Source organism: Entelurus aequoreus, linkage group LG19 (assembly GCF_033978785.1).
Source record: "Entelurus aequoreus isolate RoL-2023_Sb linkage group LG19, RoL_Eaeq_v1.1, whole genome shotgun sequence".
NCBI classification, from domain to species: Eukaryota; Metazoa; Chordata; class Actinopteri; order Syngnathiformes; family Syngnathidae; genus Entelurus; species Entelurus aequoreus.
The window spans coordinates 36,123,525-36,195,613 of NC_084749.1; the positions used below are offsets into that span (position 1 = coordinate 36,123,525).

General features: G+C 39.2%; 1 protein-coding gene across 2 annotated transcripts; it reads left to right on the plus strand.

Moving 5' to 3' along the window:
- The first annotated feature begins 12,872 nt into the window (after positions 1-12,872).
- Positions 12,873-43,513, plus strand: tdrd5 (tudor domain containing 5). 2 transcript variants are annotated; one of them, XM_062028418.1, is made up of 18 exons: positions 12,873-12,951; positions 16,828-17,071; positions 17,156-17,355; positions 17,454-17,736; positions 19,736-19,878; positions 19,979-20,062; positions 30,100-30,156; positions 30,355-30,517; positions 32,204-32,349; positions 33,233-33,447; positions 33,529-33,738; positions 33,825-33,891; positions 34,660-34,860; positions 35,026-35,148; positions 35,323-35,388; positions 35,536-35,677; positions 42,270-42,366; positions 42,453-43,513. In XM_062028418.1, exons 2-17 carry the CDS (start codon positions 16,843-16,845, stop codon positions 42,326-42,328), a joined length of 2,388 nt encoding a protein of 795 aa, XP_061884402.1. In that variant the 5' UTR covers positions 12,873-12,951; positions 16,828-16,842; the 3' UTR covers positions 42,329-42,366; positions 42,453-43,513. The 2 variants fall into 2 exon arrangements, with proteins under 2 accessions (XP_061884402.1, XP_061884404.1); XM_062028420.1 differs by having other exon boundaries at positions 35,536-35,653.
- The last annotated feature ends 28,576 nt before the right edge of the window (positions 43,514-72,089 follow it).

A 72,089-nucleotide genomic window follows, 5' to 3' on the forward strand; every position in this document is an offset into this window, starting at 1 on the left:
TGTTCTGTGTCGTGTTTGTGTCTCCTCTCAATTGCTCTGTTTATTGCAGTTCTGAGTGTTGGTCGGGTTTGAATTGGATTGCATTGTTATGGTATTGCTGTGTATTGTTTTGTTGGATTGATTAATTTAAAAAAAATAAAAATAAATAAAAATAAATAAATAAATGAACGATTTTTTAAAAATGAGAATAAATTCTGAATCGCACAACGTGAGAATCGCAATTCGAATTCAAATCGATTTTTTCCCACACCCCTAATATATATATATATATATATATATATATATATATATATATATATATATATATATATATATATATATATATATATATATATATATATATATAAAATAAATACTTGAATTTCAATGTTCAGGCTGGATTGGATGATGTGGTTCTTTACTGGTAGCTGCAATGAGTGATCAGAACGCACATACACACAATATGTGGTTAGCACCTCTGCTGCTTTCGATGTCATTAGCAGAGAACAGGAAGTCTACTCAAGTACATAACATTTCCATATTTTTACAATTACATGAAATGCAATTACAGATGTAACTTAATACAATGGTCTTTAACAGTATTCTTTTTTCATGTGTGATCGTATAGTGGTTTTAACTTGCTTTTATCTTTAATTGTATTACAATTAATTCAATACAACATATTTTTAACTTGGTTTTTAACCAACATCATCCTTTTTTATATATTTATGAAATAGAGCATAGAAAAATACAAAATACAATACAAGACATGACACAAATAATTAAATGGACTTTTAGCACCCTCTAATTGCGACTAGCGAATATGACAGACCACGTTGTTCCCATGTTAAAATGGCGAACAATACAAATTTAAATATGAACGTCTTGACACGTAAAACGCACATAGTGCAACAATTATCACCTGCAATGAGTGATCAGAACGCACATACACACAATATGTGGTAAGCACCTCTGCTGCTTTCGATGTCTACAGGGGGAAAATAATATCGACTTCAGTGCAAAATAGTAGGACATCTAACGTGAGTAATAACCAATTCAAAACGAAAATTCCACAACATAGCATTTCATCTGCCATTAAATAACTGTGTATCTTACAATAAATCTCACGTTAGCTTTAGTGTAATTTATAATATTTTGCAGAGCAATATCAAAACGTGTCTTACCATTAGCAGAGAACAGGAAGTCTACTAATAGCTTCCGGTTTGCGGTCATATCTACAGACTTTTCAGGTACCAGCAGATGGCGCAATTGGACCTCTCATTGCATAACAAAACAATATACATATTTTAGCAGGAATTTCACTCAAATAATCAAAGTATTTCTTATACCCGTTACACACACACATAACACTCCTCTCTACTCATTGTTGTATTTGAAAGTGCAATGCTTTGCAGCCAGTAGCACAGCCTTTGTAGGAGCATAGGTATGGGCAGCATCTGTAAAATTTAATTTGCAGGAAAGGAGTAAGTTTAGGGTTGAATTGTCCATCCTCGTTCTATTCTCTCTCACTATCTTTCTAACCATCTTTTGTAACCATACTGTTATGTTTTTGGACATTACTACTTGCCGTAGTTTTGAAGCAATGCATGATGGGAATCCGGATGTTGTGTGTCAGTGTATTAAAGTGCCGGCTGGAATAAACACACGCTGAGCAATAGCTCCGTGCCTGCCTACTTTATGGGTTATAGATAAACCTATGGATAACGGAGACATATATAATAGTCTCCTTCTTGTTGTGTGTGCAGTTGCGCACTGAGCTCCAAAAGCCGTAGATGTTATAACGTTATATGGAGGAAAAGTGGACGTGACGACAGGTTGTCCTCACTCAGGTCCGGCTGGAAATCGGGAGAAATTTGGGAGATTGGTTGTCCCGGGAGATTTTCGGGAGAGGCACTGAAATTCGGGAGTCTCCCGGAAAATTCGGGAGGGTTGGCAAGTATGAGTGGTGGGCCGTGCGTTTCCCACCTAGGCCTTCAGTAATGTCCGACTGCAATGATTACCTCTCAAAATATCCTCATTTATGTCACCACATGACCATTGCTGGAGAAATACTATACAGAAACACATTTACGCATTACTGTGCATTGTACAAAACGGGTTAATTTATGGCGCATTTAAAAATGAATAAACTCGCATCAGCAATTAAAACATATCGTATGTGGTGCTGTCAAAATTAAATTTGCAAAAAACATATTAAACGTGAAAAAATTAAGAAATAAAATACTGTATCTGAATTCACATTTCATCGTCGGGACAGCTGAGCGAGCTTCGGGGATTGGCCGATTTCTCTTTAAATATCCTTCTTGAAAAACGGCCTGGCAAATATGTGTTGTCTTGTCTAATCATAAAAGTTATTTGATGTTTGGATGTTTCCCTCTTACACACATGTAAGAGGGATGTGTGCTATGGCTATGACAATGTATTTAAATAGAGAAAAACTGGTGAAAACTTGAATTAATTCAGATCCAAATCTTATTTTATAAAATCTACAAGTGATCATTTCTTTAATAAAAATGAGTAACTTCTGAAAATGTTTTTTTTTTTTTTGAAAGAAATATTTTTTTAATGGCTCTTAAAGGGGAACTGCGCTTATTTTTTAAATTTTGCCTATCGTAGCTTAAATATTCGCCCACATTTCATGTTTTGTTTGTACACCGCCAGCCAGACAGCGTATGTATTGTAGTTGTAATTACAAGCATGACGTGCTGCGAGTATAATGATCAATATTATAATGACTCATTCAATGAACAGTTGTGTGTTTGGTCCAGCTGGCCCTGGCCGTTTTTCCGGTTTATTTGGGTAAGCACTCCATTTATGTCGAAATAGCTTGACTCCAAGTTCCACATTCATACAGTGGTCACTTTCACCTCCCTCTCGTTTTGCGTCTGCTCCAATGTCTCACCTTCCTTCGTGCTCGCTTCTATAAGTAGTAGTTCATCCTCAGTATATTCAGCTTCAAAAATATAAGGTTGCGAATCCTCAGTTGTCCAAAAATATTTTGTTGTCGTCTTTGTTGTCTGTTATTGATTCTGTCATGATTAGAACACACATGCTTGTTGCCAGAAGTCGGACGTGTGCTGCTATGGAACCAGAAATCAATGCGCTGAAGAAATCCGGCATTGATTAAAATGATCAAAATACAGTTAATATTGTACATGTTACATATTGTTATGAACATGTCTGTTACTACATTATAAATAGACTTGCATTGTGTATATAAAGCGTTGATGGATGGTTTTGAAGTTGTTTTAGAGACCTTTAAAGGCTACCACGGTGAGTCCCAGTAGCCGCATCTTTCAAACGTTTTTTATCATCTTTAAAATCCTAAAAAAAAAAGACGTGTATGTTCTTGTCTCTCATAATGATTGTGAACGATAGGCAAAATCTAAAAAAAAAAGCACAGTTCCTTTTCAAATAAAACGTCTCTTCGTGATTCGGCTCCCAGAGCCATAAATCCCATCTCTAATTTGCGCAACCCCTAGTGCAGGGGTCGGCAACCCAAAATGTTAAAAGAGCCATATTGGACCAAAAATACAAAAACAAATCTGTCTGGAGCCACAAAAAATTAAAAGCCATATTACATACAGATAGTGTGTCATGAGATATAAATTGAATTAAGAGGACTTAAAGGAAACTAAATGAGCTCAAATATACCTACAGATGAGGCATAATGATGCAATATGTACATATAGCTAGCCTAAATAGCATGTTAGCATCGATTAGCTTGCAGTCATGCAGTGACCAAATATGTCTGATTAGCACTCCACACAAGTCAATAACATCAACAAAACTCACCTTTGTGCATTAATGCACAATGTTAAAAGTCTGGTGGACAAAATGAGACAGAAAAAGAAGTGGCATAAAACACGTCCTAGAAAGTCGGAGAAAGTTATACATGTAAACAAAGTATGGTGAGTTCAAGGACCGCCAAAATTAGTAGGACAAAACGGCGCTCGCCAAATACTCGAATCAGTGAAGCATGTTTGATATAAACAGTGTGCTTTATAACAATTAGGGAGGTTTGTGTCATGTTTGTCTTCCTACAGAAACCATATTAAAACCAAAAATAAATTTTTTTCCCGTCGTCTTTTTCCATTTTTCATACATTTTTGAAAAAGCTCCAGAGAGCCACTAGGGCGGCGCTAAAGAGCCGCATGCGGCTCTAGAGCCGCGGGTTGCCGACCCCTGCCCTAGTGCTACTGCGCATGTGTGTGAATGCTGAATGACTTTTTCAGCGGTGGAGAGAATGCACTCAAATAGCCCTAACTTTCGGAGAGCAGTGTAAGAAAAGATCACATTTAGTTGAACTCTGTATAACCTGTGGTCGCCAAAGAAATCTGGTTGTGGTTGATGTTTTTGTCCAGCAGAGGGAGACAGTGAGCTATGAAACCCAGCCAGTAATGCCGATTGGCTCTGATGGAAATATGCAAAGAAAGTTTGGAGAGGTGAGCACTAAAAATAGATCATCATGCTCCTGTTTTGTTTAGAACAGAGCCTGTTTTTTTTGTTTTGAGAGAGGAAGCCAGAGTACCCAGAAAGGCACACACACACACACACACACACACACACACACACACACACACACACACACACACACACACACACACACACACACACACACACACACACACACACACACACACACACACACACACACGCACACCAGAAGAACATGCAAATTGCATACAGACATGCCCAGCAGTAGATCGAACCATTGATCTTCCAACTGTGAGTTCGACACGCTCAAGGACCCTTAGCATCCAGATGACCGAAATTTCCCTGCAAGTTCTTTTTTATGTATTTGTTGTTCCATAATATTAAATTAGTTTTGAGCATTTCGCCCCTTGCCATCTCCATCTCAGCCAAAAATATCTGTTTCTAAGCTGTGGGCTGCATGGGCCGCAGTGGTACTCAGTTGTAATACACTTTTCCACCACTTTTGGCAGTAATGAAAATGTCAAACAAACAGAAGAAGTCTGGAGATAAAAGTCATAGAGAAGTTTTTCGCGCCAAAATTATGACTAAAGGAGTGAAGCTGTATTTTCATTTGCTCTTTAATTTTTTTGAGGGTTTAGATAAACAGTTTAATTTAGTTCATTTATTTTAGCACAACATATTATTATTATTATTATTAATATTATTGTATTATTATTATTGTTATTATTGCAGCTGAGATAGGCTCCAGCAACCCCCGCCATCCTGAAAGGGACAAGCGGTAGAAAATGGAAGGATTATTGTATGGTTCCTCCGTTACTTATGAGTCACTTCCTATGTTGTATATTTTGTTAGTACTTTTTTTTTTTTTAAATCAGCCTGACATAAGCCTAAGGTTTATTGAATACAGTGAAAATCAAGATTAGAAATTCAGTGTTAATATTTGAGTGGGCCCTGTGCCCTTCTGTAGTGCAAGAGTTGGGCCCCGAAGTAAAAAAGGTTAAGAACCCCTGAACTAGATAAAACAAGGTTTGCTTTTTTATTCATATTTAATATAACAAACAATAAAATCCCTAGTAAACAGAAACAAAAAAATCAGACCAAAAACTTTTTTTTAATTTTTTTTTTATATTCCAACACCAGGACTGGAAGTTGCAATTTAAAGACATGACGGCGGATTGTCCTCAAGGGAGAACAAAATCACATGTGTATCCTGCATCAGATGATGATAATCCATATAATTAAATTGAGCATACTTTTTTTTTCCTATTGGCCAGTCTGCAGTCTTGTCTTTAAATAACATGTGAGAAAACATCTGTTTATGGTCAGTTTTTTATTTTTCGCTGACACATGGTTTTTATTTTTGTTAAATGAAATATGAGATAGGCTCAAGCGACCCCCCGTGACCCCGAAAGGAAAATGGATGGAAAGAAATATAAAATGAAAGTTTAACCATATTTTAAAAATCTGGTTATTGCTTTTCATCACAAAAAAAAAACCTGCTTTGTTTTTAGGTTGGTTTTGGTTTTATACAGTCGTCCTTCGTTTATCGCTTTTAATTGGTTCCAGACATGGTTCCAAGCATGACCCAAGTAGAAATGAACAATTAAAGACAAAATATTTTCATAGCTAGAGCATAATCAAAGTTCACCTTCTAAATCAGTTTTTTTAACATTATGTGTTCTGCCCTCTATGCGCATTTTACGTATGCCTTTATTTTGACAAGCACTTTGACATTGTGTGGAAGACATATTTGTGTACATGCGTTTATTTTGAAATGCACGGTGACATCAAAGAACAAGGTGGCCATCTTTGAAAATGACCTCAAAAAGCCTGGTAGGCAAGTTGGAAATCAGTTTCACAGTCACAGCGAAGCTGAAAGCTGCATTTTTTTCAACTTCTTGTAAGCTTTTTGTTGTTTGCGCCTTCTTAAACATTGTAAGTATTTTTTTTAGAAAGTTAAGACATACAGTATATACTTAATGTTCTATTGTGCTAAAGTTCGTAAACTTTCATTTCCATCACAACTGCTTCATGTTTTGTGCCTTTGAGGAGCCTCCAAATTGTTTTCTGTTGTGTTTCACTTAAAGGCCTACTGAAATGAGATTTTCTTATTCAAACGGGGATAGCAGATCCATTCTATGTGTCATACTTGATCATTTTGCGATATTGCCATATTTTGCTGAAAAGATTTAGTAGAGAACATCGATGATAAAGTTTGCAACTTTTGGTCGCTGATAAAAAAGCCTGGCCTGTACCGGAAGTAGCGTGACGTCACAGGTTGTGGAGCTCCTCACATCTGCACATTGTTTACAATCATGGCCACAAGCAGCGAGAGCGATTTGGACCGAGAAAGCGACGATTTCCCCATTAATTTGAGCGAGGACGAAAGATTTGTGGATGAGGAAAGTGAGAGTGAAGGACTAGAGGGCAGTGGAAGCGATTCAGATAGGGAAGATGCTTTGAGAGGCGGGTGGGACCTGATATTCAGCTGGGAATTACTAAAACAGTAAATAAACACAAGACATATATATACTCTATTAGCCACAACACAACCAGGCTTATATTTAATATGCCACAAATTAATCCCACATAACAAACACCTCCCCCCTCCCGTCCATGTAACCCACCAATACAAATCAAACACCCGCACAACACACTCAATCCCACAGCCCAAAGTACCGTTCACCTCCCCAAAGTTCATACAGCACATATATTTCCCCAAAGTTACGTACGTGACATGCACATAGCGGCACACACGTACGGGCAAGCGATCAAATGTTTGGAAGCCGCAGCTGCGTACTCACAGTAGCGCATATCCAACTCAAAGTCCTCCTGGTAAGAGTCTCTGTTGTCCGAGGCCAATGGTAAAGCTTGTCCCAGGCCAAGGGTAAAGCTTGACTGTCATTGTTCGGGAATGTAAACAATGAAACACCGGCTACATGTTTGTGTTGCTGCAGCCAGCCGCTAATACACCGCTTCCCACCTACAGCTTTCTTCTTTGCTATCTCCATTGTTCATTAAACAAATTGCAAAAGATTCACCAACACAGATGTCCAGAATACTGTGGAATTTTGCGATGAAAACAGACGACTTAATAACTGGCCACAATGGTGTCCCAAAATGTCCGCTACAATCCGTGACGTCACGCGCAGACGTCATCATACATAGACGTTTTCAGCAGGATATTTCACGGGAAATTTAAAATTGCACTTTACTAATCTAACCCGGCCGTATTGGCATGTGTTGCAATTTTAAGATTTCATCATTGATATATAAACTATCAGACTGCGTGGTCGGTAGTAGTGGGTTTCAGTAGGCCTTTAAGGATGTTTACTGCTATGCAATCATTGTACTGGATTTGACATTACAGCACTTAGAGCTTGTATGCGACTTCCTGACTCCCGTATTCATTTTGAATGGAGTTTGGCATGCAAGTTGTTGTTGAGTTGTGTCCACTTACACACAAATGTGTTTCAATTCCTCTTCAATCAATCAATCAATCAATCAATCAATCAATCAATGTTTATTTATATAGCCCTAAATCACAAGTGTCTCAAAGGACAAAAAATCAATGACAAAGATCCACTGACCTCCCTACATTTTTATTTGTTTTCGGGTATGATGCTCTTTGTGGAAAATATTTTATTTGTGCTCAAAGAGGTCCAATAATTTTTTGCAGATGATGTGGTCCTGATGGCTTCATCTGGCCAGGATCTTCAGCTCTCACTGGATCGGTTCGCAGCTGTGAAGCGACTGGGTCCAAGTCCGAGTCCATGGTTCTTGCCCGGAAAAGGGTGGAGTGCCATCTCCGGGTTGGTCGAGGAGACCCTGACCCATGTGGAGGAGTTCAAGTACCTCGGAGTCTTGTTCACGAGTGGAGGAAAAGTGGATCGTGAGATTGACAGGCGGATCTGTGCGGGGTCTTCAGTAATGCGGACACTGTATCGATCCGTTGTGGTGAAGAAGGAGCTGAGCCGGAAGGCAAGGCTCACAATTTACCGGTCGATCTACGTTCCCATCCTCACCTATGGTCATGAGCTTTGGGTTATGACCGAAAGGACAAGATCACGGGTACAAGCGGCCGAAATGAGCTTCCTCCGCCGGGTGGCGGGGCTCTCCCTTAGAGATAGGTTGAGAAGCTCTGTCATCCGGGAAGAGCTCAAAGTAAAGCCGCTGCTCCTCCACATCGAGAGGAACCAGATGAGGTGGTTGGGGCATCTGGTCAGGATGCCACCCGAACGCCTCCCTGAGGGGGTGTTTGGGGTACGTCCAACTGGTAGGAGGCCATGGGGAAAACCCAGGACACATTGGGAAGACTATATCTCTCGGCTGACCTGGGATCCCCCGGGAGGAGCTGGACGAAGTGGCTGGGGAGAGGAAAGTCTGGCCTTCCCTGCTTAGGCTGCTGCCCCTGCGACCTGACCTTTGATAAGCGGAAGAAGATGGATGGATGGATGGATGGATGGATGGAGGTCCAAGAAATTAAAGTAATCCAAATTAGACATGTTATACTGCATATAGTCTTGGAAGACTTCTTAGGTGTTTTTAATTTATGTGCAGGTTACTCACTCTGGCTTGTTGTTGTGTGTCCGCCTCGGCCTTCGCTGCCAGACGCTGCTGTAACTCCACTGGAAAGCTGAGCTCGTCTCTGACAGAAAATCAAACCCAAGCACAACACAGTCAGCAGAAGCATCAAAGTGCACCGCAAATCTCAGCATGCATTTGCTGACAGATCGAATGGTGTCAAAGTCCTAATTTGGGTTTCACTTTGATTTTGGTGTTCTTTTCAAGTCAATTTCTCTTGATTACTTTTGAGTTTTGTATGGAATAAGTCGTTATGGCCCCCTTGATGGCCCAGCGGCACGCCACAGGTTTAACTGCGGCTTGTATTTGTTGACTAATCCGCTTTCTTTGTTCCCGAATGTGCGTGACGGTGGGCTGGGCGAGAAAATCTCTGATGACAGCCTGGACCAGACTCTGCAGCACTGTAGTGAGACAGGACAAAGCTGAGCTCCAGCCTCACTAGCTCTTCTGTCATCAGCTGGACACACACAGTCACAGCTCATCTTGTTCAAGTGACAACCAAAAAAGTATGGAATCACCAGACTTAAGAGGCTGTTCTTTCAGTTGTTTAATGTTGTAGAAAAAAAGCAGATAATAGACATGACACAAAACTATAGTCACTTCATATTGCAACTTTGTAGCTTTTAGAAATACTGAAAGAAATTAAGAAAAATAAATTGTGGTAGCCAGTAAAAGTGTCATTTTTAGATCAAGCAGAGTGAAACAATTATGGAATCGCCCAGTACATTTTCATTTCCAAAGCTAACACCTGCATCAGATTAAATTTGTTCATTAGTCTTCAGTTAAAAAGGAGTGTTCACACTTTGGAGAGCAGTTGCACCAGGTGAATTGACATGAATCAGGGCTGCCTTACCATGAATTGATTAACGTGGACCCCGACTTAAACAAGTTGAAAAACTTGTTCGGGTGTTACCATTTAGTGGTCAATTGTACGGAATATGTACTGTACTGTGCAATCTACTAATAAAAGTCTCAATCAATCAATCAATGCAACACAGAGATGTCAATTGAAACAAACTTCTTCAAAAAGGTCAATCATCATGCAATATTAAAAATGATGTTGATTGATTGACAGACAATTTCAAGCACTATATCAAATGAAGAACAAATGGGCAGAAACTGGAATCACCGTCCGTGACAAAACGGTAAGGAAGCGCCCAAAGGATATGGGATTTAAATACAGAAAAGCTCAACAAAAGCCGCCATTAACACCAAAACAGTTAAAAAAGGTTACAATGGGCTAAAGAAAAGCTATTGTGGACTATCGACGACTGAATGTAAGTCATATTCAGTGATGAATCTAAAATCTGAATTGGGCAAGGTGTGATACTGGAACTTGTGTTTGGTGCCGTTCCAATGAGTTTTATGAAGACAACTCTCTAAAGAAAACATGCCAATGTCCACAGTCATCGACATGGGGCTGCATGTCAGGTAATGGTGCTGAGGAAATGGCTGTAATTACATCTTCAATGAATACAGTTTAATTTAGGTTTGTTTAATTGACCCTTTTGGACACTTTTATTATTCAATCAATCAATCAATCAATCAATCAATCAATCAATGTTTATTTATATAGTCCTAAATCACAAGTGTCTCAAAGGGCTGCACAAGCCACAACGACATCCTCGGTACAGAGCCCACATACGGGCAAGGAAAAACTCAGCCCAGTGGGACGTCGATGTGAATGACTATGAGAAACCTTGGAGAGGACCGCATATGTGGGTAACCCCCCCCCCCCCCTCTAGGGGGGGGGGGGGTTACCCACATCAATCAAGGATGTTTGGTGATGATGACATATTTTTTTCAAGATGGTAATGTATCTTACCATAATAAGAAATAATAGTAATTGTTTGAAAGCACTTTTTTCCGTCCAAACATTTTCTACTGAGAATAGGGCAAGGTGAGGATTTTTAAAGAATTTATTTTGTGTAAAAGGCTAAAATCAATCCAATATGCACAGAAGATTGAATGTCAGCTTTGTCATCCTTTTAACTTTTATGCATTTCCCCTCCTTCCTTTCATTATGCATTTTACCTAAACAACAGGACTAGATGTATTGCCGATCAAATTATGAATTATGATTTTGCTGTCTATTTTTTTATTATAACTTTGATCAAAATGAAATGCATGCAGACAAAGATTTTAGACAAAAACATATTTTCTTAATGAATGTATTTGTCAACAGTTTAACATTATATAAATACACATTATAAGACAATGTAACAATTACACTGCAAAGAAGAGCTGACAAAATATAAGATAAAAAGATTAGATTTTAGAAAGAAAAAAAAAAAAAAACTAGTTACATTATCTGTCCACGCAGCCAATTTATTTTACTTCAGAATACATCCTAAATTAAGATTTGTATATCCAGAAATTAGCAGGACTTTTAAGCTAGTAAAAGTATTTTATTCTGAAAACAAGCATTATTCAACTTGCAATTTTTAATTAAGCATCCTAGGGATGTTGCAGAATCTTCGAACACGATTTTACATCCATCCATCCATCCATTTCCTACCGCTTGTCCCTTTCGGGGTCGTGAGGGGTGCTGCAGCCTATCAGCAGCATTCGGGCGGAAGGCGCGGTACGCCCTGGACAAGTCGCCACCTCATCGCAGGGCCAACACATTCATGCAAGATTTTGTAAGTAGGGGAAACAAAAATATCTTATTCGAAAAGTTATTTCCGCAGTTTTTACATTTTTAAACTACAATAGACAAAATATCACTACGTATCACAACTATGATGAGATCAATATTTTTCACATCTTTTTTTTGTTGTATTTTACAGTGTTGATATTGTTATATTTCTATATTGTTTAAAACTCATGGAAGAAGGGCTTGGGGGGCAACGCCAATGATTTGAATGACAGCCATTGGTAGTTGTTGCCTTTGTTTACTTATTTTGCAATGTTAACTTTAATTTGCTTGAACAATAAAAGTAATATTTGTATAATTTTGTTGATATTGTAACCTGCAAATTTGCCACTTGCCAATATTTAAAATATTTTACTACAAATTTCCTAAGTTTTAGGAGCTATTCACTTATTTTTAGTCATTGACTTTACACCATAATTCTAATTTTAACATGAATAATTATATTTTGTCTATTGTAGTTTAAAAACGTTAAAACTGAGAAAACAACTATGATGAGATCAATATTTTTCACATCTTTTTTGTTGTATTTTATAGTGTTGATATTGTTCGGTTGGTACAGTGGCCGTGCCAGCAACTTGAGGGTTCCAGGTTCGATCCCCGCTTCGGCCATCCTAGTCACTGCCATTGTGTCCTTGGGCAAGACACTTTACCCACCTACTCCCAGTGCCACCCACACTGGTTTAAATGTAACTTAGATATTGGGTTTTCACTATGTAAAGCGCTTTGAGTCACTAGAGAAAAGCGCTATATAAATATAATTCTTTTCACTTCACTTATATTTCTATATTGTTTAAAAACTCATGGAAGAGGGAATTGGGGGGCAAATCCAATGATTTTAATGAAAGCCAATGGTAGTTTTTGCCTTTGTTTACTTATTTTGCAATGTTAACTTTAATTTGCCCAAACAATAAAAGTAATATTGGTATAATTTTGTTGATATTGTAACCTGCAAATTTGCCACTTGCCAAGATTTGAAATATTTTCTAGAAATGTCCCAAGTTTTAGGAGCTATTTACTTAGTCATTGACTTTACACCATAATTCTAATTTTAGCATGAATAATTATATTTTGTCTATAGAAGTTTAAAAATGTTAAAAGTGAGAAAACATATCAACACAATAAACTATTTAAAAAAAGATGTGAAAAATATTGATCATCATCGTTGTGATACGTAGCACAACTATGATGGAATCGATATTTTTGGTATGGACGCTATCGATATGTGGATCAATCCGCCCACCCATTAATATCAATCTTCACAGACTGTCAGACAGGTAAGGAAACGTGTTGTTTGGAATGGCGAACTAAATATGAAGTTTACACATGTTATTTAAAGCGGTAGTCTTAATGATCAAGTTGAACCAACTATTGTCGAACACATGTATTAAAAAAAAAAGAAAAAGTGGAACAAATAACCATGTTTTATGTAGCCTTTGTTTGCTATCGTTGACTTAGCCCGTTGGGGCCTTTCGGAACGTCGTTGATAAAATAGTGTTGTCGACGTAATCTTTATAATTGCGTGTCCGAGTTAATTGTGGCTACTTAAATATACGTTTTCGACCTTTTGTTGTAGCTTTTAAATCGACATCGTCTCGTCTTAATATAGGATGTGGTCCACTTCCAATCAGCAATATGTCGAGCACCTGTGGACGTCGATGACAAAAGTCCTTTTCGAAAGGCACATTCCTGTTTGATTGATTGAAACTTTTATTAGTAGATTCTACAGTACAGTACATATTCTGTACAATTGACCACTAAATGGTAACACCCGAAATAAGTTTTTCAACTTGTTTAAGTCGGGGTCCACGTTAATCAATTCATGGTACAAATATATACTATCAGCATAATACAGTCATCATACAAGTTAATCATCACAGAGTATATACATTGAATTATTTATAATGGGATGTGGAGGGGGTTGTATATTGTTCATCCTACGTTCTCATATCTGAAGGCAAAGTTAAAGTGGCCTCTAGATTGTTTTTAATTGACCAGGTGAAGTGTTATTAGTATGAATAATACAGCAAATAATAATAATGAATGATACATACATCGCACCGCTGCCACCATGAAGTGTTATTAGTAGGGCTGTGAATCTTTGGGTGTCCCACGATTCGATTCAATATCGATTCTTGGGGTCACGATTCGATTCAAAATCTTTTTTTTTTTCCAATTCAACACGATTCTCGATTCAAAAACGATTTTTTTCCCGATTCAAAAGGATTCTCTATTCATTCAATACATAGGATTTCAGCAGGATCTACACCAGTCTGCTGACATGCAAGCAGAGTAGTAGATTTTTTAAAAAGCTTTTATAATTGTAAATGTTTTATCAACTGATTGCAATAATGTAAATTTGTTTTAACTATTAAATGAACCAAAAATATGACTTATTTTATCTTTGTGAAAATATTGGACACAGTGTGTTGTCAAGCTTATGAGATGCGATGCAAGTGTAAGCCACTGTGACACTATTGTTCATTTTTTTAAATTTTATTTTTATAAATGTCTAATGATAATGTCAATGAGGGATTTTTAATCACTGCTATGTTGAAATTGTAACTAATATTGATTCTCTTGTTGATAATATTCATTTTTGTTTCACTACTTTTGGTTTGTTCTGTGTCGTGTTTGTGTCTCCTCTCAATTGCTCTGTTTATTGCAATTCTGAGTGTTGCTGGGTCGGGTTTGGTTTTGGAATTGGATTGCATTGTTATGGTATTGCTGTGTATTGTTTTGTTGGATTGATTAATTAAAACAATTTTTTTTAAATATATAAAAAAAATTCGATTTTTAAAAAATGAGAACCGATTCTGAATCGCACAACGTGAGAATCACGATTCAAATTCGAATCGATTTTTTCCCACAGCCCTAGTTATTAGCATGAATAATACACTGGGTAGTTATGACTGGAACATGTTTTATTTCAGAACGGTTGTTTACCGTGCCGGCATAACAGTAGTGGTGTTACATAGGTAGAGGTCCATGCTGCACGCTACGTAATATCCGTTCCCAGCACATATCACTACACCAGGCAACTATTTTTTCTACTTAACTACGTCCATTAAAAGCCATTTGTATTATTTATTGCATTCAAAGCTCAATTATTGTATTACACTTCTTGTTAAATGTTGATGTACTCCATCCATCCATTTTCTACCGCTTGTCCCTTTTGGGGTCGTGGGGGGTGCTGGAGCTCAACTGCATTCGGGCGGAAGGCGGGGTACACCCTGGACAAGTCGCCACCTCATCGCAGGGCCAACACACTCACATTCACACACTAGGGCCAATTTAGTGTTGCCAATCAACCTATCCCCAGGTGCATGTTTTTGGCGGTGGGAGGAAGCCGGAGTACCCGGAGGGAACCCACGCAATCACAGGGAGAACATGTAAACTCCAGAAAGAAAGATCCCGAGCCCGGGATTGAACTCAGGACTACTCAGGACCTTCGTATTGTGAGGCACATGCACTAACCCCTGTACCACCGTGCTGCCCATGTTGATGTACTCAATCTACAAAAATATGGTGAGGTATACAGCTAGATATGTATAACAGTGGGAAAGACAACAACTTCAAATCTTCAATGGTAGGCCAGACTACTTCCAACTCCAGTCTGCTCATTGGAGAACTTTAGCAAAAAAGCCCAAAACGTTATTTTGTTTTGCCACCCCCCAGATACATGATACTGTTCATGAACTGTATTTCAACCCAAAATTTACACATCTAAAGATCACTCGTACCATATGTCTGAGGCCCCGTTTACACTAAACCGGATAAGGTTATCCAGGGTAAATCACACCTAATCTTATCCGTGTCCACACACAACAATGCCACCATTTAAGACACCCTGCCCCCTCCGTCCGCCGGCACAACGCAACCTAGTACGCATGCAAGGAAAATGTGCACGTCATAGTCATCTCCAGTGTTGCTTTGTGTGCAAGTTCTTAAATGTAACTTATCTGAACAGTATCCAGTGTTGTGGTATTTCAATTAATTGGAATCCAGTGTGCTGTGGGGCTCTATTGTAGTGAATCACACCTTAGCCATCATAAATTAATCAAATCTTTATGAGACACAATCAATGTGATAAATAACATTTTACATCAATCAAACTAGGGATTTAGATATCTGGTCGGAACATTCTTCACTCTTTTGCCTTCACCTTCATTGTCCATTCGTTTTCGGTGACTTTATATACTCTGGACCGAGACGTCGAGTCCGCGACATACATGGCGGACAATAACTGATACAGTCTGCTTTGCCAGTCCAAAAGCATTTGCCGTTTTCCTCGACTGCCAGGTAATACAAAGCACACGCTATCTTTTTTATCACATCCACGGGAGCTCGCATTCTCCTTGTCTCTCCTTCGACATTCCTAGACACATGGCAAAAACCAAATTGTTTAAATCAGAGCCAATATTAGGAAACAATTTAAATATTTAATTGATTTTGTTACACTGCCGTCCTGTGTTTTGTCTGATTATAATGGTGATCAAACATTGAACCGTTCAGTGATCTTTAGTATCAGTATCAGCATTGATATGACCAACACTGCCTGCCCTGTAACTACTTGGTGTTGGATCGATACCCAAATGTGTAATATTGCCCTAAAAAAATTTAAGAATCCAAACAGAAGAATAATTGCTTAGTACATTTTAACAGAAGTGTCGATAAAACCATCTCAAAAGTAACAAGAGATTTACAGTAACTTAACAAGTAGGTAAATAATAGTTTTGAGAAAATAGTACAACTATTTGATATGTTACAGCATATGTAAGCAGCCTACTAAGAAGCATTTGTAACACGTTTTGTAACAGTTACATCATTTACAGAGCAAATATAGTGATGTATATCATTGTAGAAGGAGGCTGCAATATATATCGCGATATAAATTTTAGGCTATATTTCCCATCCGTTTTGCCATCTATTGAAAGTTTGTAAATTTTATAAAATAACTGCAATTCACAATTGGGAGTTAAATAATTCCAAGTAAAGCAGAAGTCTTTCGGGTCTGTTTTTTTTTTTTTTGCACACCTTTGTTTTTAGGTTAAATGAAAAATAAAAAAATATTAAAATACTATCAGTACAGTTGGCCAAAATGCATCATCTTTTAACACCCTGTGGTCACACGTTGTCCCGCAACTGTGCAGATATCATCAGACAAGATGAACCAGGACAACATTTTGGCAAAGCTTAAGAAGGATGTCCGCTCCTTGCTCGTGTCATCTAAGTTAGGTTTGGACCCTGACAAACTCAGTCGGGACTACACAACTATGTTAGGCCATCCTCTGCCTCTGAAACTCCTTGGCTTCAGAAATGTCATGGATATGGTGAAAGACATGCCTGATGTGGTGTCGGTGAACTTTAATAACAATGGTGGCATCTACTTAAAGGGTAAATATGATTTTTTTCACTCTGGCTTGAATAATTTATTACAACACCTCAGGAAGTAAAAGACTTACCTTTGTTCTGTCACAGCTGTGAGCGATGAGTCCACTCGAAATATCATAGAGCTGGTTGCCAAGCAGCGTACATCCACTGCAGACAAGAAAACTAAGAAGTACTTGCCACACCGCAATTTTCACCAGTCTTCATCAGTGATTCTACCCAGACGAGGTGGTGCTCCTCTAGCCCTCCCCCCTCAGCTAAGGGCAAAGTTACGCCTCCTCCTCTCACAGGTAGGACCAGAAAATTATTAATGATGTATTTCTCCATACATATGTTATTCCACAGTTGCTGCACCAACACAAATAGTAAAATCAAGGCCATTTTTCAGGGTCCTCTTAAAATGTCAGAACTGGAGATTAGCTTTTTGCGATGTTTTGGCCAACCTTTACGTGTCCATGAGTTTGGCTTCTACACTACTGGAGAGATGCTGCAAGCTGCTGAAGATCTAGTCCAAGTCGAGCAGAGCAGGTTTGGCTCCATCCTGATTCTGAGAGATCGTATGGTGCCTAGACCTCTGCTGAGTCCATTCCGCAAACAACCAAGCCCTGGGCCAGCGAAGACGGTTACCCCAACAACAAACACAAAAGTACAGATCCCAACTAAATCCCAAGGTATTGTTGCTTGAACATCTGATGTGATGCTACAAATCAAACAGCTTTCGAAAGTCAGACGTTGGGTTTTTGCAATCATATACCAAATATTAAGAAAATGCAGCTACCACGTTGAAATTCCATAAACTTGCGATGATCCAATCAGGGCTTTATGCTATACACTAGGGTTGTACGGTACACCGGTATTAGTATAATACCGCGATACTAATGAATCATTTTCTTTACGATACCGTCTCTGAAACGTACTGGTCCCGCACCCCCCGCGCCTGCGTCAAAGTCACGTCGTGACATTGCTGGTTTATGACCAGAGGAGCATGTTCAGCTGTGCACAATCACAGACTACTTACAAGCAGACACAGTGTTTAGACAGAAAAGGGAGAACGGACGCATTTTGGCTTTAAAACTAAAGATAGAGGTGAAGTTATAACACTGAAACGCCCTCAGGAAGTGGTGCTTTACAGGAAGTGGTGCTTTAAGACATGGCTAGCTAGCTAGCGGCTTAAGTCCATCCGCCGTCGGCAGTGTTTTAGCTAATTCTAAATCACTAATCCTCGCCTCCATGGCTACAAATAAAGTAAGTTTCTTACAAGTATCATCCCTGCAGGACAAGGACTAGCTCAACATGCTTCACTACACACCGTAGCTCACCGGCATCAAAATGTAAACAAACACCATTGGTGGATCTACACCTGACATCCACTCTAATGATACCAAGTACAGTAGTTTATATAGTCGATACTACTATGATTACATCAATATTTTTTGGCATCACATCTTCTTTCGTTTTTTTGAAATGTATGTTATGTTTATAAACTCAGGAAATATGTCCCTTGACACATGAGGACTTTGAATATGACCAATGTATGATCCTGTAACTACTTGGTATCGGATTGATATCCAAATTTGTGGTATCATCCAAAACTAATGTAAAGTATCAAAGAACAGAAGAATAAGGGATTATTAAATTTTATCAGAAGTGTAGATAGAACTTGTTAAAAGTGAAAGCAAGCAGATATTAACAGTAAATGAACAAGTAGATTAATAATTAATTTTCTACGACTTGTCCTTAATAATGTTGACAAAATAATAGAATGATAAATGATACAATATGTTACTGTATATGTCAGCAGACTAATTAGAAGCCTTTTGTTTGCTTACTTACTAATAAAAGACAAGTTGTCTAGTATGTTCACTATTTTATTTAAGGACAAAATATTGGTATCGTTACAACACTACTATACACCAATGATGAGCCAATAACAATCACATTCATTAACTTTACATTTTCCAATGTATTTATAGTCAGAGCTATCGACAGGTTAATAATGTCATCACAATAATAAAATACATTTTAATGAGTCAAATATTTCACTATCACTTTTACATACGATTGTTTGAGCAAAACAAAAGTCAATAGTATCCAATAACTCAACAAAAGCAACAACTACTCGTATAAACTCTTTGGTTTTTGCCTTCAAGGTCCTCCTGTGTCCAGGGAATTATTCCCTGAGTTTGTAAAACTTAACAAAAACAAAAAAAAATATTTTGAGAAAATAAAAATATCGACCTATTCACTTAAGTATTAATAATAATAATAATAATAATAATAATAATATACTGATATTACCTTTGGAATAAACACCACCAATTATAGATCGATTCGCTGCTCTCCTACGTTTTATGTTCTTGATGTGACAATGCTGCCCCACCAACAGTTGCCCCACCAACAGTTGCTGTTATAATATCCTCTCTGTGGACTTTAATTAATCTACTTATTAATATCCTATTAGTAGCTCCGCTATTAGCATGCCTGCTCCATGCTTGCCACTGGACAAAAATTAAATAGTGTCAGTCATAGGAGATCAGCGTTTGTGATCAGCATTAAAAGGTATTAACCCGCAATGGCGATCACGTATGTTTTGAAGAAAATTGGTCGATACTAATCATTGGCTGCTCTATTAGCACATCCCTGAAAAAAAACCCATCTACTTCCCTCTAGGGGATGTCCCGCTGCACTTGACTGGGAATTGTATCAACACTGTGTCAACAAATGTCAGTTGTAAACAGCAGGTGATTGAGAAGAACCAAGAATCAGAGCCTAAGCCCTGCCAAGAAAGTCTCATTCATCAACGTTTCCTCGAGGTCTGTTTATTTTGGTGATTGAAATGGCACATAAAGAACATCCGAGACAGCCATTTTTGTTCATATTGCATTTAATCTTTATTGTGCTCTTCAATTCTAGCTGGAAAAGGAGTTTTGCCAGCAAATTGTTGAGAATGGAGTGGCTGGCACCATAAATCATGAGCTGAAAGAGAAACTGCTGAAGGTTAGTTCACACTTTTAATGGCTGTGTTTCTGTGTGGATGGGTGAAACTGAGATTTTTGATTTGTGTTATAAGTACCGTAATATGCAACATTATCTCATATGTTTGTAAATTTTATGAACAATACAACATGAACATATTGATTTACGGGCAGTGATGTTTAGATCAGGGTTTTAAATGGGAACTCCACTTTTTCTTTTAAATTTTGCCTGTCATTCCCAATCACCATATTTTTTGCATTCTAAATATTAAATAAATGCGATCAAAAGTCATCTTACAATGGAGCCTATGGGAGCCGTTCAATTCTGCCTTTAGAGCCTCTAAAAAAACATCCAAACACCTCGATTAGGGTTTTATATACCTGATATAAGTATATACAGTATGTAATGTAATGTAGTATCGGGCACCTTTTTATAATAACATTTAATGTTTACGTATTGTGATCATTTTAAGCATATGCGGAGCATTAATTTAAAAAACACGTCACGTTTTCTTCTTTTTTTCTTAATCACTGATTTCTGCTCCCTGCAGACTTTATGAGAGCCAACAAACATAATGAAACATCACTTACTGTACAAAGTCTGCTGTCATTAGGATGTTGACTGCTGAGATGTTCATATATTCCCATTTAGATGAATAATGTCTCATAATCCTCGTAAAGAAACGGGGTGGGGGCGCAGGGGCGTACAAGCGCTTTTCGTGTCGTCCTCTCCAGTTCCAGGTCCTAAATGGTTGTCAAATTGTTCCAATGTGTCTGATTATATCCTCAGCCATCTACCTTTCAGGTGAGAAGCATGATTTATGGTCTACAATAAACTTACAGGGAGCAGGGAAGCGAGGAAGCAGCAGACCACTCGATGTTGTAAACATAGGCACACAAGGAACTGATCACGGCGCCGGTATAAATAGTTTGTCTGCGTTAGCGCTTATAATAACAATATCAGCAATACTTTGTTCATATTCAAGTCACAAAATGTAAATTGAGTATTGTTGGCGCTTTTTGAATGGGTATTTATGTTTTTGGGCGAAAAAGGGGAGCTTCCATTGGCTCCGCTGTAAGCAGACTTTTATTTATGTTTTTTTAATATTTAGAATACATTAAAAAAAAAGATCCATCCGTTGGCATGTCTTTCATACTGATTGTGAACGATAGGCGAAATTACAAAAAAGTGCAGTTCCCCTTTAAGCTGTAGATTCCAAAACCAATCATCCATAAGTGAGATCAGCCTATACTGATAACATGTATTAAAGATTAAAAGATTAAAGTACCAATGATTGTCACACACACACTAGATGTGGCGAAATTTGTCCTCTGCATTTGTCCCATCCCCTTGGGGAGCAGTGGGCAGCAGCGGCGCCGCGCCCGAGAATCATTTTGGTGATTTAACCCCCAACTCCAACCCTTTGTTGCTGAGTGCCAAGCAGGGAGGTTATGGGTCCCATTTTTATAGTCTTTGGTATGACTCGGCTGGGATTTGAACTCCAATCAACTGTAAATACCAAAACTATTTAAATGTGTTCCTTACGCTCTTATTACAAACAATTGTTTGATCAAAACAAAGTCAATAGTACACAATAAACAAATGCAAAAACTCCCATCGACTACTCATTTAAATATTTGGGTTTTTGCACTCAAAGTCCTCCTGTTTTCTGGAAATCATCCTGGGAATCACCTAATCATTAGGGGTGTAACGGTGCACAAAAATTTCGGTTCGGTACGTACCTCGGTTTAGAGGTCCCAGTTCGGTTAATTTTCGGTACAGTAAGAAAACAACAAAATATATATTTTTGGGTTATTTATTTACCAAATTTGCAAAACCTTCAACCAAAAATATTTTTCTTAGTGGAATATTTGATGTGAAGTAATGGGAACCTTGGATAGTTCAATAATTCATAATAACATTGATTTTGATTCAATATTATGTTTTGAGCAATGACAGTTTGAAAAAAAACAAACAGCTTTGTTTTATTAGTCAACATTGCAACTTTTTCTAAATTACATTTAACCTTTAAGCTTTTTTATTTCACTCTTGTTATGCTTTTGTTAATTTTAATAGTATTTTTAGAATGTGCCGTGGGCCTTTAAAACATTAGCTGTGGGCCACAAATGGCCTCCGGGGCACACTTTTGACACCACTGCTATAAATAATAAAAAATTAAATCTGATAAATCTATGGATAAAAAGCAGAGCCTGGCGACGCATGCGCGTTTATCATAACTCTCTCGCTCTCTCTGTCTCTGCCCCTCCCTCACCAATGCTGCTGCGCGCACAATTTGTTTTGTTTTTAACCCCTTCTTAAAGGCCTACTGAAATGAATTTTTTTTATTTAAACAGGGATAGCAGATCCATTCTATGTGTCATACTTGATCATTTCGCGATATTGCCATATTTTTGCTGAAAGAATTTAGTAGAGAATATTGACGATAAAGTTCGCAACTTTTGGTCGCTGATAAAAAAAGCTTTGCCTGTACCGGAAGTAGCGTGACGTCACATGTTGAAGGGCTCCTCACATTTCCCCATTGTTTACACCAGCAGCGAGAGCGATTCGGACCGAGAAAGCGACGATTACCCCATTAATTTGAGCGAGGATGAACGATTTGTGGATGAGGAACGTGAGAGTGAAGGACTAGAGTGCAGTGCAGGACGTATCTTTTTTCGCTCTGACCGTAACTTAGGTACAAGGGCTCATTGGATTCCACACTTTCTCCTTTTTCTATTGTGGATCACAGATTTGTATTTTAAACCACCTCGGATACTATATCCTCTTGAAAATGAGAGTCGAGAACGCGAAATGGACATTCACAGTGACTTTTATCTCCACGACAATACATCGGCGAAGCACTTTAGCTACGGAGCTAACGTGATAGCATCATGCTTAACTGCAGATAGACACAAAAGAAATGAACCCCTGACTGGAAGGATAGACAGAAAATCAACAATACTATTAAACCATGGACCTGTAACTATGTTGCTAACGACGTCATTGAAGCTAACTTAGCTACGGGACCTCACAGAGCTATGCTAAAAACATTATCTCTCCACCTACGCCAGCCAGCCCTCATCTGCTCATCAACACCCGTGCTCACCTGCGTTCCAGCGATCGATGGAGCGACGAAAGACTTCACCCGATCATCGATGCGGTCGGCGGCTAGCGTCGGAAAGCGCGTCTGCTATCCAAGTCAAAGTCCTCCTGGTTGTGTTGCTGCAGCCAGCCGCTAATACACCGATCCCACCTACAGCTTTCTTCTTTGCAGTCTTCATTGTTCATTAAACAAATTGCAAAAGATTCACCAACACAGATGTCCAGAATACTGTGGAATTTTGCGATGAAAACAGAGCTTTTTGTATTGGACTCCCGTTTCAACCATTGACGTCACGCGCATACGTCATCATACGTAGACGTTTTCAACTGGAAGTTTCGCGGGAAATTTAAAATTGCACTTTATAAGTTAACCCGGCCGTATTGGCATGTGTTGCAGTGTTAAGATTTCATCATTGATATATAAACTATCAGACTGCGTGGTCGGTAGTAGTGGGTTTCAGTAGGCCTTTAACCCTGAACGTAGTGTAACGACCTGCTGAAGTTGATGTTGTGTCCTTGAGTGAGTGATATTCAGAATTCCCATTGTTGTGAATGTAGCACGCCTGTAAGGAGGAAGCGTTGTTGTTGCGGAAATGAGGAGTGAGGATAGACGTGTGTGTGGAAGGAACGAGATAAGTTGAGCTGTGTTAGTACAGGTTGCTCAATAACAGTTTAAAAAGAGCGTCAGACTTGGTGTGCACTTCTTCTGGACGCTACAGTACATTGAAAATACACGCAACCCTAACTCAAAATGCCGGAAATTTGAGGCATTTAAGAATCTCAGCCCTGACAGCTCCGCAAAAGAGGACATGTCCGGTGAAAAGAGGACGTATGGTCAGTCTATCGTAGCCCGTTAGCTGCTAGCATGCCGTGTGTTGTGCCTCGGTGTGTATTGTTTACACAACGTGCGTTACGCTACTTAATATGTCCGTGTGGAAAGTCGTTCGGTACACCTCCGAACCGAACCGATACCCCCGTACCGAAACGGTTCAATACAAATACACGTACCGTTACACCCCTACTAATCATATATTAATACTACCCTTGATATTGACACCCCCAATTTATGGATTAATCTGCCCTTCTCCTACGTGTCGTGTACTGGCTTCGACCATATTGACACAACAACAGTTGCTGTTATATTATCTTCACTCTAACCCAGGAGTGTCCAGACTACGGTCCGTGGGGCCAAGTGTGGACTGCCAGCGTTGTCAATTTGGCCGGCGAGACGTCCCAAGTTAAATTTGAAGTCTGGCCCGTGGAATATCCTGACTTAAATTTTTATAATATTCAGGGATAAGCAATAGAAACTTAATGGATGGAGGTCCATCTTGTGGACAATGTTTGTAATGTTAGTCAGTAACCATGACTTTTATATTAGTGTTATGAGCACGGTGGGAGAGGGGTTAGTGCATCTGCCTCACAATACGAAGGTCCTGAGTAGTCCTGAGTTCAAATCGGGCTCGGGATTATTCTGTGTGGAGTTTGCATGTTCTGCCCGTGACTGCGTGGGTTCCGTCCGGGTACTCCGGCTTCCTCCCACCTCCAAAGACATGCAGGTTGATTGGCAACACATTGAGACATTACCAGTAGGGCTGCAACAACTAATCGATTATAAAAATAGTTGGCGATTAATTTAGTCATCGATTCGTTGGATGTATGCTATGCGCATGCGCTGAGGCTACGTTTTTATTTTTTTATAAACCTTTATTTATAAACTGCAACATTTACAAACAGCTGAGAAACAATAGTCAAAATAAGTACAAAAACAGTACAAAACAGCGGCAGGGGGGCGCTGAGGCTACGTCTCATGAGGTGGCAGTAAGCCAGCTAATGATATGTCATGTGCAGCTCACATGACGACGCCATCTCCTTTGCCTGGAAACATTCGAAAAATGGCGGAGGAAAACAGTACGGATAGTTCAGCGGAGAAACATCTTGAGGTTATTGCTTCAATGGAGAAAAGTGTACGACCTAAGTCGTCAAAAGTGTGGGAACACTTTACTTTAAAGACTTCAAAGAAGACAGTTTCCTGCAAAATGGCACGGAAGTACAACATTGCTTCAGGAGCACCTGAAGAGGAAACATGTTGGAGCCATGGATGAAGGGAAGAACTCATGGTACGTAACTTTTTAAGTCCATAGTCCGGGTACATTGATCCGTTGTGTCCGTCTTTGTGTGTTTTTAATATTTTGTTAACGAGGAGATTTTTTTAAGGAAGCGAAGCAGCAACAGTTGTGTATTAACTTTCAGAGTGTTAGGAACTTCTTGGAGAGTGCATTTTCTGTGTTGTTTTGAGTCGCAACAGGCATTCATGAGTTCAGCTTTTTTGTGAGTAACGCACGGTTACCAATTTCGAAATAAACGTAACGGAAAGAAATATCTCAGGTTGGTTTCATAATGGATCAATGTAGCCGGGCTCAATAAAGCTATATAAATATTTATTTAGATTTGAGTGACGCTTTAGTACAGGGGTCACCAACCTTTTTGAAACCAAGAGCTACTTCATGGGTACTGATTAATGCGAAGGGCTACCAGTTTGATACACACTTAAATAAATTGCCAGAAATAGCCAATTTGCTCAATGTACCTTTAACTCTGTTATTATTAATAATTAATGATATTTATCTGTGTGTAAACACTGATCATCTTAATGATTTCTCACAATAAATATATTTAGAAACAGATAAATATCAATATGCAACACTTTATTTTTATATTTTCTCTAGGTGCACATTTTTCAAATTGAACATTTTCAAATGATCACTTCTAAGACAGTGTTGTGAAATCACAATATCCCATTTTAACTAGCTAGCCACTAAAAAATGTTAACAAATCATGAATTACTTTGCACCATGTTTGTACAAATAATAACTCATGTAAAATACAAAAGTAAACTCTCAAATTTTTAAATAAATCATGTCACACTTTGAACTGGACACCAAATCTGTTATCTGTTTCTTTGTCAGTTAGTGGGAAGTCTGGCATTGCATGCTGTTAACTAGTGTGTTGTACTCTGGTGTGTAACTTGACACTGCAACTCTGAGTAAGTCTTGCAGCTGTGCATCAGTGAGGCGTGTTCTGTATTTGTTTTTGATGAAGTTCATGTCAGAAAAGGCTGATTCACAAAGATAAGATTTTTCCTCATTGTTTGCGGAACCTTCTTAATCTTTTGGACATATTTTCACAGAAATCTGGCCTTAAGCTTAATTATGATAAATGTAAAATGTTAAGGATCGGAAATCTAAACGGAACGTCCTTTCGAATGGAATGCAAAGTGCCTGTTTTGTGGACAGATGGACCAGTTAACATACTTGGTGTTGTTGTCCCAGAAAATCTGGAAGATCTAGGCTCAGTAAATTATGATAATCGACTAAGAAAGCTGGACAAAATTATGCAATTATGGAAAGGGAATCCTTAACCTTGTATGGTAAAATATCTATTGTCAACTCGTTAATTATTCCTCTATTTATTTATTTGTTTTTGTCATTACCAGCTCCATCACAAAACTTTAAGATTTATGAGCGGAGGGTCTTCGATTTTGTCTGTGACGGCAAACCAGAAAAGATTAAAAGAAAGGTTTTGTACAATGAGTATGGGGGCCTGAAACTTCTCAACCTTGAAGCTATGTGTCTGTCATTAAAAGCATCAATTGTTCCAAAGATGTATTTAAACACTGAGTGGTACACAAGTGTCCTGTTGGACAAAAAACATGTACTGTATCAAAAGAAATTGTATCCTTTTTTACAAGTGATCCCGTCCCATTTTTCTTATGTAGAGAGTCTGCTAGGAAACATGGCAGGGTTCCTAAAGGAAACAATCCACTCATGGTGGTGTTTTCAATTTTATGTGCCAGAAAAAAGAGACGATATTTTGCAGCAGATAATATGGATGAACTCTAATATTGTAATAGATGGAAAGCCTTTCTTTTGGAAAAATATGTTTGAAAGAGGAATCATTTTTCTCAATGATATTATCAATGAATAGTGGTAAAATTATGAAGTATGATGAGTATGTATGTATGTATGTATGTATGTAAGTATGTGGGCTCTGTACCGAGGATGTCGTTGTGGCTTGTGCAGCCCTTTGAGACACTTGTGATTTAGGGCTATATAAATAAACATTGATTGATTGATTGATTGACGAATTTAGAACTATGTATGGTGATGTTTGCTCAAGCTTTTCATTTAATCAACTAACTGGAGTAATTGGGAAAAGATGGAAACAAATAATTAATTATGGAACTACTAAATTATTAGTTTGTAAACCTCTAATAAGAAATTGTAGTTGGCAAAAAGGAACTAAAATAAATAGAAAAATATATAATTTTTATTTAATTAAGAAATCTTTGAAGGCTGCTCCATACAACACATATGGAAAATGGGAGGACTTTTTTGACTGCCCGTTGCCGTGGGATGCCATATTCAAATTAATCTATAAAACTACTGTCGATGTGCAAAATCGTTATTTTCAAATTTAAAATTATTTATAACTTCTTACCCACGGGGAAAATGTTAAAATTATGGAATATGACAGAGTCAGATGATTGCCGATTTTGTTGTCAGGAGTCTGAATCCACCCTGCATTTGTTTTGGTATTGTCATATTGTGTCTTCGTTTTGGAAGTTGAAAAAATTTGTTTAAGGATTGGTTTGTTTATGAAGCTTGATGTGGTTTCTGTTATTTTAGGAGAGTTCATTGACAATCATGATTTAGTCAATTTAATTATAGTACTCGGTAAAAGGTTTATTTTTAAGGCCAAAAACAGATATTCACTTAGTATTACTTTCTTTAAAACATTTATTCAGTATTTTTTAACTTTAGAAAGTTACATTCTTGAAAACGATAATGATGCCAAAAAACATAAAAAAGAAGGGAAGTCCTCAAAGGCTTATTTTGAAAGTATAATTATGTTTATAGATTATATGCTATCTGTTGTTGTGTTCCCTAATTTGAGTGACCTGGACATAATCTGGACTGTACATAAATGCTTATTTTGAAAATGTAATTTTGTTTATAAATTATATGCAATCTGTTGTGTTCCCTAATTTTTTTCTGCGTAGATGAATGAAGGTGTGTGTTGCTGAGTCCGACTTCGACATTATCTGGACTGGACCTGGTTTTAAAAACCCTTTAAACAAATCTAATTTCATTGACAACCTTGTCTGTTGAAGATAAGGTCCTTTTTTTAAAAATAAAATAAAATAATATAAATAAATAAAAAACATTTTCTTGTATAAAAAAGAAAGTAAAACAATATAAAATAGTAATTAATGAAAATGTTAGTGGACCAGCAGCACATACAATCATGTGTGCTTCAGGGACTGTGTCCCTTGCAGATGTGTTGTCTATGTTGTGGGAACCAGGATATTGGTAGCAGAAAGAAATAACCCCTTTTGTGTGAGTGGGTGTGGATGAGTGTGAATGGGGGGGAGGTTTTTTGGGTTGATGCACTGATTGAAAGTGTATCTTGTGTTTTTTCTATGTTGATTTAAAAAAAAAAAAAGATGCGATTTTCAGAACAGGCCAGCGGGCGACTCATCTGGTCCTTACGGGCGACCTGGTGCCCGTGGGCACCGCGTTGGTGACCCCTGCTTTAGTATAACTAAACGTTATGAAGGTGCTGGAATATTTCATGCTATTATTCAGAGGCAGCCTAAAATGAATCCTTTATTATTCACAACAGAAACGGGTACAATATCTGATTCAGTTCTGATCTGATGAGTTACATTTCTGTGTTATTATTGGTGTATGCTGCATCCCCAATGTCCATTTATTTAATTTAGCTTTTATTTTAATGTGGTGACGTATTTGCCTTTTACGTCAGAAATTATTAATTAAATCAACTATGTATGTATTGAGTTACATGTAAATGGTGCTACTATGTATGTTCATTATATGGTTTCTCTCATTTCAGAAAGAAACAAGCCAGCATTAGTGACTTGGTACAAAGGAAGGTGTGCACACCACAGCAAGCGGCTGCTTTGACTGATGCTATCCTGAATATGTTGCTAACTGACATGAGGCCACTATCAATGGTGGAGGATGAAGGTTTTAGACAAATGATTCACATCCTCAACCCTGGTTACACTCTTCCCTCGAGGACCCATTTTACCAAAGTGATGGAGAGGAAGTAGGAGCAGACATTCCAAGCAGTGTAGACTGACATAAAAGCCACCCAGAGCAAAATTGCTCTCACTACTGATGTGTGGACAAGTGTAGCCACGGAAGCCTACCTTGGCAATACATGCCATTACATTGGAGACGAATTGAACATGAAGTCAATCTGCCTTACGACCATGCCACTAGAGGAAAGACATTCAGCATCCAACATTGCAGAATGTTTGGAATAGGTAGTAGCCAGGTTTGAAATTCCCCCAAGCAAAATGATTGCTATTGTGCATGACAATGGTGCAGTTTATAAAAAAAAAACATTTTTGTAACATTTTCCTTGTTTTATTTGGCAAGTTGAAAGAACATGGTGCAAGTATGCTGTTTTTTTCTTCAATAAAATACTGGAAAGGATAGAAATGTAGTTAGTCTCTTTTATCCGATTATTAATCAATTAATCGAAGTAATATTCGACAGATTAATCGATTATCAAATTAGTTGTTAGTTGCAGCCTTAATTACCAGTTGACTTTCTTGATTGTGTCCTCCGCTTGTTGAGTAAATCCATAGTTCATCGTCAAGGTGTCGTGACTCCGCAACACTGAACATTATAGCATTAAAATGCCACATAATTGACATTTTATCTCACCATAAGCTCCTCTTGTCTTCTGTCTGTTTTAGAAATAGTGCATAACTCTGTATTGTATCTTTAACTGGTGGAGAAGTCGTTTACTCTGTGAGACATATTTCTATTTTTGGCTGATAGAACATGAGCTAAGCAAAAAATGTGTAATTCTGTCTTTCCGACTTAATATACAGTCTTTCATGCAAACTTTCATATTTTCAGATTGTCGGTCAAAATGACTGTGGATTATCAGTTCACAATTTACCAAATGAATATAAGGTAAGGATCACAGTTCACGAAGAATGCAACAGTTAGAATTATTTTAAAAAGAATCACAAAGTAGTTAGGAAATGTAATTATTTGTTGTAGTAATATAGTATGCACATTTTCTGTGTAGTAAAACACGCTCAATAAGTTGAGTGCTGCTTAGTTGTCCAGTCAGGGAAGGTTCTATTATTTTTGTTAATGTCTTTAAAGAGGCTTTTTGGCGAGGACTTGCCACTGAAAGAGAATGGCTTTGTCAGTGTCACTGAGCTTGTTGATGCTATGAGCGACATCTTCCACCTGCAACCTGCGGAGAAAGACAGTGGACACCACTGGCTCATCAAGAACATCCAGGCCTGCACACCTTTACCTTCAGGTAGGTGCATCTCACAGTATTATTGGAAACTAAAAGCTACAGTGTACTGCAAAGTAGTCACAGCACTTCACTTTTTCTACATTCTGTTATGTTACAGCCTTATTCCAAAGTGGAATAAATTCATTTTTGTCCTCAAAATTCTACACAAACTACCCCAATAATGACAATGTGAAAACATTTTTTTTTAGAATTTTTAAAACATTTGTTCCAAATAATAAAACGGAAAAATCGCATGTGCATAAGTTTCACAGCCTTAGCTCAATACTTTGATGATGCACCTTTGGCAGCAATTACAGCCTTAAGTCTTTTTTGAATACGTTGTCACAAGCTTGGCACATCTATCATTGGACGGTTTTGCCCATTTCTCTTTGCAGTACCTCTCAAACTCCATCAAGTTGAATGGGAAGTGTCGATGCACAGCCATTTTCAGATCGCTCCAGAGATTTTCAATGGGATTCAAGTCTGTGCTCTTGCTTGGTCACTCAAGGATATTTACAGAGTTGTTTTAAAGCCATTCCTTTGATATCTTGGCTGTGTGCTTAGTGTCTTTGCCCTGCTAAAAGATTAACCGTCGCCCCAGTCTGAGTTCAAGAGTGCTCTGGAGCCGGTTTTCATCCAGGATGTCTCTGTACTGCATTCATCTTTTCCTCTATTCTGATGAGTCTCCCAGCTACTGCTGCTGAAATCCCCACACCATGATGCTGCCACCACCATGCTTCACTGTATGGATGGTATTGGCCTGGTGATTAGCAGTGCCTGGTTACCCCCAAACGTGACGCCTGGCATTCATGCCATAGAGTTCAATCTTTGTCTTATCAGACCAGAACATGTTGTTTCTCATGGTCTGACAGTCTCTTAAGTGCATTTTGGCAAACTTTTTATAAAGGAATGGCTTCCGTATGGCCACTCTACCATACAGGCCTGATTGGTGAATTGCTGCAGAGATGGTTGTCTTTATGTAAAGTTATCCTCTCTCTACAGAGGAATGGTGTAGCTCTGACAGAGTGACAATCGGGCTCTTGGTCACCTACCTGACTAGGGTCCTTCTCCCCTGATCGCTCAGTTTAGACGGCCGGCCAGCTCTAGGAAGAGTTCTAGTGGTTCCAAAAATCTTCCATTTACTGCTGATTGAGGCCACTGTGCTCATTGGGACTTTTAAGATATGTTTCTTTACCTTTCTCTAGATTTGTGCCTTGAGACAATACTCTTTCGGCGGTCTTCAAACAATTCCTTCTACTTTATTCTTGGTTTGTGCTCTGCCGTGCACTGTTAAGAGTAGGACTTTATATATAATGTAGACAGGTGTTTGCCTATCAAAATCATGTCCAATCAACTGAATTTATCCTAGGTAGACTCCAATTAAGCTGTAAAAACATCTCAAGGATGATCAGTTTAAACAGGATGCACCTTATCTCACCTTTGAGCTTTATGGAAAAAGCTGTGAATATTTGTGTACAAGTGATTTCTTGTTTTTTTATTCTTAATACATTTGTAAAAAATTCTAAAAAAAAACCAAAACATTGTTATAATGGGGTATTGTGTGTAGAATTTTGTGGAAAAAATTTAATTGATTCAATTTTGGAATAAGGCTGTAACATAACAAAATGTGGAAAAAGGAATATGGAATATTTTCCAGATGCACTGTACATTCTTCCTAAATCAAACATGTTTATCTGTTTATCAAAGGCGATCTTGATGCTATAAATCAGCCAAATACAAGGTCTCACTTTGGAGACTCTCTGTGGGAAGGCAAGGAAGATGGTGGTCACGATTCATCAGTGGACCAGGATGAAGAGCTATTGGCCAGCAACCATTCGATGAACCAAGAAGGGGTAAAAATATTGTAAATATATTTTCCTAAATAGGCAATCAACGACAACGTTTATATTAGTTATATTGTACAGCCTGGTTTACGCTGAAAAAATTATGCTCTACAGCAAAGATATAAAACTGGGCCCGGGCCTGGGCCCGCCACAATCATTTTAAATGACCCACGAAAGCCTGAAAATAATATTGCTAAATTCATTCATTCTTTTTGACAGGAAAACAAATTAATGTGCTGCATGCAATTGCATATCTTTTAAACTTTATATTGTCTAATAATATAATAAATATACATTTCAAAATGCTTTTGTTGTTTTAAATACTTCAATGCTTGACTTATGAATTCAAAGCAAGTTTTCCGTCAAGTTGTACACTGTAAAAATGACACATTTTATGGTAAAAAAAAAACCTGTCGGCTAAGTCGCCAGAATTTTATTGTAAAAAAAACTGTGGTTTCGTATTTTTATTTACAGTAACACGCCATACAAACAATAACCATAGATGTACAGGTTAAAACTGACCGCTCAGTCGCCAGAACTTTACCGTAGAAAAACAGTGTTACGGTTTCCATCTACAGTAATATGCAGTGAAAATCACTGTAAATTGTATGGTAAGATCCTGGCGACTGAACTGCCAGGACTTTACCGTAAAATCTACATTTTTTTTTTAAAGTGTACTTAACACAAATATACAATAAATGCATAAGCAGTTGTGTAATAATATCATGAGGCAAATCCGTATTCATTTATATTCATATTTTACAAGCAGCTCTCTGAAGGCAGCCAGGACTGAGACATGGCCCTCAATGGAAAAGAGTTTCACACCCGTGGTTTACTGAGTTAAAATAAAATATACCCATTCTGCTTTATTTGTGCTTTTATCTGTTTTTAGATGTCAGAGATGTGCCCTGCCATTAAGGTTTACTGCAGCACCTCTATTCCGCCGGACGCCATGCAAACTCAACGTCTTAAACAGCCGACGCAGCATGCCATTCGAGAGTTGGTACAAGTCAGGGTGGAACAAGTGGAGTCTCCTGGGCTCTTCTATATATGCTTTAACGAGAGCGAGGAGGCCCGTGAGTTGGTGGACATGATGGTTAAGATGAGGTAAGGACATGTTAGTGCCATAAGAGAATCCAAAGAAGAGGTGCAGAAATCCCCCATTTAAACTTCTTTGTCTACTTCTAGACGATGTTACTCCTCTCCTGAAATCTCAGCTCGGTACCACCTTCAAGAGCAATTTGTCAGACAGGGTCAGGTCTGTTGTGTGTCATCCAAGTACATGTTTTTCTACCGGGGAGTGATTCACCACGTTTTCAGCCTCAACAAGGTTGAGGTGTATCTTGTGGACTTTGGCAATATAATCACTGTAAACATTGCAGACCTGAAGTTTCTCAAGTAGGCATATTTAATGATATAAACATCTAAGCAAGGCAGACACTAGCGTGACAAAGCTGGAGCTTTTCCTCTTACTGTTTTCTCAGGTCAAGTTTCTCCTCATTACCAGCACAAGCTGTCCCGTCATCACTAGCTGGAATCAAACCAACAACTGTAAGCCCTCTGAGTTATATAAAGAAGCAATGTTTTGTATATTATATTGACAGTGTTTTTAATATTTGACTTTACTTCTTATATCTGGAATACAATTTGTTTGGAAAGCATTTGTTTACTGGAAAGACCACACAGTCCAAAAACTTGTTTAGAGAGTCACATCTTTCATAAAACTCTTTGTGGTATGCATTTAGGTATAATTCAAAACTCATTTGTTATTATATTTGCGAGTAGAATATTTGACATTAGTCGTCCCTTGTTTATCGCTGTCGATTGGTTCCGGATATAACCGCAATAGATTTTTTTTGCGAAGTAGTACTCCTTAATTATAAATGAAATATTTTAATAGTTAGAGCATAAAAACCTGTTTACGAACTTCTAAATATGTTTTTCAACATTATAAACACCCTGTAGATATGAAATAACACCCATTATTCACATGTACATTCTTTTAATTCAAGATAGTAATGTTGCATAAGTCTAAGCTGTGGCCACAATACTGAACAGGGCTCTCTGATTGGTTTGGTCTCCTAGTGTTCAATAGTGCCTGTAGTATTGATCTTTTTTTTTAATTATTCAGCCATTTTATGCTGAAAATGCCTAATTTTGGACTTAAAAATTGTAGACTATGGTTACAAAAAATATACCAAAAAATTCAGCAATGTGGTGAAGCCGCATTATTTGAAACGGGATGTGACGCGGGACGACTGTAAATAGAAGGTGTCAAGCTGCAGGTAGCTCACATTGCTCGGGGTTTCTCATTTGCAGGGGGTTTGGACTTCAGAGGCCACCGCTTCCTTTGCCAAGCTTTGCTGTGATCGCACCCTAGTGGCCGCTCCATATTGCTACACTAGAGATGTTCTCCAGCTCTACCTGTGTGACACACATACTGATGAAGACATCTACATCCATCAATACCTCATGAGCAAGGGACATGGGGTGGCCTGCAGCCCCTCAGTCAGTGCAGAAGTGAGTCATTTGAATAATTCTGAATCAAAAGAAGCAATTTTTAAGGTATAGTTGAAGTGTGTTGCAGGTTAATATTTGCTAATGTGTGTACAAATGGCTTTAAACACTCTTGTAATTTGAGTATAATATTTCTGTCCACACACTCCCATCTCAACACTTTCCCAGTTGTGTGTCCAGTTCTCCCCTGTTAGTCTATACCTGGGTGAGGGCACATTTGACCTGCCACATATTGAAGACTCCAACACTTGTAGCCTTCAGCCAGCAGAGTCAATGTTAGCCGCACTGGAGGTAATCCTACACCCTTCATCCCTTCACAACAGTTCTCATGGTACATCTTTGCAGTTGCTGTTGTGATTAAATGGCTGTAATTAAATTTAAAATGATTAGCATTGTCTTGAATAGATGAATGGATCAAATGCTCTGCAGTGGAAAATGTTAATCTCACTATCGTTCCTCTTGCAGCCTGAAGCAGACGAGTTGCCCGATTTGGAGTTGATTGAGGACAATGAGTTCAGCATCCATAGCCAGGTAAGACTGCTGGACTTCAGTCCATTGACAGGCAGCTAAAGAGTGCAGCCTATTGCTAGCCGTAAATATTTTACTCTTTAACATTGGTCAAATGTTACCAATTGTTAAAATGCAAAACAAACCTTGTAAACTAAAGTATCTCCTTAGAATCTTTCATTGACACATGAAGAGGACAAACAGGATCCTATGGTCACAGAAGCATCCACAGTTTCTCTACCTCATGCCTTTAAGACCCTGAAGCAACACCAGGACTGCAGCATTCAGGGTACACACAGAAGCAGATATTTGGGTATGAATGCTCAAACAAAATACAGTGGTACCTCAACTTGAGAGTGCCCTAACTTGAGTGTTTTGAGATAAGGGCTGTCTCTCCACTAATTGTGTGAGAAGCAATCTCGCCATTAGTTGACATAGCAAATGTCACAGTGAACCCATAAGATCCGTCAAAAACATCTGGTCTTCCTCGCTAGTATTAGCTTGTAGCTAAAGATCAACATAACTTTGTTTTCCAACCATGGGAAGGAAAGAAGTGTGTGTGAAGGACAGTGCTAAGAGGAAGTGGCTGAAAAAAAATCTAATTAAGCAATTAATAATTTGAGCAATTTGAGTTTATCACTGCTAGTCTGCACAATACTTAAGCAGAATGAGTAACGCCAGCCAAGAATGTTAAAATAATGTGTAAACGGTGGAACTTTATCTATGAAAATATGGAAAAGCTGCTTATGGTGTGTTTGACGGTGAAGCAACTGAAAGGAGATAACATTGAAGTCCACTCTTCAAGGTAAATGCTCTACATTATAGAATAGAATAGATTATTATTATTACGTTAATTAAAAAACTACTGTAGTTGTTAGTTTTTAGTACTTTCTAATGTATTGTTAGTTTTTTTTTACAATGCGTGGGTTCCCTCCGGGTACTTCGGCTTCCTCCCACCTCCAAAGACATGCACCTGGGGATAGGTTGATTGGCAACACTAAATTGGCCCTAGTGTGTGAATGTGAGTATGAATGTTGTCTGTCTATCTGTGTTGGCCCTGTGATGAGGTGGCGACTTGTCCAGGGTGTGCTCCGGCTTCCGCTCGACTGCAGCTGGGATAGGTTCCAGCACCCCCTGCGACCCTGAAAGGGACAAGCGGTAGAAAATGGATGGATGGATGTTGTATCTAAACGTTTGATTTTCTTTTTCAAAGACCTGTTACATGTTAAAATTGTGCTCTTTTGGGCAAAGCTGAGCACCAGTTAGATTTATTTGAATTAATTTCAATGGGAGACATTGATTTGAGACACAAGTGTTTTGAATTAGAAGCGCTGTCTCAGAACCAATTAGGCTTGTAAGTTGAGGTACTACTGTAGAAGATTTTGGTACTCTCTGGTTTGTGATTCATAATTGTACATCATCTTGATAGCTTGACACAATTAACCTGTCTAGTGTTAGTTAAGCCATTCATACCAACTGTCAGTCACCTAAACACTGAAAGTCTTAATTTTTTGGCTTTGACATTTAAACACTGAACAAGCACATTTTACTCATGGCAAAACTTTTTTTTAAATTAAGTTATACAGTGACCTACCGTGCATACCGAGCACAGCTTTGAATGAAATGTCTATGGATAGAAATGACATTTTGAACATTAAGGCTGTCTTTGACTAATAATTTTCATCATTTGATAAACAGATGATGTTATGTAGCAGTTCTGGGCAGTGGCCAGGTTGAACATTGTGAAGCATTGTTTTTTTATTTTTAAACTGGGGTAAATGTTGCAATTGGGCTCCAACTGGTGTTACGCCAAGTAATTGCTCATGTCGTATCAGTGGTCCGCAATCTACAATACACGAGTTGTCTCAAGTTCCTTTTTTTAAACATGATTGAGATATACTGTAGTGTAGTTTTCCACATGTTGGTTATCATTGACCACACACATACTCTATATATCGGTACTAATTTGGACAAACTTTCAAACTCATGGTCTAATTAATCAAAAACAAACACAGAACGTGTGATAAAAAAACACACAACTTGCCCACTGAACTATGTGGACATTATAAAAAATGTCTAATAGTACCATACACAGTTCAGAAATACACCCATTAAACCCTTGTGTAGTGTTCGGGTCTGTGGGACCCGTTTTCGATTTTTATTAAAAGAAAAATTATACAATTAATTAATTTTTCAAACTGAGACTCACTGGCTTTGGCTCATTTTCTGTGAAGAACATATATCAGAATACATATTTAATGAACACACACCATACACCCCCCCTACACATTTCTATTACATATAAGATGTCCGCGGTCCACTGGACCCGGGGCTAATAGAAGTGTGGAAATTGATGTTCTGTGTACCACACACACACACACACACACACACACACACACACACACACACACACACACACACACACACACACACACACACACACACACACACACACAGCAGGCCTAAACGGGGAGGACAGAGTGTAGGTACACAGAACATCAGAGGGTCAAATGTGCGACAAAATGAGAGCAGACAGTGTTGACAAACAATGTTGTGTGGGAACCGCAGGTGCAGAAACACAAAAGAAGAATCCCTGTGGGATGCAGAAACTGGCAGATAAATTTCCATGCAACGTTCATATTGTTGTTACTCAGCCAGCGTTTGTGGGTCTTAGACTTAGACTTACTTTTTATTGTCGTTCAAATTTGAACTTTACAGTACAGATAAGAACGAAATTTCGTTGCATTAGCTGGTTGGCAGTGCAGGATAAAAAAGCAATAAGGTGCAGATATAAATAAATAGATTACTGTAAAGATAAATATATTGCACTTTTGCATATGCATCCACGTTTATGGATGTATGTTATATTGTCTTTATATTCCAGCCAGTTCATCCATTTTTGGGGGGAATTGAGGGGATTATTATGATGCGTTCAAGAGTCTTACGGCCTGAGGGAAGAAGCTGTTACAGAACCTGGAGGTTCTGCTACGGAGGCTGCGGAACCTCTTTCTAGAGTCCAGCAGTGAAAATAGTCATTGTTGGGTTTGGGAGGAGTCTCTACAGATTTTCTGAGCCCTGGTCAGGCAGCGGCTTTTTGCGATCGCCTGGATAGGAGGAAGAGGAGTCCTGATGATCTTTTCCGCCATCCTCACCACTCTCTGGAGAGACTTCCAGTCTGAGGCACTGCAGGCTCCAGTCCAGACAGAGATGCAGTTGGTCAGCAGGCTCTCTATAGTGCCTCTGTAGAATGTGCTGAGAATGGAGGGAGGGAGCTGTGCTCTTTTCATCCCACGCAAAAAGTGCATGTGCTGCTGAGCTCTTTTTACAAGAGCTCCGGTGTGTAGGGACCAGGTTATATTGTCAGTTATCTGCACCCCCAGGAACTTAGTGCTGCTTACTATCTCCACCGCTGTGCCATTGATGAAGAGTGGAGTGTGGCTGGACTGGTGCTTCCTGAAGTCAACGATGATCTCCTTGGTCTTGTCGACATTCAGGACCAGGTTGTTGGTTCTGCACCAGTCAACCAGATGTTTCACCTCCTCCCTGTAGTCCATGTTGTTGTTGTCACGGATGAGGCCCACTACTGCTGTGTCGTCCGCATACTTCACAATGTGGTTGTTGGGTACCTGGCGCAGCAGTCATGGGTCATCAACGCGGACTCAGGATGCAGCCCTGGGGGGGAGCCGGTGCTCAGGGAGATGGCACTGGAGGTGTTGTTGCCCACTCTCACAGACTGGGTTCTGTCTGTGAGGAAGTCAAGCAGCCAGTTGCATAGGGGGGTACTGAATCCAAGGTTTGCTCACCAAGTGCTGCGGGATGATGGTGTTGAATGCCGAGTTGAAGTCCAGAAACAACATCCGCACGTGTGTGTCCTTTCCTTCCAGATGTTCTAAGCTCAGGTGGAGTGCAGAGGAGATGGCGTCCTCCGTGGAGCGGTTAGGGCGATAAGCAAACTGGTATGGGTCGAATGTGGGGGGAAGTCTGGAGACAATGTATTCCTTTACCAGCCTCTCGAAGCACTTCATTACAGATGTTTTTTGGGATAAGTCAGTATTTTAACATAAGTGTTTGATTGTGAGGCATTAAAAGCCACAAAATGCAACGGGTCCATCAGACCCACAAACACTGGCTGAGTAACAACAATATGAACACCACACAAGGGTTAATATATGCCTAATGGGTAATGTATGCAAAACACTCTACACACTTGGTTGGACATGTTTGACACATTTTAGTTGCTTGAGGAGCAATGGAGACATTGATAAAAAATGGATAGATGGATATTTCTGATTTGTTGCAAAACTTAGGATCCTGGACGTCGTCAGGAAAGTAAACATGGATCACATATTCTTCATATTCAATGTTTTATTGTTTATACTTCATATTGTAGTGGCGGGCAATTTTATCCGGCACACTGATATTTTCAGGCAATCTTAATCATTGGATTCAGCCGGCACAAACATACAGTATTTGACGCGAAGTGTGCTCACATATTGATGGGCAATCTTAAGTGTTGGATTGTGCGCGACCGTTTTAGGATAGTGGGCAATTTTATTTGGCGCACAGTGGCTGGCAATCTTAATCGACGCGCACATATCCGGGTGGCAGGCATTCTATTTTGATTGATGATGACTGATGATGATCAGCCAGATTCTTGACATCCGTGGTCGTTCACTGACTAAACGCAAGTCATTTGGTTACAATATTCTGTTGCCAGCAATGTCAAGAGTGGATTTGAATGAGGACCTAATCTGATAAAATTGTGAATAAAGATTTATGAATGTTACAATTTTACTTTATTGAAGAGGAAATTTGACATACTGTATTTGTATTTTGCACCAATTGTTGCAAGTTGTCTGATTTACTGTAATAGCTCAATGCTTTGCAATATTGTTTGTCAGCAATTGTCTTACAAGAAGATTCACTCCATACTTTGTAGCGGTAACTGTGGTAAACTACTATAGTAGCTACAGCTGCTCCTGGGGTAGACTGACTGTTTTATGTCTGCCACCCCGCATAACTTGGTAACACTGGTGATGGGCGGTGTGGCTCAGATAGTAGAGCGGATATCTAGCAACTTGAGGGTTCCTGGTTTGATTTTACCTTCCGCCATCTTAGTCACGGTCGTTGTGTCCTTGAGAAAGAATGACACCCACCTTGCTCCCAGTGCCACTCACACTAGTGTATGATTGTGTATGAATGTTTGGTGGTGGTCGGAGGTGCTGTAGTTGCAAATTGGCAGCCACACTTCCGTCAGTCTACCTCAGGGCAGCTGTGGTTACAGATGTTGCTTACCACCATCATGCATACCTGTGGAGTGAATGATAGGTCCTCAGTTCTCTGTGAAGCGCTTTAAGTGCATAGAAAAGCCCTATATAAAGTCTAATCCATTTATATTATTGCATGTGCTCTAGCATTTGTCTTATACAGGGAATTTCCTGAAGTCTTTCATTTAAGTGGACAAAACAAGGATCTCATTTGTGGCTTTTTCATCTATAAAAGAGGCTAAACTATGGTGTAAATCCCAGTTAGGGAGGTTCTGGATTCTGAATGGTGCAGCACCAAGAGGACATACCGCTCTTGGTTCAATAGAGAAAGTATATATAACAAAGTGTCCCTATACAAACCAGTGCATTTTCATGTCAAAATATCAGTTCCTTGTTTTTTTAAATTAAATATCAATGAAAATAGGATATGAACCAAATTTGTTGAAAACTCGCCTCAACCGCAATACTCACTTTTCCTTTTGCCTAAACGCCGCACTGAGTTGCAGGACGTGAAGACGATCAGGAGCACCGAAACAAGCTTGCTAGTTTGCGTAACCATCTAGTTAGCTTACTTGTAGTCGTCTTTGTTCGCTCTCAGAGCCACAATGTTGACTGCTGTCCACTTTTCTAATCATATTTGGATGATTCTAATCCAAACACCTTTTTAGTTCCGAACCAGTTGTAGTTCTAGACCAGTGATTCTCAAACTGTGGTACATGCACAGGCTCCATCTAGTGGTACACCAGAGAATGACTTGATTTAAGTACAGTGTTTTATTTTCCTGTATTCAAACACGGTGTTACTGTTTAAACTGTGTGTAATGTTCCAGTGCCAAAAATATTAAACATATAAAACCTATGCCTTGTTTTTAATGAATATTTAGGCCTACTGCGCTACTGTATTTTAATGTTGGTCAGTACCCAGCGAGAAAGTATATTTTTGACGTAAGGGATTGTAAACAGGTCACAACACCAGAAGTATATTACCCGAGGGGGCACGGCCACAAGACAGAGTTGCCAAATAAGAAATGTTTTGAGTTCTTTACATGCATGGTATAGAATTTTACATTACATTTTCAATGATAATAATGTTAGTAAATTCTCTACTAAATAACCCCTAAAAATTCTGTGGTACATTAAATGGGACCACCAAAAGAGGTTGGTGAATAAATAAAGAATACATCTAAAGGTACAATATAGTGTAGAATGCTCCCAATTGCAGGAAATGTAGTCTTGATTTTCAAAAATATTTTTCGGGGTTTGCATGTTAGCACTTTGTGCTGATCGAAATGTTCCTCATTTTTTTTTCTATTTAATTTTTTTTCTTCCTTAAAAGGGTGCTTACTACTTTCACTGGGAACCTGACACAGATTCCCTTGATGCTAAAATACCGTAGCCTAACAAGTTTTATTCACCTCATCCATCCTGTCATTCATTATTGGCACAACTGCACAGCTGTGCTTACATAAAAGAAAAGGGCCATGTATTGTACATAATATAGCCTAAGGCAGAATTCTATTTAATTATTTTTTACATGAAAAATGTGTTGAGATATAGACAATTGCTCTCGTATTTGGACTTGACGCAGCTGGTATAGCTTTTTTGAATATTAATTTACAATGAAATTCCTATTTAACAGGTATACATGTCAAGCAAGAACCACGCTTGGGTTTGGGCTTTCTGCCTTGGTTGGGTTGAGATGGAACTAGAGAAAGCATGGAACACAGGGCTAGGAGGTAAGAGCTTTACACTAAACAGCTGTGATAATCCTAATCAAACAATGCTGTAGTATATCAAATTAATTACCTACTATACTCAACAGGCTGTGAACAGGTGAAGAAGAGGAGAGAGAAGTTAACAGCATACTGAAATGTACACTTCAATTAGATCCCATTCGTGTACTGCATTTCATTTTAGAGTTTAGTTTGCAGTGGTGCTGCTGTTTTGTTGGATCTTCTTTTGATAGCTGCATTGGTTCTGATATTGTCTGTTCATAAAGTGCTCAGTCCCAAATTGTGTAGGAAAAAGCAGACCAAGATAGATATAAAATAAATAAATAACTTCTAAAATTGGACCTCTACCAGTACACTCACAATGTAATCATAGTAAACTCCATTTGAGGTAAATGAAAAAATATATATATACATAAGTGTGCATAGCTTTAAACTAATACTACATTAAAGCACCTTGGTTATATATACTATATACTATACTATATACTAGCAAAATGATTGCTCCATGGGAGAACATTTGGGAAGTGGTTTGCGATAATTACAGAATCCTAGAAATGAGGCCAGGGAAGCACTGAAGGTTCATCTCAGTGTTGTTCAAAGTTTAAAGGCTTGTAGTCTTGGGCCTTTCTGTGTGGAGCTTGCATGTTTTCGCGAAGCTTTAAATTCATCTGCTTGGGACATGGATTTGCATTCATTAAACGTTATTTAAAATGTAAAGAATACAAATATTTACGTATCAATGTATGAAAGAAAATAGAAAAACAAACTGTAAATACATCCTGACTGCGCATCGTTGCGAGCCTGAAGTTTGTTTCCAAAGAGAAGATCATGGTAGCGTGGTTTGATGTGCGCAAGTAAAAGGCACAGCTCTTTTTACAGCCCATTTTGCTAATCTTGTTTTAGTAGTGGTCAACTACTCTAGTAATTGGATGGAAATAATGGTAGTTCATTTGAATTTTAATCAGAAATTACTGTACACAACACACAAGGGATTTAACTGATTAGCATGACTAAGTGACAAAAAACATATTGTAAAAGTTGCTGTCACAGTTTGAGTTGAATTTTGCTTCCATGTACCCCCATTATCCCTTATTAACCTAGGAAGGTTTTTTTTTCCTGCAGCCTCAATAAAAAAATATTGTTAATGTTATTTATTTCTTCATTTATTATTTTGATGTACTTTTATCTAAAACTATATATTTAAAAAAAAAATGTCTCTATTCATTTTTTTTTCTTAATTGCTTTTCATTGGGTGGTTGGTTATCCCTGCGTCAGAACACACCAACAATTTTTTCCATACATTTGTTTTAGATTTTTCATTATATATACATATATATATTTTTTTTGTAATACAGGAAAGTACAGTAACACTTCACCTTCCAGGTGATACAAGTAAAATATGTTTCACAAAACAATGAGTATGTTACCGTATTTTTCGGACTATAAGTCGCTCCGGAGTATAAGTCGCTCCGGCCGAAAATGCATAATAAAGAAGGGAAAAAACATATATAAGTCGCACTAGAGTATAAGTCGCATTTTTGGGGGAAATTTATTCGATAAAACCCATCACCAAGAATAGACATTTGAAAGGCAATTTAAAATAAATAAAGAATAGTGAACAACAGGCTGAATAAGTGTACGTTATATGACGCATAAATAACCAACTGACAACGTGCCTGGTATGTTAACGTAACATATTATGGTAAGAGTCATTCAAATAACTATAACATATAGAACATGCTATACGTTTACCAAACAATCTGTCACTCCTAATCGCTAAATCCCATAAAATCTTATACGTCTAGTCTCTTACGTGAATGAGCTAAATAATATTATTTGATATTTTACGGTAATGTGTTAATAATTTCACACATAAGTCGCTCCTGAGTATAAGTCGCACCCCCGGCCAAACTATGAAAAAAACTGCGACTTATAGTCAGAAAAATACGGTATGTGTTTTAAAATTAGTTTGAGATTTGAGCAACAGGCTTCTGTAGCTACAGTGCATTTGGAAGGTATTTTCAGCGCTTCAATTTTTCCCACATTTTATGTTACAGCCTTATTCTAAAATGAAATAAATTCATTTTTGTCGTAATTCTACAGACAATACCCCAATGTAAAATGTTTTTTAAAAAAGTTTAGCAAATCACATGTACATAAGTATTCACAGCCTTTGCTCAATACTTGATGCATCTTTGAGGCAGCAATCACAGCCTCAAAGTCTTTGTGAATATGATGCCATAAGCTTGGCACACCTATCTTTAGGCAGTTTTGTCCTTTCTGTACATCTTTTCCTTTATCCTGACTTGTCTCTCAGTTTCTGCCGCTAAAAACATCCCCACAGCATATTGACCTGGTGATGAGCGATGCCTGGTTTCCTCCAAACATGATGCCTGGCATTCATGCAAAAGAGTTCAATCTTTGTCTCATCAGACCAGAGAATTATGTTTAATGGCAACACTAAATTGGCCCTAGTGTGTGAATGTGAGTGTGAATGTTGTCTGTCTATCTGTGTTGGCCCTCCGATGAGGTGGCGACTTGTCCAGGGTGTACCCCGCCTTCCGCCCGATTGTAGCTGAGATAGGCTCCAGCACCCCCCGCAACCCCGAAGGGAATAAGTGGTAGTGGATGGATGGAAGGCGTGAGAGTCTTTCAGGTGCATTTTGGCAAAATTCTTACTAAGAAACAGCTTCCGTTTGGTCACTATATCATACAGGCCTGATTGCTGCAGAGATGGTTGTCCTTCTGGAAGGTTATCCTTTCCACAGAGGAATGCTGTAGCTCTGACAGAGTGACCATCGGGTTCTTGGTCACCTCCCTAAGTAGACTAAAATGAATGCAGCAATGTACAGAGACATCCTGGATAAAAACAATGCTTCCCATCCAATCTGGTGGTGCTTGAGAGGTGCTGCAAAGAGAAATGGGCTGAACTGCCCAAAAGAAAAGTGTGCCATGCTTGTATTTAGTATTTAACAAAGTCTTTAAATCAGTGGTTCTTAACATTGTTGGAGGTACCGAACCCCCCCAGTTTCATATGCGCATTCACCGAACCCTTCTTTAGTGAAAGATAAAAAAATGTTTTTTTCAAATTCAAGACAAAGTTATATGTTTTTGGTAACACTTTAGTATGGGGAACATATTCTAGGTAAAAAAAAGACTTAATTTAGAGTTTTTTGGACACTAGGGGAACATATTGTAAGTAACAAAGACTTAATTTAGAGTGTTTTGGACACTAGGGGAAAATATTCTAAGTAACAAATACTTACTTTAGAGTTATATGGTTAGGGTTAGGGTTAGGGCCAGGGTTAGAGGGTTAGGGTTATAATAAGGCCATGCCAAATAAGGCATGAATAAGTACTTAATAATGACTAGTTTAGAGCCAATATGTTACTAATTTGCATGTTAATAAGCAACTAATTAATGGTGAATATGTTCCCCATACTAAAGTGTTACCATGTTTTTTTACTGGTGCACAAAATGAACCGTGCACGAACATCACCTTGTTCAAACAACAAAACCAACACAGTGCATAAACTCACAACAAATTACACACCTGCAAATCAGTCTGACTTCTGCTGTTACCGTATCCGTAATACGCCGATAGGGAGAAGTTTGTATTAACACAATGAGTCGGGTGTGTTTTGACCTCCGCCGAACCCCTGAGGCCGACTCACCGAACCCCTAGGGTTCGATCGAACCCAGGTTAAGAACCACTGCTTTAAATACTTACGTCCATGTGATTTATTAGTTTTTATTTTTAATGAATTTGCACAACAAAATTAAATTTTTGTTATGGGGTATTTGCCTGTAGAATTTCTGAGGTCAAAAATAAATGTATTCCATTTTGGAATAATGTTGTAATATAACAAAATGTGAAGCACTGTGAAGACTTTTCAGGTGCACCGAAGGCAGCACACACGCAGTGTGCAGCAGAATGGCTTAGTAGTACAATGTTAGGGGTCAATATTTGTTTACACACAGTTTGACTAAATGCCTGAAATCAAAAATGCATTTTCTGTTTAATGTCAATTTTGTTTCGTGAGCATCTCATTCGTTTGTACGAGTTTAAAACAATCGCAATGCTAATTTTGGTTAGCCTGTCAATGAGTTCGTCCAATTTTATGTTCGCATTAAGCAAATGGCTAAAAAGATATACTTTACCCTGTATGGTTGTATTGCTTTTTTCCAGCTTATACCAAGCTGTATTGTTGATTTGACATGGTTACTACATGCATGTGCACTTCATTTGTATAATAATGTACTTTCCCTGTGTCCTTGGTTTTACAGTACCTTCATTGTGGATACTATCAATAAAACAACCGCAAGTTGAGAGTTTTCCGTCTCTAATTTAAAGGACTGTTTACCTATATACCAAACTAGATTTCAACATTGAAGGAGAGCAGAATACCATGTAAATGCACCAGGGATGTTACATTGTAGAATTAAAAATGAAGCAACAATTTAAAAATACAGCAAAACAATAATGTAACAAAAAAAGATATGCTGATGGTAATAACAAATAACACATATGTGTCTTTGTCCCCGAGAGGGACATGCTGTAGAAAATGGATTGATGGATGGACACGCATAGTCAAGTATGCAAGTTACACAGTGATGTCAATCTGTGGGAAACACTATTTTTTTATATTTCTTTGGAACACAATATGATTTAAACCCTCAAAGGCTTTGTTAAGTCTTTATGAGCAGAGCTGCTCTTGTCCCAATTAGATCCCTTTCTTTAAACTTTGCTGACATTTTTTATTTATTTATTTATTTTAAAAGCTCCATTGTCTGCCCGTCATGTTTGAAAGTGAGATGAGATTTGAAACATCCAAACATCAGTGCTCTGTACTGATCCATCTTCATGGGCTGCTATGGTAACAATGACGTCTGTACTTTGGCCTTAACTGCTCTTGTCTGTCTCTGACTTGTTGACGTCAATGTTGTGTGATCGCGTCCCGCTACAAGTGACGTAAACGTTGTTCTCTTCCAATTTCAGACCATAGCGTTCAGACAGAAGACGTGTCTGGGGTTTGGATCCGTTTTGTAAAAATTAGATTGCATGTGATGCTGTTCGGGCTTGATAACATCAAGCTGGATGCAAGCTGGCTGGATGTTCAAAGGCAGTGCGAGCAAGGCTAATTGTGTCACATACAGTACCAGTCTAAAGACTGGAAGCATCTTCTCATTTTATTGATAGGCAGGTAGTTTATGGTTATTGTTCCTCCTCCCAACCACACCTATGATTTTTGTGATACTTTCCTTAGAACCAGCATCCTGTGCAGTGGTCTTTGGTCAGAGTTACACATTTCGGAAAAGATAGCCCTGCTATGCAAAACAAATGTCCACTGCAGTGGACGCTGGTTTTCAGGAGAATATGCTTCTTGTATTCAGCTTGATTTTAAGAAGCATGAACAGCAGAAATCGTATAAAGTCAAAGGATCCAAACCTCTCGAGGAAGTGGCTTACTTTGCAATTTAAAACAGATTTCCACATACACAGTTTCTATCTTGCTGCAGGACACACACACACACCTTACAGTCAACATTAAGATGAAGGGTAGGGGTAAAGCTTTGGGCATACTATCAGTGATTTACAAACAACTTTGATGACAATGTGGAAGACAAAACACCACAAGCAGTCTTATACCTACGGTCTTTTGTATTCTGCTTCGCTAACGTCTGCATCATTACCATAGCAACTCATGATGGTACAGTAAAAAAACAAAAGTAGAAAAAAATGACTATCTAATTCAGTGGTCCCCTAACCTTTTGACTCGGAGGCCGCATTGGGTTAAAAAAAATTAGGCCTGGGGCCGCTCTGTGTGTGTGTGTGTTTGTATATATGTGTATATATATACATATATATGTGTGTATATATACAGTATATATATATATATATATGTGTATATGTATGTGTGTATATATATATATATATATATATATATATATATATATATATATATATATATATATATGTATATATATATATGTGTATATATATATATACAGTATGTGTATATATATGTATGTGTGTATATATATATATATATGTATGTGTATATATATATATACAGTATGTGTATATATATGTATGTGTGTATATATACAGTATATATATATATGTGTGTATATGTATGTGTGTATATATATATATATATATGTATGTGTATATATATATACACAGTATGTGTATATATATGTATGTGTGTATATATATATATATATGTGTGTATATATATGTGTGTATATATAAATATGTGTGCATATATATATATACACTACCGTTCAAAAGTTTGGGGTCACCCAAACAATTTTGTGGAATAGCCTTCATTTCTAAGAACAAGAATAGACTGTCGCGTTTCAGATGAAAGTTCTCTTTTTCTGGCCATTTTGAGCATTTAATTGACCCCACAAATGTGATGCTCCAGAAACTCAATCTGCTCAAAGAAAGGTCAGTTTTGTAGCTTCTGTAACGAGCTAAACTGTTTTCAGATGTGTGAACATGATTGCACAAGGGTTTTCTAATCATCAATTAGCCTTCTGAGCCAATAAGCAAACACATTGTACCATTAGAACACTGGAGTGATAGTTGCTGGAAATGGGCCTCTATACACCTATGTAGATATTGCACCAAAAACCAGACATTTGCAGCTAGAATAGTCATTTACCACATTAGCAATGTATAGAGTGTGTTTCTTTAAAGTTAAGACTAGTTTAAAGTTATTTTCATTGAAAAGTACAGTGCTTTTCCTTCAAAAATAAGGACATTTCAATGTGACCCCAAACTTTTGAATGGTAGTGTATATGTGTATATATATATATGTGTATATATATATATATATATATGTATATGTATACACTGTGTATATATATATATTCCTCACGCACTAATTGACTAAAAGAGTGCGCACTTGCCGCTCGGTCGCCTGACACTGCGGCACGAGCGCGATGATGTCATGTTATTGATGGGAAAATGCATTTTTAGACAACATGATTTCCCTGAGCGGCTAGGAGGCCCCGAGAGTATCAAGTGGTAGAAAATAGATTAGAAAGGACAAATGTTAAAAAACAAACTTGAGACTTCCCGCGGGCCTGATTTTGGATGTTGGCGAGCTGTATTTTGGGGACCGCTGAACTAATTAAATATTTACTTCTTAAGTAAGTAAAGGAAATACTTTTTCCAAAATTTCTAGTTAAAGGTGATAGAATTGCATCACATTTACAAAAAACAACCAATTCACTAAATTGTACAGATGGTATTTATGGTTCTTAGAAGGGAGCTGGATCTTGAAGAGCCCTTCCTTTCAAAGAGCTGTTCAAAAGACTGATTTCTTATCTGGTTATTTTTTTATATTTTTTTTCATGAAGGAATAAAATCACTTAGCAGTTATAAGATGTGGATCATACGGTGGTGCCATATTCCCATGCTTTGACAGTGACATCACTATTTTGATTTTCTTTTTTTAGCTGTACCGCAAGAGCATTTTAACAACACAGAAACAGATAACTAAGAATATGATGTATATACGTGTACATAAAAAGTATAAAGAAAAGTAAAATGGAATTTAGGACATGGTAAAAATGTGAATACAAAAGTGTACTACACCTGGTGTGTGTATGCTTGAACTATTTTACATATCTTTATCAAACAATAAACCTTTGACTTTAACTAATTTTGTAGTCCATTCCCCAGTCAGGTGGAACGCACAACCAACCGCATGTGCATATAAAACAGCTGGCAAACAAACGACTCAAAACAGCGAATAGGTTCTCATCGTTCACTTAAAAGAGGATTTGTTCTCAAATTTCACATCTGCCCAATAAACAAAATATATCAAAGGGTCCCTACCCACATTTCCAACTTTACAGACTTGTGTATATATTGAAAATGTAGTCTTGTGCTATATGATTGTGCCATGTCATGAGGTCACCTCTGTTTTTATTTTTATGCGACTACTAAATCTCAGAACAGTCTGATGGAAGAACATCACAAGATTTACCTGACATTTCTATAGTAGCAGTGTCAACCGTTACTCAGAACAATTTATTATTATTATTTTTTTAAATGACAGCCAGATTTTTCCAAATTTAGCTGCTGGTGTATTCGGCAACATATTTTAGTTACATTATCTTCTAAAAATATTATTAATCTACTTGCTAAGTTACTTTGATATGGATCCATATACACTTGTTCGGCTACTTTACACTAGTTTTGGGCGATACTACGAATGTATCGATGCATACAATACAGAATAGTTACAGGGGCTGTATTGATTATACCATTGTTCATACTTAAAAATGTTCAGGATCATTAAAAACATTTTTTTAATCAGAACTATAATCAGACACAAACAAAATATGAATATGTATATTATTTCCGTATTACCCTTTTAAAAATGTTAAATAACTTCAATAGTGCAAAGACACTAAAAAGAAAAAAACTAACTTTTATATAAACTTATAAAACTTTTATTTCCAGAATTTGTAAACAATGACAAAAACGATTCTAATACTATACGTGGTATCGATACTATTAGTATTTGTTTGGTTGCATCCACCCCTGTTTACATTCCAGAGCTTTAACTTAGCGGTTGGCAAAGCTTTTTGAATCCTCTTTCGGTCTGTGGTGTACCTTGTTTACCTGTTTCTTATCCTCTATTCCTCCAGTAATAATACCTGTTAGAGACACATTTTTTTTTGCCGCCAGGAGGCAAAGATTAGTGATTTAGACTCAAATACAGAGTGGGCCAAAATGTAAAACTGAACAAAGCCGCGGGCCAAGGTTGAACAAATTAACCTTTTAATAGGGACCCAAACAAGTTTTGCATTGAATATTGAACAAGCAAGGCTTATATGACTTTATAGTGACATGCAAAATCGAGTTTCAAATAATAATAATAATTAAAAAATATCAATGGCATATCAAATCAATGGATTCACAGTGTGGCGTATCTTTTTAACAGTGTTAAAGTTATTTATACGGCTCCCCTCAGTGTAACCTGTATCGCTGTTGATCAAGTGTGCGTTGCATTCACTTGTGTGTGCGTGCAGAAGCCGCACATATTATGTGACTGGGCCAGCACTCGTTGGACGGGATGAAAAGCGGACGTGACGATTTTCGGGAGGGGCACTGAAATTTGGCCCGCGGGCCAGAGTTTGACACCCACGATTTAGAAGCTGCCTTGTGAAGGGACATTAGCCGCTTGCGAGGACGCTACATTGAATTGACGCCTTTGTTCGCGTGTCGCTGTCAAATTTGTGGCACGTAGCTATAATGTGTCAAACATGCATTTTTACGAAATAACGATAACGTTGGCCAAATTTACATCATTTATATCGCGCAGCCAGACTCTTGAACTATTCATTTGTTTATTTTGAGCCATTGGTTGGTGGATTTGCTGGAATGTTTTGAATCATTTGTCATGTTGCAAGACCCACCTTCACTTTAGCTTAAATTTTTAAACAGAGGGTCTCATGTTTTTTTCAAGCAACCTCTCATACACCTAAGAATTCAGAGTGGATTCTCTGATGGCGAGCTGGCCAAGCTCTGCCCGCAGCAAAGCAAACTATAACATGTCCATACCTATGCTTCATCGTTGGTATGAAAATATTTTGCTCAAACACTGTCTTGGGTTAATGCCATATGTGTCCTCCTCTGTCACTGTGTCCAAATAATTCAATTCGTCCCAAAAGTCCTGGTCTTTGTCAGGATATTTTTGGGGGGATGGTTAGTGGTGGTGTTTTTCATTCCATGTGGCTGCTGTTTCCTTTTTCCGTGGCCGAGTCGTCTTCAGGGCTGCGTCGAGTGGTTTCTTCTCCATGACGAGGGTGAGTCCATAACACTAAATGGCTGACTGACTGTTTGTGTGTGCGATTTGATTTAATTTAAACATTTTCATTGGTCCCCATTGACCCATTCGGCAAATTAATTGGTCTGTGTGACAAGTCTATATTTATTGGCGTCATGTAAAGCTCTTGAACTCGAACAAATCCATAAATTAGCCACAGAATTGTAGACAACGCAGGGATCGACGTGTGGGGGGAAAAATTGCAGCTTAAAATATGCTATTTAAAAATGCTCCTTTTTTTGATGGACAAAAGGTGGGAATGTTTAATGCATTCCAAAAAAACAGTTTAAGCTCTTAAAGGCCTACTGAAATGAATTTTTTTTTATTTAAACGGGGATAGCAGATCTATTCTATGTGTCATACTTGATCATTTCGCGATATTGCCATATTTTTGCTGAAAGGATTTAGTATAGAACAACGACGATAAAGATTGCAACTTTTGGTATCTGATAAAAAAAAGGCTTGCCCCTACCGGAAGTAGCGTGACGTAGTCAGTTGAACATATACGCAAAGTTCCCTATTGTTTACAATGATGGCCGCATGAAGTGAGAGAGATTCGGACCGAGAAAGCGACAATTTCCCCATTAATTTGAGCGAGGATGAAAGATTTGTGGATGAGTAAAGTGCAAGTGAAGGACTAGTGGGGAGTTGAAGCTATTCAGATAGGGAAGATGCTGTGAGAGCCGGGGGTGACCTGATATTCAGCTGGGAATGACTACAACAGTAAATAAACACAAGACATATATATACTCTATTAGCCACAACACAACCAGGCTTATATTTAATATGCCACAAATTAATCCTGCATAAAAACACCTGCGTGTTTGTTACGCTAGCTCCTAGCTCCTCTGCTAGCTCCTAGCTCCATAGAACACGCCAATACAATTCAAACACCTGATCAACACACACAATCACTCAGCCCAAAAGACCGTTCACCTAAACCAAGGTTCATAAAGCTTATATATTTTAAAAAAGTTACGTACATACGCAAAAAAAAGCTGCGCACATACGGTCAAGCGATCAAATGTTTAGAAGCCAAAGCTGCATACTCACAGTAGCACGTCTGCGTCTTTGTCATCCAAATCAAAGTAATCCTGGTAAGAGTCTGTGTTGTCCCAGTTCTCTACAGGCGTCTGCGTATCGAAGTCAAAAGTCCTCCTGGTTAGAGTCTCTGTTATCCGAGTTCTTCCATCTTGACTGCATCTTTCGGGAATGTAAACAAAGAAGCGCCGGCTGTGTACTGTTGTTGCTGACTACGTTCGAAAAATACGTCCATTTCGCACCGACAACTTTCTTCTTTGCTTGCTCAGATTCCTTCTCCATAATGCAATGAACATGATTGCAACAGATTCACGAACACAGATGTCCAGAATACTGTGGAATTATGAAATGAAAACAGAGCTTTTTCGTATTGGCTTCAATGTGGGAGGCATACCCGTGTTCGCCGGTCTACGTCACGCGCATACGTCATCCTCAGAGGCGTTTCGAACCGGAAGTTTAGCGGCAAATTTAAAATGTCACTTTATAAGTTAACCCGGCCGTATTGGCATGTGTTATAATGTTAAGATTTCATCATTGATATATAAACTATCAGACTGCGTGGTCGGTAGTAGTGGGTTTCAGTAGGCCTTTAAGTATGGCCTGTGTAGTTATCCAAGGGTATGTGACACATTAAAGGAAAACTGTGGCTTCGCCCAGCAACTCCACTTTCACACTGCTGTTGAAGCAACATTTCTGTAAATAACACTTTTGCAAATGTGGCCTTAATAGTTTAATTTAAAACAATATATATATTTTTTCCATTTAATTAATTCAAGGTAAAAAAAAAAAATCAACATAACATTAAAATAAATCATGAATGAGAAGGAGCAGAAATAAGTACAAATGTAGATGTGGCCTGTATTCACACAATTACATTTGTTCAACTCAGGAGGCCATTTAGGCAATTTTTCTTTATTCATAACATACATATTTCATAACAAACAAAATAATATGGAAACAAAAATTTACTCCAAATTGTTATCTTTTCATCATGAATTTACACTTTTTTAAACATAGAAGATTTACATTGTTTTGATCCACTGTCAAGATTGTTCAATTAACTGAAACCTTTGATAGAAATGCTTCTTGCCATTGTCCCTGTTCTTTATCTTGATTTAATAAAGACCTCAATTCCTTTCAGATTATAATTACTTTCTCTTTTAACACATGTCTTTTGAAGGTTGTTTGATATAATTGTTGTGTAAGCTTTGTATATACGAGGCCTCCACATTTTTCCTATACTACTATGAAAAAAAATACTAAATTTAGTTGTACAAGTATTCAGGGATAATCTATTAGTATCAAACCATCTTTTAATTTTGATACATTTGTTTTCAACCACCTCCAACACATCTCTGGTTTGTGTTGTCCGCAAATAAAATACACTTAAACAGTTTGGAAACCATAGTAATATCATTGACATACATTATATTCTGTGGATGACTCTACTGTAGATTTAAGTACCTCCCAAGTCCAAAAAGCCTTAGATTTGACCAGTTTTCTACATGTACTTCAACAGTCATACCAGTATTTGTATTAAAAATGTTTTCTTTACACATATTGTCACACCTATATTGTCGGGGTACTGACTCAAACCCCCTACTGTTTAAAAAAAATACTTCTTATCGCTATAATTTCATTGTAAAATACAACATAACCAGACCTCATTTAAAGGCCTACTGAAATGAATTTTTTTTATTTAAACAGGGATAGCAGATCCATTCTATGTGTCATACTTGATCATTTTGCGATATTGCCATATTTTTGCTGAAAGGATTTAGTAGAGAACATCGACGATAAAGTTGCAACTTTTGGTCGCTGATAAAAAAAAAGCCTTGCCTGTACCGGAAGTAGCGTGACGTCAACGGTTGAAAGGCTCCTCAATGCAGCTAGAGCGATTCGGACCGAGAAAGCGACGATTACCCCATTAATTTGAGCGAGGATGAAAGATTTGTGGATCCAGCGATCGACGGTGCGACGAAGGACTTCACCCGATCACAGATGCGGTCGGCGGCCCGTAGACGGAGGAAGTTAAGGTGAGTTCGGCGGCTAGTGCGTCTGCTATCCACCTCAAAGTCCTCCTGGTTGTGTTGCTGTAGTCCGCCGCTAATACACCGATCCCACCTACAACTTTCTTCTTTGCAGTCTTCATTATTCATTAAACAAATTGCAAAAGATTCACCAACACAGATGTCCAGAATACTGTGGAATTTTGAGATGAAAACAGAGTTTTTTTAATAGGATTCAATGTGTCCGCATACTTCCGTTTCAACGATTGACGTCACGCGCATACGTCATCATACATAGACGTTGCAATGTTAAGATTTCAGACTACTGAAAGGCCTACTGAAACCCACTACTACCGACCACGCAGTCTGATAGTTTATATATCAATGATGAAATCTTAACATTATAACACATGCCAATACGGCCGGGTTAACTTATAAAGTGACATTTTAAATTTGCCGCTAAACTTCCGGTTCAAAACGCCTCTGAGGATGACGTATGCGCGTGACGTAGCCCGGGGAACACGGGTATGCCTTCCACATTGAAGCCAATACGAAAAAGCTCTGTTTTCATTTCATAATTCCACAGTATTCTGGACATCTGTGTTCGTGAATCTGTTGCAATCATGTTCATTGCATTATGGAGAAAGAAGCTGAGCAAGCAAAGAATAAAGTTGTCGGTGCGAAATGGACGTATTTTTCGAACGTAGTCAGCCACAACAGTACACAGCCGGCGCTTCTTTGTTTACATTCCCGAAAGATGCAGTCAAGATGGAAGAACTCGGATAACAGAGACTCTAACCAGGAGGACTTTTGACTTCGATACACAGACGCCTGTAGAGAACTGGGACAACACAGACTCTTACCAGGATTACTTTGATTTGGATGACAAAGACGCAGACGTGCTACTGTGAGTATGCAGCTTTGGCTTCTAAACATTTGATCGCTTGACCGTATGTGCGCAACTTTTTTTTGCGTATGTACGTAACTTTTTTTTAAATATATAAGCTTTATGAACCTTGGGTTAGGTGAACGGTCTTTTGGGCTGAGTGATTGTGTGTGTTGATCAGGTGTTTGAATTGTATTGGCGTGTTCTATGGAGCTAGGAGCTAGCATAGGAGCTAGGAGTTAGCATAACAAAGACGTAGGTGTTTTTATGCAGGATTAATTTGTGTCATATTAAATATAAGCCTGGTTGTGTTGTGGCTAATAGAGTAAATATATGTCTTGTGTTTATTTACTGTTTTAGTCATCCCCAGCTGAATACCAGGTACCGTGAGTATGCAGCCTTGGCTGCTAAACATTTGATAGCTTGACCGTACGTGCGCGTCACGTACGTAACTTTTAAAAAATATATGAGCTTTATGAACCTTGGGTTAGGTGAACGGTCTTTTGGGCTGAGTGATTGTGTGTGTTGATCAGGTGTTTGAATTGTATTGGCGTGTTCTATGGAGCTAAGAGCTAGCATAGGAGCTAGCATAACAAACACGCAGGTGTTTTTATGCAGGATTGATTTGTGGCATATTAAATATAAGCGTGGTTGTGTTGTGGCTAATAGAGTATATATATGTCTTGTGTTTTTTACTGTTGTAGTCATTCCCAGCTGAATATCAGGTACCGTGAGTATGCAGCCTTGGCTGCTAAACATTTGATAGCTTGACCGTATGTGCGCGTCACGTACGTAACTTTTTAAAAATATATAAGCTTTATGAACCTTGGGTCAGGTGAACGGTCTTTTGGGCTGAGTGATTGTGTGTGTTGATCAGGTGTTTGAATTGTATTGGCGTGTTCTATGGAGCTAGGAGCTAGCATAGGAGCTAGCATAACAAACACGCAGGTGTTTTTATGCAGGATTGATTTGTGGCATATTAAATATAAGCCTGGTTGTGTTGTGGCTAATAGAGTATATATATGTCTTGTGTTTATTTACTGTTGTAGTCATTCCCAGCTGAATATCAGGTCACCCCCGGCTCTCACAGCATCTTCCCTATCTGAATAGCTTCAACTCCCCACTAGTCCTTCACTTGCACTTTACTCATCCACAAATCTTTCATCCTCGCTCAAATTAATGGGGAAATTGTCGCTTTCTCGGTCCGAATCTCTCTCACTTCATGCGGCCATCATTGTAAACAATAGGGAACTTTGCGTATATGTTCAACTGACTACGTCACGCTACTTCCGGTAGGTGCAAGCCTTTTTTTAATCAGATACCAAAAGTTGCAATCTTTATCGTCGTTGTTCTATACTAAATCCTTTCAGCAAAAATATGGCAATATCGCGAAATGATCAAGTATGACACATAGAATAGATCTACTATCCCCGTTTAAATAAAAAAAATTCATTTCAGTAGGCCTTTAAACAATGATAATGATTAACAAGAGCATCTTGAGGGAGTTTGAGAACATGACGGACGAAACAAATATAATTACATTGATATTTAGATGTGGTAGGTAGATAAATTTGGACCCCAGTGTTCTATGTTTGCTAGCAAGGTTAAAATATCAATGCAAAGATCTGCTAATGTGTTTACAGTGGTCCAAGTTCCTTTATACAACAGTAGTTCTCTAGTGATTTTAGGAATTTGCAGCAAAAATGTTTCTACCAAGTTTTGAACTGAACTTGGGTGTCATTCCCTGGGCTGGATTTGGCTCCTGGGCGGGCAGTTAATTAGCTCTATCCGAGACAGTAAAAAAGTAAATAACCAAGGCAGTTTAAAAAGGAAGCCATAATGTTAAACTGAATTTAGGCTAAATGATAGATAATACAAACCCCATTTCCATATGAGTTGGGAAATTGTGTTAGATGTAAATATAAACGGAATACAATTATTTGCAAATCCTTTTCAACCCATATTCAATTGAATGCACTACAAAGACAAGATATTTGATGTTCAAACTCATAAACTTTATTTTTTTTTGCAAATAATAATGAACTTAGAATTTCATGGCTGCAACACGTGCCAAAATAGTTGGGAAAGGGCATGTTTACCACTGTGTTACATGGCCTTTCCTTTTAACAACACTCAGTAAACGTTTGGGAACTGAGGAGACACATTTTTTAAGCTTCTCAGGTGGAATTCTTTCCCATTCTTGCTTGATATACAGCTTAAGTTGTTCAACAGTCCGGGGGTCTCCGTTGTGGTATTTTAGGCTTCATAATGCGCCACACATTTTCAATGGGAGACAGGTCTGGACTACAGGCAGGCCAGTCTAGTACCCGCACTCTTTTACTATGAAGCCACGTTGATGTAACACGTGGTTTGGCATTGTCTTGCTGAAATAAGCAGGGGCGTCCATGGTAACGTTGCTTGGATGGCAACATATGTTGCTCCAAAACCTGTATGTACCTTTCAGCATTAATGGCGCCTTCACAGATGTGTAAGTTACCCATGTCTTGGGCACTAATACACCCCCATACCATCACAAATGCTGGCTTTTCAACTTTGCACCTATAACAATCCGGATGGTTCTTTTCCTCTTTGGTCCGGAGGACACGACGTCCACAGTTTCCAAAAACAATTTGAAATGTGGACTCGTCAGACCACAGAACACTTTTCCACTTTGTATCAGTCCATCTTAGATGAGCTCAGGCCCAGCGAAGCCGACGGCGTTTCTGGGTGTTGTTGATAAACGGTTTTCGCCTTGCATAGGAGAGTTTTAAATTGCACTTACAGATGTAGCGACCAACTGTTCAACAATTTGCTCACGCATTTGTTGACAAAGTGTTGACCCTCGTCCCATCCTTGTTTGTGAATGACTGAGCATTTCATGGTATCTACTTTTATACCCAATCATGCCACCCACCTGTTCCCAATTTGCCTGTTTACCTGTGGGATGTTCCAAATAAGTGTTTGATGAGCATTCCTCAACTTTATCAGTAATTATTACCACCTATCCCAACTTCTTTGTCACGTGTTGCTGGCCTCAAATTCTAAAGTTAATGATTATTTGCACAAAAAAAAAAGTTTATCAGTTCGAACATCAAATATGTTGTCTTTGTAGCATATTCAACTGATTATGGGTTGAAAATGATTTGCAAATCATTGTATTCCATTTATATTTACATCTAACACAATTTCCCAACTCATATGGAAACGGGGTTTGTAGACTATATTGCAGTCCATATAATAAGCAATGTGACATTTTTAGTAATCGTCTGACTTTTTTTATGCAATATGTAGACAACTTCCTAGCCATACAAAACAAGTGTGCGCTGTAAATAATGCAATTGTATAAAATGTTGACCATTATATAAATAAGTTGTTATTGCGACACAATGCTGAAGACCTATCTGTGCAGCCATATTCCGAAACAATGGCAGCTCCTTAACTGACAGATTTATTTGTTCATTTTTATGATGCCTTTCAGTCAGCTGCTGCATCGTGAAATAAAAGGTCAGTAAATAAATAAAAAAGGATCATGAAATATATAAAATGGTCATGCAATGAATACATGAATGAGTTGCTCATGACTTAAATATGTCATACTTGTCTCTATAGAAATAAGTAATGGATAATCTAATATTTTACTTTTTATCTATGGTATATTTTTAATTGTGTATTTTGACGCGCCCACACACAAAAAATTGTATACATAAAATCGAACATGGAAACATGTACAGTATTTTAACACATGAAAACAGGATGGATTAAGTAACTCAATCAGCAGGTGAGCAGCAATGGGTTTTTTCTGTGTATTATCAGTCATGATGTAAATTAAGAGAATAAAACAAGAGTAGAAACTAAATGTGTACTTTCACAAATGTTGAATCTGCATGTGGTGAATCTATACTGTGCTGGCTGACTTTCAATGGCGGGACAAAATTAATTACATTTTTAAATACTTACTTGAATGTGTCAATTTATTTAAAATTTAAATCTAGTAGATAGTTTTAAATATCATTAATTTAGTTATATAATCAAGGTTGATGTAATTATTTAATGATTTACTGAATTATTTCACAATTTAATTATTGCTTTTATTATTTAATCATTTGATTTATTTATGATTTGATTAATTAACAATTAATTTAAGTACTTATTTAAAGATTAGTTTATGTATAAAAAAAAATTCATATTTGGCCCTCCATAAATTTCACATGGCTCTTGAAACTTTAAATGCCCTCAATGTAAATGTAGTGAATTACTAAGCAGTGTCCAACCCGTCTTGGTCAACAAACTTAGCAAGTCCTAATTGCTAAAAAAAAAGTGCCCGCTTTAGTCGATACAAGTCAACATACGTGGTCGAGCTCTTTTGTCGACAGAAAAATTGATACCAAAATGGGTAATTTCTGAAATTCGTTTGTCAATGTGTTGCAGCATATCTTCTTGTGCGGTACCTCCAGCGTTTCCTTGCCACAGTCTTGTCCACGTTTTCGTGTTGCCTTTTGGATCCTCGAGAGTTTTTGGTTTGTAAAGTTGTCAGATAAGATCAGCTTCCTAGTACCGCCTCCCTTGTTGTATTTAGTAGTTTCAGTTCTTAGAACCTTTTTCCCTCTGTAGCTGGAGCGTTTTGTCTTTGTTAATAATTTTGTAAATTTATTAGTCAGGTTAGGTCTGTTTTTATAGCCTGTTTTGTTTCTCCTGGTTTTGGATTCCTTCCCTTGTCAAAATAAGGAACTGCTTTTGATATCCTGAGTCTGTTTTCCGAGTCCAATTCTGGTCGTGACAGTACACTCTGGCACAGGACAGAAGGAGGACGAGACGTTTAAGCCTAGGGCGGGGGTCGGCAACCCGCGGCTCTAGAGCAGCATGCGGCTCTTTAGTGCCGCCCTAGTGGCTCTCTGGAGCTTTTTCCAAAATGTATGAAAAATGGAAAAAGATGAGGGGGAAAAAATATATTTTTTGTTTTAGTATGGTTTCTGTAGGAGGACAAACATGGCACAAACCTCCCTAATTGTTATAAAGCACACTGTTTATATTAAACATGCTTCACTGATTCGAGTATTTGGCGAGCGCCGTTTTGTCCTACTAATTTTGGCGGTCCTTGAACTCACCTTAGTTTGTTTACATATTGTAGCGTCCAGAAGAAGTGTACACCAAGTCTGCCGCTCTTTTTTATCTTTTATTGAGCAACCTATAATAACACAGCTCAACTTATCTTGTTTCTCCCACACACACGTCTATCCTCTTCCTCATTTCCGCAACAACAACCTTCCTCCTTCTTCGCCAATCATCTTACAGGCGTGCTACGTTCACAACAATGGGAATTCTAAATCTCACTCACTCAAGAACACAACATCAACTTCAGCAGGTCGTTACACTATCTCCCCCTTTCAAAGTCCCTCGTCCCCGAGGGGGACAACAAAATCTCTCAAGTGGGCTGGTCGCCGCCTCTTGTCGGAGTAGCAGTGTTCCCCCTTCGTGGGGAGGAAGTCACAGGAAGTGTTACATCTTGTGAAGGCCAGGACGAGGTCCCCGGAACGGAAGAACAAGACTCTCCAGCCCCTGGGCTAAGGCCCATTCTCCCCGGTAACTCCACTATTAGTCCTGCAGGAGTGCCCGTGCCCCGGTACGGTGCTAGCCGGTCACGGTGCAGGACAACTTTTCTGCCACGGGGTGGGAGTTGGACCCGGTACACAACTTCCCCGAGTCTTTCCAACACTCTACAAGGCCCCATCCAGTCGCTGTCCAGCTTCGGGCATCTTCCCTTTTTCCCTTGGGGGTTGTACACCCACACCAACTCATCAGCGGCAAAATGTCGCCCTTTTTCGTGCACGTCGTAATTCCTCTTTTGTCTACGGCCAGCATTACGCAGCTGGTTCCTGGCAAACTCATGAGCTGAATCCAGCCGGTCTTGTAGTCTCTTAGCGTACTCCACTCCTGGTGTACCAACCGGCGCATCCGGAGGTCTACCCATCATCATTTCGGCAGGCGTGCGGATCTCTGGGCCCAGCATTAAAAGGGCCGGGGAGCAAGAAGTGGAGTCTTGAACTACTGACCTGTATGCCATTAACACAAGGGGAACATGGCAATCCCAGTCCCGCTGATGTTTAGCCGTGACAATTGCCAACTGTTGTCCCAAGGTGCGGTTAAACCTCTCCACAAGCCCGTCACTCTGTGGGTGCAGGGGTGTGGTCCGGGTCTTCCGAGAGCCAAGTTTCTCGCACAACGTTGCAAAAAGCCTTGACTCAAAATTTCTGCCTTGATCGGTGTGGATGATCTCTGGAGCACCGAACCTGCTGAACATCCCCTCCAACAGCGCGTCTGCAATAGTTTCAGCTTCTTGGTCGGGCAGGCTGTATGCTTCAGGCCACTTTGTAAAGTAGTCCATTACTGTGAGGATGTAGTGGTTTCCTCTTTCTGTGCGAGGGAAGGGCCCGAGGACATCTATCCCCACCCTCTCCATAGGACAGCCCGCAGGAAATTGCTGTAGCTGTGCATGTGATCTACCAGCAGGGCCCTTCTTTGCCACACAGCTGTCACAATGCTCGCAATAGTCAACCACATCTCTTCTGTGTTGACCCCAATAAAAGGCTTGGCGGAGACGGCTTAGGGTCTTGGAGATACCAAAGTGCCCAGATCCCGGGGCCCCGTGCACCGCTTGTAGGACCGACTCTCTCAAAGTTTTTGGCACCACCACTTGCCAGCGGGTCTCCCCTGTGGCTGGTTCTCTCCAGCCTCTTTGTAGCACACCATCTGCCAGACGCAGGGTGTCAAACATTGACCAGAGGCCTTTTGTAGCGCGTGAGAGCATGGCAATCTCCTCCCACTGTGGTCGCCGCTCACTAGCCACCCATGCGCGAAGGGGCCTAATGTCACTGTCCTCCTCTTGTCCAAGTTCCCACTCCACTGCCGTGATGGGTGGCTGCAGCTGTCCACCAGCTGGCCCCCTTGCATCCACCACCGCACACAACACATTTGGATGGAGCCCCTCCAGTGTGTCCTTTTTCTCACAATATTGGCAGTTAGTTACGTAGCAGGGCCGGCGAGAGAGTGCATCAGCATTGCCATGTTGTGCTCCTGGCCTATGGGCCACGGTGAAGTCGTATGCCTGTAGCTCTTCAATCCAGCGCGCCAGCTGGCCTTCAGGCTTTTGAAGGACATAAGCCACTGTAAAGCAGCGTGGTCAGTTCTGACTGTAAAATTAAGTCCGCCCAGGTAATATTTGAAGTGGCGGACAGCCGGGTCACACAATAGCGTCGTTCGGCCTTGTTAAATGTCCTGCTATGGTAGGCGATCACCTTCTCGCCTTCAGGTGTCACCTGTGACAGCACCGCTCCGGAGCCAACATTGCTGCCATCAGTGTCCAATACAAAGGGGAGACTGGAGTTAGGTGGGGAGAGGATGGGAGCCTCCACAAGAGCTCGCTGCAGCGAGCTGAATGCTGTCTGACACGCTTCAGTCCAGGTAAACGATTCGCCCTTTTGTAGCAACCGGAACAGGCTAGCAGCGATGCAGGAGAACCCTTTCACAAACCGCCTGTAATATGACGCCAAGCCCAGGAAACTCTTCAGCTCATGCACCGACCTCAAAGTGGGCCACTCCTCCACAGCGCGCACCTTCTCAGGTACGGTGCCCACCCCGCCTCCTCCAACTCTGTGTCCCAGGAACGTGACCTCCCGTCTCAAAAAGCAGCACTTCTGGGTGTGTAGTTTTAAGCCTGCTGCCTGTATCCGCTCCAGCACACGCTTGAGACCTGCCATGGCTGCTTTAAAGGACCCACCATGAACCAAGCATCAAGGTACACAACACACTCTTGGCGGGAAATGCCAGCGAGTACCTTGTCCATAAGTCTCTCGAACGTGGCAGGTGCGTTGCAAAGACCAAACGGAAGCACCCTAAACTGCCACAGGCCCGTCGTGGTAATGAAGCTGTCTTGGGTCTGGCGTCGAGGGTAGAGGGGACTTGCCAATAGCCACTGCGCAGGTCGAGGGATGAAAACCAGGAGGACTCGGCCACCACATCCAAGGCCTCGTTGATACGAGGAAGGGGGTAGGAGTCTTTTTTCGTCACCTTGTTCAAGGGTCTGAAGTCGACACAGAAGCGCCACTCATTCACCCCCTTCTTTGGGACCATTACAACCGGCGATGCCCAGGGACTCGTAGAGGGCTCAATAAGTCCAGCACGTTGCATCTCTTGTAGGACCTTATCAGCTGCGGCCTGACGGGCAAGTGGAAGCCGTCTAGGTCTCATCCTGATTGGGTGGGCGTCCCCTGTGTCGATATTGTGATGGATGAGGTCTGTCTGGCCGACATCATCTTCAGAGAGCGAAAAACAGTGCTTGTAATCTAGCAAGAGTTGCCACAGCTGTTGTTGTTCACTCGGAGTCAATCCATCACAGTTTTTCCTCCAGACCTCTCTCACAACCGCAATTCTTTCCCCATTGTCAGGTGGTACCGCATCCATAACGGGGGTCTGCAGCATAGCCATCTGTGGAAAAGTAGCAGGATCGACAACCGGGTTAACTGTCTTTTTGGCCGCTAATGTGACGCTGTGGCTAACAGAACAGCTTGAATGAGGGGGCTGTCTGCACATCTGGATAACATGCCCATCTGGGAAGGTGAGGGTACCCCTCTTGGCGTCGATGGCACAGTCCAGTGCTCCAAGCAGATCCACCCCAAGAATGCAGTCTTCTAGATTAGCAACCCACACCGGTTGCTGAACAGATGTGTTCCCCACCCCCAGAGTCACCGCAACTTCCCCGACCATTGGAGTCTTCTCTTCGGTGACTGTCTGAAGCTTTACTAAGGTGGGCAAAATGGCAACCCCTCTTGGCACCACCCCTGGCTTTATTATTGTTGCCGAGGACCCTGTGTCCACTAATGCCGTGCAACGTATCCCCCCCACAGTCATAGGAGCGTACCAACAGTTCCCTACCCAGGTTTGTCCAATTACCACGAGGTGTTCTGGCTGGCGATCTTTTCCGCCCACTGCCTATACCCCCCTCTCTTGAACAACCTGTACTGTGTCCTCCTTGGGGTGACGTTGGGACATATTCTTAGGGGCCAGTATTGTCCCATCTATACGGCCCCTGCCCCGTTTCCCTTATTGACTGGGGTATGTGGGCAATCACGGACAAAGTGTCCAGCCTCCCCACAGCTCCAACATGTCTTAACACGCTGTCTTGAGCGTCGGTCGTCACGTAGGGTGGCTGCCCGAACCAACTGGGTCAGCGACTCCATCCACGCTGGGTCCCCCGGCACCAGGTCTGGTCCCTTTTGTTCTTTCACCCGAGGTGTATCACCAAGCACAACCCTTTGAGCACTGGTGCACAGCATCTCTCTCTCTGTAGCCAGCTCAAGGGCTGCCTGGAGGGTAGTGGGGTGGGCCAGGAGTGTCTGAACACGCAAGTCAGCTGGTAGAAGGGCCTGGAGGAAGTGATCGCGGGCTAGCTCACCCTGTATGGCTGCAGGCATGTGAGCATAAGTGCGGTGGACCAGTCCCTCGATGTCGTTAGCCAGGTCCCTTAGTGACTCTCCTGGCCGCCGCTGACGACTGCAGAGCTCTGAGCGTAATAGGCTATCTGCTGAGCACAGTCCAAATCTCCTCTTCAGAGCCCCAACAAGAGCTCCATAATCACTTCTCTCTGCTGGGCTCAGTAGCAGCAGGCTTGACAAGGCATCACCAGTGAGGCACATTGCAAGTTGGAGGGACATTTCTTCTGAAGACCATTTTCCAGTCTGTGCTAACAGTTCGAATTGGGTATGAAATTCCTCCCAGCTCGCCTTGCCATCAAACCTGGGAGTCTTCATTGAGGGCAGAATTCCCCCATGCCAAGCAGCGTGCGCTGCACCTGCAGATGCTGCCGCTCTCATTCCTCCCTCTCTCTCTCTCTTCGCGGCGAGCTCCTCACGTCCGGGATTCACACAGACATCTGCAGTAGCTGCCGGCACCTTAAGCCCCCACTCAATGTCCTTCCCCTCCCGTTCCATCTTGACAAAGTCGCCAGGAAACATCGTGGCACGTACCAGAGGTGGGACCAAGTCATTGCTTTGCAAGTCACAAGTAAGTCTCAAGTCTTTGCCCTCAAGTCTCGAGTCAAGTCCCGAGTCAAGACAGGCAAGTCCCGAGTCAAGTCCAAAGTCAAGACTGGAAAGTCTCAAGTCAAGTCCCAAGTCCTGCATTTTGAATTTCGAGTCATTTCAAGTCCTTTTAACCACAGACTAATATTTTTACACAGATTGTGTATGCTTTTAAAACGCTGTATTTATTTATTAAAACAAGTGCATTTGAAATTGCAGGAAAAAAAATAGTGCTAACATTGCACTTCATAATAGCACTATTATCCAGTCATTTTAAACATTTAACTCATTCCTTTACAGAATAAACACATTTGAAAAAACAAGTGCAACTGTACTTATTTGCACAAAAGTGTTAACATTGTATTTCCATGGCATATTGCATTGTAACTAGTTCCACAGCAGTTTCTATCCTGTTCTTACCTGATCTCATTGATCTCATCTCATACTGAATGTGTGTTGATGTGTGCGTACATATGAAAAACATAACAAAAACATGAACAAAACAATGAACAGAGTTGTACTTTTTAGATGTCAGGGCCCTATGCAATATGTACACATATTCTTAATATAGTATACATTTTAACTGACCTTTATTTGACTATGTTTGTGTTTTTGTAGGTGGCTAAAATACGCGGTGCTGCTGATCGCGTCTAACGTTACGTTACTGTGTGTGATACATTGATTAACGTAATGTTATGTATAGGTACCTCATGCAGCCCTGCTTAAAAAAAATCACGTGACAAAAAGTATGAATAAGGTTAGCGAACTGCAGTGGACGCAACAGATTGCCTTGTTTGCAATGACGTTATAACCATAGACATCTTATAAGTAGACGCAGCATTGGCTGCTGTGACACGAGCAATTTGGCCGCCATCTTGAAGTGGTGATGAGGAGCCGGCGAGCAGCCTAAACTGACAGTTGACAGGTAGAAAACAAAGATGCCGGGCTGGTGTTCATCATTTTCTTGCTCAAATGAGCGGACTGTTGAAAATAGGAATCGGGTGATTACTTTTCACAAGTAAGATTTAACATTAATGTACTATTGGTTGTATTTTATGAAAATAATATTACCACAGAGTTGAGAAGGAGCAAAGATCTTTAATATTTGTATGTGAAAACCACAAAGAAATCTTCTGGGGGAGGATGACCCCCCTACAGAAGTTTGGTTTACAAACTTTCAGCCCCACCTAAAACAAAATTCACCAGCCGCCACTGATTATGATGCATTCTCATTTTAGGCAAAATATAAGACAATACTTTCTTAACAGTATAATTGTAACCAGGAATAAGTCTTCAAGTAACAATATTCAAATACTAACATTGTTGGGTAAGACAGAATTTGGTTTTATTCTGAATCTAGTGAAACAGATTGGTGGTTTTAGCTGATATAAAGACTTTCAGGTGTTTATATATGTTGAAGTATTTGGCAGATGCTTTTATCCAAAGCGACATACATTAAAAATGCATATAAAACAATGACTGTAAACATGATCATTTAAGGGAAGAATGTAATACAAAATATCAATACAAAGTGTCAAGACAGAATAAACTCTCTGCTGCTGCAGCAACAGAGATACAGTCTACAAGATATATAGATATCTAATGTTTTCATACATTGTTTATGTAGGATATACGCATGTATATATAACCTAATCATATTGTTTCTTCAATTTAAAAATAGCTGACTGTTTTTTTCCCTCTTCTCTGGGATTATATTACCAGTTTTGATCTCGGACGTCTGGTCACTTATAGCGTATAAGAATATTATATTACTGTTAAGCAAACTATGAATAATAAAACTCGCCAAAACATGTGTCCTTTATCATAGCTACACGTATGACAAAAAAGCGCGTGAAAATCAGTGGTATTCAGTGAGGTAAAATGAATTAAATGCGCTGACAGTTCATTGCTCCTGCCAAATGAATTGCAGTAGTGGAGCGGATCACCACTCCAAGATGGCGGCCCCGCGTCTCGTCTGCGCCTGTAGGCAGTAGCGCTCCATGCTGCGTACCCTTATAAGATGTCTATGGTTATAACGTTAGCAGTGAGTTTACAGCCTCACTGATTTAACTACACAGCAAATAAAAGTCACGTTACTTAGCCAATAAACGTTAGCTTACATTCAAAACTTACCCTTCTTTGTACATCTTCAAATGTCGAACGAAGTTGGAAGTTGTTACGTCTCCGTCTGTAATATTCGAACTGCATGATTTGCATAGGGCTATTCGTTTTTTGTTGAGCGAGTCGTAGTTTTAATACCCGAACGAAATTAACTTTGGCATAATTGTTTCTCACTGCCGCATTGTTTGACAATTCTTCTTCATTGGTTGTCCTGCAATTTGATTGGATGAGAGCTGTGGGATGAAAACAGCGTAGATCTAATTTGATTGGCTGTTGTAATGAGAGCACACCAGCTGACAGGAACAACACGCTGATAGACACAGACAAAGAAAAGGAAAAATACGGAGCGGCGCGCTCCCAAATAACTTTTTAATCTTTGGGTTTTGGGGAAAGTAGCAAGTCATGTCAAGTCAAAAGGCTCAAGTCCAAGTGAAGTCACAAGTCATTGATGTTAAAGTCTAAGTCAAGTTGCAAGTCTCTTTACATTTTGTCAAGTCGAGTCCAAAGTCATCAAATTCATGACTCGAGTCTGACTCGAGTCCAAGTCATGTGACTCGAGTCCACACCTCTGGCACGTACCTCCCGATGACGTAGCAGTCTGAGCACACAAGCAGCTCAGTATGCGCACAGTTTTACTTCTGACACCAATTGTAGCGTCCAGAAGAAGTGTACACCAAGTCTGACGCTCTTTTTTATCTTTTATTGAGCAACCTATAATAACACAGCTCAACTTATCTTGTTTCTCCCACACACACGTCTATCCTCTTCCTCATTTCCGCAACAACAACCTTCCTCCTTCTTCGCCAATCATCTTACAGGCGTGCTACGTTCACAACAATGGGAATTCTAAATCTCACTCACTCAAGAACACAACATCAACTTCAGCAGGTCGTTACAATATATAACTTTCTCCGACTTTCTAGGACGTGTTTTATGCCACTTCTTTTTCTGTCTCATTTTGTCCACCAAACTTTTAACTTTGTGCATGAATGCACAAAGGTGAGTTTTGTTGATGTTATTGACTTGTGTGGAGTGCTAATCAGACATATTTGGTCACTGCATGACTGCAAGCTAATCGATGCTAACATGCTATTTAGGCTAGCGATATGTACATATTGCATCATTATGCCTCATTTGTAGGTATATTTGAGGTCATTTAGTTTCCTTTAAGTCCTCTTAATTCAATGTATATCTCATGACACACAATGTGGCATTTAATTTTTTGCGGCTCCATACAGATTTGTTTTTGTATTTTTGGTCCAATATGGCTCCTTCAACATTTTGGGTTGCCGACCCCTGGCCTAGGGGAACAGGTGAAATCAACCAGGACAAACGACACATGAGGATGGGCAAGTGGTCTGAAACGAGAGGGAGAGCTAACATTTCAAAATAAAACAGGAAGTGACAAGACTGATTGATTGATTGAGACTTTTATTAGTAGATTGCACAGTACAGTATATATTCCGTACAATTGACCACTAAATGGTAACACCCGAATACGTTTTTCAACTTGTTTAAGTCGGGGTCCACGTTAATCAAGTCATGGTAAACAACAACAACCTGGAACCAGACAAAACCCAGACAAGACTTCACGCAGGTGTGACAGCACCTTTCAGCCTTTCACTCCCGCATCAACTGCACACTTGTACATGCACAGAAAATGGGTTATTTGTGTTAGAATTTTTAATCAGAATAATAATGATGATGGATTAATCTGCTTTAAATCTGTCATTTTGACAGCCGTGGTCATAAGAAACAAAAACAAACTGCAAAAGAAAAGTCCTAAGCCGTGCTTTTATCCCTCTGTAAATGTCAACAAACAAATCCATAATTATTGCAAATTGTCCGGTAAAAGTACATTTGCCAGCAATGGCAATATTTTTGGTTTTGGTGGCATAAATCAGACAATCTGAGGGATGTGGGCTTAAACCGGTTCCTCTGTAATAGTAATGTACCGTACATACAAACACATTTCAACATCATTTTGTCTGTACTGCTCTCAGTCAGTGTGTGTTTGTGTCAGTGTGTGCACATGGTTTTGGAGGATGGGCCTGGTCGGACAGACGCACACATAACCTTATTACGGGGAGGGGAGTAATGTCGTTGCGGGCCAATTAGCAGCATGTGTGCTGAATGAAGCAGAGAGATGCAATGGCTGTGATTTGTAGTCACATAAACTGAGGAAGAAGGTTTTTGGGGAAATCACTTCTGGCAATGTTGTTGTTTGCGTGAATCTATGACGCTTCTCGTTTAAGCTTCTGACCCAGAAAGAAGGAAAGGAGTACTCATTAACATATGTTGCTGTCTTCTGTCATTTTGATATACATCTATTCTCTATATTGCTTGTCCTCGTTAAGGTTGTGGGCGAGCTGGAGTTTTTCCCAGCTGACCCTGGGGGCAGAGTGTAGGTTCACCCTGGACTGGTCACCTAGCAGTCACAGGGTTTCTATTGACAAACAACCATTCGCACCTTTTCACCATTTCCAGTTTGGTCAACATAGTTCCCTTTTTCTATGATGTGTTTTATATTTCATACAGAGTAGTGACTCAATTGATTGTCTACACAGGGCTGCCCCTCCCTGTGTGTAGAGATACTGTACGTGTTTGTCCTCATTTTGCATGAAGAAGCGCATGTAAAATGTCCATTTTAAAATGACGGAGCACGTCATAGAAAATGTTACCACAAACGTACAGTCGAACCCTGATTTACAAATGCTTCTATTTCATACTTGCCAACCTTGAGACCTCTGAATTCGGGAGATTAGGGGTGGGGTTGAGGTGGGCGGGGCGGGGTTAAGGGGGTGGAGTATATTTATAGCTAGTATTCACTGAAATTCAAGTATTTCTTTTATATATATATATATATATATATATATATATATATATATACACTACTGTTTCAAAGTTTGGGGTCACCCAAACAATTTTGTGGAATAGCCTTCATTTCTAAGAACAAGAATAGACTGTCGAGTTTCAGATGAAAGTTCTCTTTTTCTGGCCATTTTGAGCGTTTAATTGACCCCACAAATGTGATGCTCCAGAAACTAAATCTGCTCAAAGGAAGGTCAGTTTTGTAGCTTCTGTAACGAGCTAAACCGTTTTCAGATGTGTGAACATGATTGCACAAGGGTTTTCTAATCATCAATTAGCCTTCTGAGCCAATGAGCAAACACATTGTACCATTAGAACACTGGAGTGATAGTTGCTGGAAATGGGCCTCTATACACCTATGTAGATATTGCACCAAAAACCAGACATTTGCAGCTAGAATAGTCATTTACCACATTAGCAATGTATAGAGTGTATTTCTTTAAAATTAAGACTAGTTTAAAGTTATCTTCATTAAAAAGTACAGTGCTTTTCCTTCAAAAATAAGGACATTTCAATGTGACCCCAAACTTTTGAACGGTAGTATATATATATATATATATATATATATATATATATATATATATATATATATATATATATATATATATATATATATATATATATATATATATGTATGTATATATATATATATATATATATATATATATATATATATATATATATATATATGTATATATGTATATATATATGTATATATATATATATGTATATATATATGTATATATATATATATGTATATATATATGTATATATATATGTATGTATATATATATATATATATATATATATATATATATACTACAGTACACAGTAATGAAAACACAGTTGTTCTACTAACTGTACTGTACTTGCTG

Excerpts from the sequence above, each read along its gene's own strand:
- tdrd5 (XM_062028418.1), top strand. The coding sequence starts at position 16,843 with ATGAACCAGGACAACATTTTGGCAAAGCTTAAGAAGGATGTCCGCTCC. Across the intron at positions 17,737-19,735 it reads GATCCCAACTAAATCCCAAG|GGGATGTCCCGCTGCACTTG; the intron begins GTATTGTTGCTT and ends ACTTCCCTCTAG. Across the intron at positions 32,350-33,232 it reads ATTCGATGAACCAAGAAGGG|ATGTCAGAGATGTGCCCTGC; the intron begins GTAAAAATATTG and ends ATCTGTTTTTAG.